This window comes from Hemicordylus capensis, chromosome 2 (genome assembly GCF_027244095.1).
Source record: "Hemicordylus capensis ecotype Gifberg chromosome 2, rHemCap1.1.pri, whole genome shotgun sequence".
NCBI lineage: Eukaryota > Metazoa > Chordata > Lepidosauria > Squamata > Cordylidae > Hemicordylus > Hemicordylus capensis.
In genome coordinates this window covers 35,382,594-35,454,682 of record NC_069658.1, presented here as the reverse complement: position 1 = coordinate 35,454,682, position 72,089 = coordinate 35,382,594, and the positions used below count along the sequence as shown (strand labels likewise).

Here is a 72,089-nt window from a genome sequence, read left to right as displayed (position 1 = left end):
TCTGGATGTCAGCCAGTGACTTGAGTATACTGCTTCATAACTGTAACATTTAAATGTACAGTATGTCTGTGTACACACACACACACACACACACACACACACACACACACACACACACACACGGTTTATGTAGGGTACTTGTGTTGAAAGATTGCAGGAGCAGGAGTACACTTGTTAAAATAGTTTGAGAACTCTGGTGTAATATAAGGAACTAAAATGAGCGAGTCTTCATTTTGCAGCCTTATGTATATTTACTTGGTAGTAAGTGCCATTGAACTCAGTGGGATTTGCTTTTGGGAAAACACACTGTAAAGCTATGCACATGACCGTCAGGTGGACAGCTGGGTATGGTGAACTTACTTCCCCCAGACAATCCTCCCTTGCTGGTGGGATGTGCAGATCATGCTCCCACATAATCCGTGCTGTTCGTAGCAGTGCGGATATCTGGAGGCTGGGAAAATGCATCCTAGCCTCCGGATAAGTGCTGGACTGCCCTAGCCTGGATTAGGCTGCTCGTGTGAATAGCCTTAGTATCAGGCTCGGGATACATGGCCTCAATCCGACAGAGCTGAGTACGCTTAGCTCAGCTGAAAAGGTATCAATGAACTGTGCAAAATAGCTTGTCCTGGATACTGATTATACATATATGCAACAAATGCTCGTTACGAACAATACAGGCTTCTATCTAACAACGCTGAAGTTAAAAAAGGAATAAATTGGAGACAGGAATGGTTACAGGAGGCAACTTTAGCAGCATCAGTTTAAAAGACATAAATAAATGAAGGAAAAAATCTACTCAGTGGTTTATGTCTTATGGCTTATATTGCAGCAAACATGAATCTGGGTTTTGTAAAATAACCCCACAGGGCAATATATGGCCCTTTCGTTGCATGCAACCTCTAACAGTCAAACTAAAAACAATGTGGTTATCGTTTATGTGTCTGTCCATATATATTGGTGTAGTAAAAGTATCATGCTGGAGTGGATCACTGAACCCCTCTCCCACAATCCTTACCTCCCAGCACTCAGTTATTCCCTGGACCTTTTTTGCTTTCACAGCTCTGAAATGAGCCATGAAAGGAGAAAAAAGCCCAGAGCAATAGAGTGAAGAGAGGCTAGGCACAGGAGAGAAGGAACATTCATCACCCTTCTCCCTAGAACTCCTTTAGCTACTTAAGTAAGACTCCCATATATCCCAATGTTATGTGACTAGATTAGATGCACAAAAAGACACACCTGTCTAACCTGGCCCTAAAATGCTTTTGAGCAATCTGAGAGTCCTAGCTTGCCTAGAAGATGACCTGATTCACACAAACATCCAGTCTAGGTTTAATGTAGGTTACTGACATTAGTGTGATTGTGCAAACCCATGCCAAGGTGGTTTTTGGCCTGAGATGAATCGAAGGTTCCCATCTTGGTTTGTGTCCACAATCATGCTAATGTTGGTAATCCACATTAAATCCAGATTTGAATGATTGTGTGAACCAGGCCAAAAAGTTTCTAACCTTTATGGCCACAGAAATAATTTTGGTGCACAGCCCAACTGGAGTCAAATAATTCTCATGTATTTCAATGGGAAATTTAAGTTCATGCTTAAATGCCATTAAAATAAATAGTGCTTAAAAGTACTTATGTTTGCAGTCTAAGATGTAGTTTTAAAACATTTGGTAACAACATTTACTGTAACTGAAGGAAAAATATGCCCTTAATTTGTTTTCCTACTTTTTAAATTCTTTTTGTAAGTAAAGAAAATCTACCATTTTACCATGGTAGATTTTCATACTTGCAGGTCGTAATTCCCAAGTTGTATGCTTCAAAAAATACATCAACTGGATAACAAAAGGGCAAAATAATAATCAGTCCAAAGTCCCCAGCCACAGGAGAGACTGCCCATTTTGTGTCTAAACAGCTTTCATTGGAGATGGATAATTAGCATGCCTCTGGTGTGATCTAGTCATCCGGTCATTATAATGCAGCACAATTCTTAAAGAAGTGGCCTGTTGCATCTCTGTACGAGTCACTGCCTTAAGACTGATAATCAATTAATTCTCTCCAGTTGAAATCAATGAGACAAGCCTTGTTCAGGCCTGAGGTCGTGAGCTAGGGATGTGCATGGAACCGGTTCGGAGGCCCTTTATGGGCCTCTGAACCAGTTCAAAAGACTGGCAGTTTGGCTGGTTTGAAGGTGGGGGGATAACTTTAAGGACTGGGGAGGGTGCTCTTACCCGCCCCCCCTGCCATGTTCCCTCTGCTGGTGCTGTTCTCAAAAATGGTCCCACAAGGGTGACAGCGTACCTTCTTGCCGCCCTGGTACGTTGCGGACCAGAAGTGGCCGGAAGAGGTCTCTGTGCATGCACACATCACGATGTGCACGTGAGCGAGTGTGGCATGCATGCATACGTCACAACATGCGCATGCGCAGCCGCCGCCTCCGGCCACTTCCAGTCTGCCACATAACAGGGTGGCAAGGAGGTATGCTGCCATCCCAGCGGAACCATTTTTGAGAATGCCACCAGTGGGGGAAACATGGTGTCAGGGGTGGGGTGGGTAAGAGCACCCTCCCCAGTCCTTAAAGTTATCCCCCTCACCAGTAGTCGCCGGTTCTGTGTACATCCCTAATGTGAGCATGGTGTCCACAAGAGTGATTCTGTAAGCCCCACCCCTGCACTGATGCACTCTGAAACCCTCCTTTCAGCCTGTACCCAAATAGTACATTTGTCTCTTCAGACAAAGCTTGTCCTATGTAAACAAGGTTTCAGGATGCATCAGCAGGGTTGCAGAGTTCACAGGTGTACTTCCATGGATATGATACCTTGGTACATTTACCATGGTAAGTGAGCACCTGAACAGTGCTTTGAAATACTTCAGAAATGCTTAGTTTGGGCTGGACTTTGCCTTTTGTTATTTGCTAAAGTGCTTAAACTGTATTTGGATGGCCCTCCATCTCAGTCGTCATGTTTGTTATTGGAAATATACCAATGACTCACCCCTCCATCAAGCCAACACTTAGACTGGCTTAAATTTGTATGGCTGAAATGTAAACCTGGAGCTAGTTTTATAATGAAAAGGCCAACAGAGTCAACATTATAGAGGTGCAAAAATCTCTCTATATGAATTGTTTGAAAGCAAGTAAGATTTTATGCTTCTCTGGGAAATTCTGAGTTGAATAATGGTTCACATGGTTTGGCGGGCATGATGAGAGAGTATATTTAAATACTGCTGTGAATATTTAACTCTTTTGTTGTTGTTTGCCAAATATTCATGACTAAGATGGGTCCTTGACTGTGCATGTAATGAACTAATTGATATCATAAAATTATACCATTATTGCTCAATAAAACAAATTTTTAAAATGCTTCGATGCTCTGATTACTCTACAGACATAACATTTAAGGGAATATATAGATCATACTTTCCTAGCTTACAGTTTGTTTCTACATTCTGATCTCTGCATAGGCAGCCCATATATATTTGATGTCGTGTAGTAATTAGAATCTGCAAGCAAACTGTAACCTCATCTGATGGCGTCCGGTCTTGGGAGCAACTTCTCTGTAGTCGCTCTTGGGCTGTGGAATGCACTCCCTATAGATATTTGAGGCTTAATGTCATTTCTAGCCTTTAAAAGACCTCTAAAATCACATTATTATTTTTTTAAAAAGTCTGGCTTTTAGTGACTCTTAAATGGTTTTAAACTGCTTTTAATTCTAAATGGTTTTAAATGACATATTTATCTTTTTATTATTTTATTCATGTGAACCACCTAGAGCCTCTGGGTTAGATGGTATAGAAATTTAATAAATAACACAATAAAACCAACAAAAGTGTATTCTGTATCTTAGTCTGGAAGGTGTTATTTCACTCAGACTTTAAATAACACTTAAGATTAGCACAACTACCTCAGTATATGATGACACAGTTCACTAGAGGTGTGCATGGAACCGCCACATTGCGGTCTGGCACTGGGGTGGGGGGTCGCTTTAAGAGCGGCGGGAGGGTTTACTTACTCCTCCCACCGCTTTCCCGATCTGGCGCCGTAATTAGTAGTGTAATTGGGGTGGCAGGATACCTCCCTGCCGCCCCTTCCCCCTGCGGCTCGCTCGGCAAAACTCCCAGTAATGCTTTGCGCATGCACGTCGTGTGCGCGCTTCACGTCACTGACATGCGCGCGCGCAAAGCATTACTGGGAGCTTTGCCAAGCAAGCCGCAGGGGGAAGGGGCGGCAGGGAGGTATCCTGCCGTCCCAATTACACTACTAATTACGGCGCCAGATCGGGAAAGCGGCGGGAGGGGTAAGTAAACCCTCCCGCCGCTCTTAAAGCGACCCCCACCCCCAATTTGGACCACCAAGGTCCGGGCCGGTCCGGACCCATCCCTACTTGAGTTCACTGCCTGAGATGGTCTGCCATAGGGTGCAGTGGGTGCACTGGTTTGAGATTTTGCCATGGGGCCTGTAAACACTCAATTGTCATTATAGTTTGCAACAACGAACACAACTAACTGGTACATCCAGCCCAAACCTGCCCACTTGTATTTACAGTAGCATTTTCAGATTGCAGATAGACAGCTTTCCCAGCTCTGCTTTCTGATGGGCGCTTTCCAGATTACTCTCTGTTCAGCAGTAAAATGCTTCAGCTTTGCAGGATTGTTTTGAAAATGTCAATAGCTTGCACAACCTCCTATAACTGGAAAATACAGCGATTTATTTGCGACACACATGAAACATTGTAGGACTAAAATGGATGGATAACGTCTGAAAGAAGGCATCGGAAATGTGAACGGCACCTTGCTGACAGTGTGAGGGTGTAATCTTGAAAGCACTATAAAAAAGGGATTGAACCTGGGATCTTCTACATGCAGGGATGTGCACAAAATGGATTTTGCATTTTGCTTCAAGCTCAAAAGAAAACGCAGAAGGATGAAACATTCACTGAGACAGCAGCCAACCTGGTTGTTTCAACAGAACAAAACTTGAAATGTTGCAAGTGTTTTGGACATAGGGAACAATGAGGAAACTCAAAACACCCCAGTATGCTCCATGGGTAGGTAGCTCCTAGGGACACCAAAGTGGGTTAGGTGGTAGGACATGATCGTTGCTACCTACCACTCAACCCACAAAAGAAATGGGCAAGCAAGTGATTTTAAACAAGGCATTTTGTTTTGAGCTTGAGACACTCGAAACAGCCCATTTAAAAAAAATATATATATAAATAAATAAAAATAAAAACTAAAGTTTAGAAAAAAATTTTTTAGTCAAAATGTTTTCCACATCCCAACCCTCTAGCACTAAGCTATGACTCATGATGTACACCTAGAAAAGCAATCCTTTCACTGTAGGTCCCCACATGTATTAGGGGTCCCACTTTGTTATTTACAAAGTGAGCATATGAAGCTGCCCTATACCATATTTATCTGAATCCAAGTCTAGATTTTTTCCAAATTCTTTGATGTTAGAAATAGGGTGTGTGTGTGTGTGTGTGTGTGTGTGTGTGTGTGTGTGTGTGTGTGATCATCTTAAGCTCAAGAGTCCTTGTTTCTTTCATGTAAATACAGTAAATGCTGTTGTTTAACCTCTATTTTTAAGGAGATCATCTTAAATTCACAGCCATCTTCTATTTGGGTAAATATGGTACTGAACCAAGCCATTGGCCCAGCTAGCTCAGCACTGTCTACACTGACTCACAGCAGCCCTCCAGGATTTCAGACAGTGGTATTTCCCAACCCTAGCTGAAGATGCCAGGGATTTAGCCTGGGACTTTCTGCATGCAAAGCATATATTGTGCTACTGAGCTATGGCTCCTTCTCTGTAATTACGAGTCATTGATAGATCTGTCATCAATGAAGTTATTTAATCTCTTTCCAAAGCCAATTAAGCTAAATGAGGGGCTAGTCCTGGTTTCTGCTGGGTGGTGGGGCTGAATAAAGGAACATAGGAAGCTGCCGTATACTGAGTCAGACCATTGGTCTATCTAGCTCAGTATTGTCTTCACAGACTGGCAGCAGCTTCTCCAAGGATGCAGGCAGGAATCTCTCTCAGCCCTATCTTGAAGAAGCCAGAGAGGGAACCTGAAGCCTTCTGCTCCTCCCAGAGCAGCTCCATACCCTGAGGGGAATATCTTACAGTGTTCACATGTGGTCTCCCATTCAAATGCAACAAGGGCAGACCCTGCTTAGCTATGGGGACAAGCCATGCTTGCTACCACAAGACCAGCTCTCCTCTTTCTAAGGAATTCTACCATTCTAAGGAATGGTATAGAAGAGTGGTCCCAATTACTATGGGGTTGGGAGGGAATGGATGCTATGAGTACAACTTTGGGACCTTGGGTAGGCATGTGGTCTAGTATATGATCTGTCATTGACACTCTGCCACTTCTCCAATCAAGGTTTCCAATAAAAAGCATAGGGACCTACTTGGAGAGGGCAGAGAAGGCTCACAGGTAAACAAGAAAGCTGAGTAAGAATACCCGAGGCCTAGGGAGAGACTTGTACACATCTTTGCCCCACCACCATCTTTGCCCCTGCCTCTTGTATCTGCTACCAGGAGCAATAAGAGATATCAGCAGCAACCTAGTGAAGAAGTCCCACCCATGAGGACTGGGTGATTTGACAGCCATCTTCTGGTCTGGTTTATTTCCTACAAGACCTACAGTGGTCCAGAGATTCAGCAATGCAGTGGCTAGTCAAACATCTGAGAACAGGAAAGAGACATATATGCATCTTTGGCCCCCTCCAGTCCCACTTGCATCTCAACCAAGCTAAAAGAAGCCATTACTGGCAGCTTGTGGGAGGAAATCCCACTGTGAGAGATCCAAATTAATTGTTTTTCGGTGTATCTTATTATAAGACCTGATTCACACACTTGTTCAAATTTAGGGTTAATGTGGGTTACCAACATTAGCATAATGGGCTCAACCCATGCCAACGAAGTTTTTGAACCAAGATCAATCTGAAATTCCCACCTTGATGTGGGTTTGCACAATCATGCTGTTGGTTGTGTGAACCAGGTCTATATTGTGAACTGCTAGAACAATAAAATATTACAGAATTTTATTCCCAGTGTGCTGAACTCAAGACATGGGACACTGATTGCCTGAGTTTTACATGTTTGGGTTTAGACTCTTACTGAATATAATGAGTTCCAAGGATCTTTTCATTCTTCATAACCCAATCCTGTGAAAAGTTCACATGCATAATGCATTAATGGAGGAAATAAACCTGACCATCATTCTTCATAACTGGATGCATCATATATTTTCAACTAATAAAGGAAAATACTTCAAGATCTATTTTTCTTTATGAGTCATGCAAATATAGGACACATGAGGGATAATCCAATATGCACTTAAGCCAATGGAAATATCCCCCACTGATTTTCACTCCTTTGACCATTACAAATTTGAATCTTCCAGAAACTCTGCTGAAAATCATAACAAGAAAAATCAGCACGCTGAAAGTCAAGTTTCCATTTGTTTCACTTCTTTTCTTAGTGCCAGCTCTTTCATTAACTTGTGCAGTGTGATTGCCACTTCCACATGATTATGCCCTATTATGCCAGTGATGACTGAAATAGAGACACAGTGTGGGTTGGGTGTTGAGGTTGTTGTTTCTGACACCTGTGCTGTGGACCCACAGGGAAATGTGGCATTTGCACCATTTGCTTGCCCTATGTGGTTCACCATTGGATCATGGGATGCGAGCATACAGGAGTGGGAAGCTCACTTACAGATCATGTAAGAATCAGTCCTCAGATAGCAAAGTTGACTAATGTCCAGTTCTCTGAAAGCTTCTGCTTCCAAATAAGTGCGTAGAATTGGATGAAATGATTTATGTGCCAGTGGAACATCATAAAAATATATGACCCATTTCAAACTGGCTTTCGGGCGGGCTATGGGGTGGAGACTGCCTTGGCCGGCCTGATGTATGATCTCCAATTGCAATTGACAGAGGAAGTGTGACTCTGTTGGTCCTATTGCATCTCTCAGCGGCTTTCGATACTTTCGACTATAGTATCTTTCTGGAGCGTCTGAGAGAGTTAGGGGTGGAAGGCATTGTCTTACAGTGGTTCCGTTCCTACCTCTCAAACAGATTCCAGACGGTGTCAATTGGAGACTGTTGCTCTTCAAAATTTGAGCTTATGTGTGGAATCCCTCAGGGCTCTATATTGTCTCCGATGTTGTTTAATATCTATATGAAACTGCTGTACAATATCTATACGAAACTTTACGAATATCTATACGAATATCTATACAAAACTTTAATATCTATACGAAATCATCAGGAGATTTGGTGCAGGGTGTTACCAGTATGCTGATGACACCCAGATCTACTTCTCCATGTCAACTTCTTCAGGAGCTGGCATATCCTCTCTAAATGCCTGCCTGGAAGCAGTAATGGGCTGGATGAGGGAGAATAAACTGAAGCTGAATCCAGATAAGACGGAGGTACTTATTGTGCGGGGTCAGAACTCTAGAGATGATTTTGATCTGCCTGTTATAGATGGGGTCACACTTCCCCAAAAGGAACAGGTTCGCAGTCTGGGAGTACTTCTGGATTCACACCTCTCCCTGGTTTCTCAGGTTGAGGCCATGGCCAGGGGTGCTTTCTATCAGCTCCGTATGATATGCCAGCTGCGCCCGTTTCTCGAGATCAACGACCTCAAAACAGTGGTACATCTGTTGGTAACCTCCAGACTTGACTTTTGTAATGCACTCTACGTGAGGCTGCCTTTGTATGTAGTCCGGAAACTTCAGTTGGTTTAGAATGCTGCAGCCAGGTTGGTCACTGGGTCATCTAGGAGAGACCATGTTACTCCTTTACTGATGGAGTTACACTGGCTGCCAATAGGTTTCCAAACACAATACAAAGTGCTAGTTATAACTTACAAAGTCCTAAATGGCTTAGGCCCTGGGTATTCGAGAGCATCTTCTTCATTACAAGCCCCACCACCCATTAAGGTCATCTGAGGAGGTCCGTCTCCAGTTACTGCCAACCCGTTTGGTGGCTACACAGAGACGGGCCTTCTCAGTCGCTGCCCCGAGATTGTGGAATGCGCTCCCTGCTGAGATACGATCCTCCCTATGTCTGGCAATTTTCAAAAAACACCTGAAAACCCAACTTTTTGCCCAAGCTTTCTCAGCTCCTAATATCTTTGGGTTTTAATTTCTGGTTTATTTTTAAATTGTTAAATTGTTTTTAAGTTTTTGTATATGTTTTTAACTGGTTTTATGTTATTGTAAACCGCCCAGAGACAAAAGTTTGGGGCGGTGTACAAATTTGATAAATAAAATAAATAAAATAATAAAATAAATAAAACTCAGCAACCAGGTCGGTCAGCTCAATTAGGGACTCCACTGGGCAACTGGGTGAGCAATACACCAGCAGAAGTCCCAGTCTATCCCTGGTCCCTAGACTTAGGTACACACATTCAATAGAGGCCAAATCCCTGACAGGGATCCTGGTAAGGAAGATTGTATTCTTATAGACCAAAGCCACCTCACCTCCCTGCCTACATCCTCTCACCTGCTCCACCATGGAGTAACCCTTTGGGAGAAGCTGGGTCCAAAGCGTACCACTAGCCTCTCCTGACCAGGTCTCCATAATACATACCAAGTCAGCTCCTTCATCCATAATCAAGTCATGGACTACCTCAGATTTATTTTGAACCGGCCTGGCATTACAGAGTAATAAGGTGAGGTTCTCTGGGTGGTTGGCATTGTTCTTTGAGGTCAAAGAGGTGGTAGGCCTGCTGGAAGGGGCCACAGCAATTAAATTTCTGAATTCCCTCCCCCTTTAACAGCTTGCTGGCCTACTAATGCCATATCTCCGCCGATTCTCTACCACCGCTGGTATAGCTGCCCAAGAGTTGTCCCTTACCTCCCCATCTCTGTTCAGCCAAAGACACATATCCCACAATCAATAATAAGTTATAACTAACACAGTGCCACACACACACACTCCGTCATCACAAACAGTTCGACCCCTGGCCCAGACTGATGCACCCCTTATCACTGGCTAGGCTACGCCATTTTTCGCCCCTCTCCAGTTTGTTGCTGTTTTCCATCCCTCCCTCCGCTCCAATCTCCTCTCCAGCCACGCCATCCTGGTTAAATAACCGCCCTGTAGTAGGCAGCGATGGCACACGACCCCTGTGACACGCGATGCCACCAACAGCCAAGCAACACGACGACCGTCCGCGTCCTCGAGAGTCTGTCGACGCTGACCCGTCTGACACTGTCCGACTCTGTCTGGCACGCTACTGCTGCTGTGCTGAGCTGCTGAGCCAAGCAAAAGCGAGCGAGAGCGCCGCCGCCGCCAACCGTCCAAATGGCAGAAACTTGCACGCGGGCCGTGGCACGGCAGCACGCACAAAAGAGGGGGCCTCTGTGGGTGTCCAAATTCGACCGGCACAGCTGAGCTGAGCAGCACACGTGCGAGGGGGGGGGGAGTCTGGGGCGGAGCTGGAAACTTAAAAGGCCGAAGCTGTGGGCCGGGGAAACGGAAGAGGAGGAGGCTGGAGGAAGAAATGTGTGTGCAGTGTTGCACGTGGCAGGCGGTGGCCGGAGGGGGAGGAGGGGCCAGGGGTCAAGGGGAGGCCGGAAGGGGAGGAGGGGGCTGGAGGAGGAAGTGTGTGATGAATGATGCCATGATGCCATGATGTGATGACGTCAGACAGGGGGACGACGCACACGCATGTGTTAAAAAAAACTGTTGGCATTTTTGGCTTATTTGGCTTTTACGTGGCTGGTGAAAAAAAGCCAGAAATAAGCCAGATAGCCAAACCATTTTTATTCTGCGAAGCGACTTTGAAAAAAGCCAGTTTGGCTTTTAAAAAGCCAATCTGATCAGGCCTAACTAAGTACTAGGCCTGATAAAGTGACTACTTCCTCCCAGCAGTCCAAGACAATAGGTTGGCCCCAGCTCTAAGTCCCACCCCCAAAGGCTGCCACCAAAGGCCGGCCCCCTATGGTGCCCCATATCAATATCCCAAAGAATGTTGTGGGGAAAACTGTTTTGGGAAAGGGTAGTCTGGAGCTGAGAGGTGGCAGAGATTGCTTCAGCCTCACCCTCCCTGCTGCCTCAACGAGTTACACACACACACACACACACACACACACACACACACACACACACAGCAAACTCTGACAGAAGCCCTATTTATCTTTCCCCAATATTTTTTAAAAAATCAAGCTATTAAAAACTCCAGAATTGCTTTCCATAGTCACCTGAAGATAGATGCAGGAGATTCCAGACCAACGCTACACACATTCCTGAATGAGCATTTCCCAGGGTTTTTTAAATCTTGTGGCACATGTAATCTCACCCAAAATTGCAGACCATTGTCCCCTGTATTGCACTCTGACCTCCACGGAGGAAGGGAAGTATTAAAATATAATTTTTTAAAAAAACTATTATAAGTGCACTGAAGTTATAGCCTACAAAATTGTAGCTCAGCCTGAAGAAATAACATTCATGAAGACAAGCGTAAATTAACTCACAAGTGATCGCTGTCATCGGAGGATCAGCATGAACAGCACTTTTACAGAGTGCTGAAGAAGAGACATTTACCCATTCCTTGTCAGGTGCCAAAGCATATATTTTGAATGAAAATACAGTTATTAACACCTGCACAGAACATCAGTATCTCTTTAAATGCTCTGTTTTGGTCACCACAATGTTTTGAAAGTATTTCCTGACACCTGGGAATTTGGTAAATATTTCCTGTTTTTATTGTGTCTGCAGAAAACAGGAATTTTCCAAGTTATAGCTGGTTCCTTGACAGACTCCTAGACGACCTGTAGCTAGGTATTTATCACTATGTTTTGTTGGTTTACCACTGAATGTCAAAATTAAACCATCTGATTTGAGGATCTTCAGGATTTATTGCAGCAAAATGGTAACTGAATAAAACAATTGTGCTAATACAGTTTTGCTATGATTAAAAAAAAAAAACCAACTAAAGAAGTTATGTGAACATTCAAATATATATTTTAATGCACAATTATGTCTCTGAATTCTTTAATTGCATACAAAACACACACATCATTTACAGTGAATAAACACATATAGGCTAGATAGCTGGTCACTGCTGTGATGGCATGACCTTCTCATTTTTCTGCATCCCTTTCTCTTCCCCACCAAGAAGCTACAGCACTAAGGTTCTGCCCCATCTGTCTTTGCTCTTTATGTACATTCATACCCCGTGCATACCCATTTCTTTATACTCCACCCCGTTCATCCACAGTCCACTCATACACATAGATCAGGGCTGCTCACTTAGATTCAGCCCTCTTGCAGATGTTGGCCTACAATTCCCATAATCCTTGGCTATTGGCCACTGTGACTGGGGATTACAGGAGCTGTATTTCCAAAGCAGCTGGGGAGTGGGGCAAAGTTGAGCAGGCCTGACTTAGATTGTGAGCCCTTTGAGGACAGGGAGCCATCTTATTTATGTATTATTTATTTTTTGAGAACCACTTTGAGAACTTTGGTTGAAGAACTAAGGTTGTTTTTAGATGTGATATTATTTGCAAGTTGATTCATAGTTTTAATTGTTTTGTTTTGTTTTGTTAATGTTGTTGGGGCCAAATCACAGTTTTAATGTTCTTGTTGGGGCCAAATGACATATTACATTAGAAATCTATGACTGGAGTGCTCCATATAATTTGTGTCTTCAAAATTAGCCACATGAAAGGAAGAGAGGATATGAACTGGAGCCATGATGTGGTAGGGAGGGGCTTTCTGCCCCATTGCAAGGGAACCAGCTTTCTCCCACCAGAATTATTTATTGCCACGGAGGGATTTAAAAGTTTAAAAAATTGCATTGGGAGCTCCAAACATGAAGCTCCTCTGAAACATGCTATTTGGCCCATTGGAAGTCATATAAAGGCAAGGTATAAATTTCTTAAATGAACACCACCACATTGGACCTATGGTAACCTGTAGTGTTTAAGAATGTTCATTTCACTGGCAATCACCACTAATAGCATAAGATCATCAGGAAAATAAATTTTGATTTCTTTTTCTATTTTCAAAATGATGTAATTCTTGAAATGTTCTGTACTCTTCAAGCTAATAGGAAATGCACTTTCAAACAAATGGCCTGCAGGGGACAAATGGACTGAAACCAATATCAAAGCATTCCATTTCCTCATATCCCCTCATATGAGAAAGGTCTATTTTTGAAGGAGGGGGGAACACTAAACAAAACTGGAAAGCTATTGAAATCCAAAAACAATATTAGCATGTTCCTGAAGACTGAAATACAATGGAAAAGGAGAATGCAAAAGGGCCTTAGCAGCTGTGTCACATTTTCCTCCTGGTTATTTTTAGTTTTCTGTTCCTGATTTTTATTTTGAATTTCACTTGGCTTCTTATGCTGCTTCCTCTACCTTCTTTATAGTTCTTCCTTATAGAATGCATTTCAAACATATTTTCTTTCTCTCCTCCAAAGGAAACCCAAGCACCAGTTGCCAGTTTAGGAATACATGTTTGTCTTGGCAAAGATATAATTCTTGGTCAATTTCATTTAGGAATTGTTTATACTTTTAACTTTCTAATAGTCATGGCTTCATAGCCATACGGTGGTCAGACTATTCAGGCTTGACATTCTGCATAGTTAGGATATTTTTTTAATTGAAAACCCAGCATAATTTGGAGTTCTATTCCAGAATCAGGAAAAAGTTAGGCTTTTCCAAAGCCAATGGTTTGGTTTTTTCAAATTATTCACAAATTATTCAAATTATTCACAAATTATTCAAATTATTCACAAATTATTCAAATTATTCACATATTTCCCCCCAAAATTATTCACAAATTTACAGCCAGGAGAGATTTCCAACCTATATTAACACTCCTCCTCTCTCTCCCTCTGTTTAGGTCACTGGTGCATAGTACGGTCATTCACACAACCTAAGCTTTGGGGCTGGGGAGAGCAGGGGGGAAGGCAGGTGTTGCAAAGAAATTACTTATCCTCAATATGTAATCTTACACTACTGCAGCATAAGAGAAACTTGACTATTCATGGTTCTTTGTTAAAAGACCTCCTTTAATCTTTCCCACATATCTCTTGCTGTATTTTTATCTTCTATATGATAAATTTACTGATCACTTACAGTCAGAGAGATGTGTCTCATGTCTTGCTTGTTTGCAGAATGCCATTCTCGCTGTTCCTCTTCATTATCTGTTGGTCTTTGTTCCTACAGAACATAAGATAGTCCAAGTGTATTCAGCAACATCTTCACTCTGAAGGACCATCTTCTGTAGTTTCATTGAACAGTGGGATGCCTCCCCCACAGATGCAAAAGTAGTCATCTTGTCTAGCTTCCTTGCCACTCTTCGTTATCTCACAACTTGTTGCTTCCCAACTGGGCCCATAACCCAATGTTGCAGAGTAATCACTCATAGCTGAGTAAGAAGCTGAAGAAGCAGCAGCTGAAGACGCTGAAGTAATTTCTGAACTGAACTCGTGGCTGAACGAGTTTAGTTCAACTTTAACTGAGAAACGAGAGTTTTATATTTATTACTAAGTAAACATAGGCTAAGAAAACAATAAACAGACAGTCTCTTATGCAGAGAGAGGGGGAACCTCTCAGTTTGAATTCAAGGCAACAAGGAGCAGTCAAACAAGCCGTGACTCCACCCCCAAGCCAGTACATAGAGACATTCACATAGAGAAGCTTGCACCATACAAAGGACTGAGACAGTGTCTATGGCAAAATCCCAATATTAGGATCAATCCTTACTTCCCCCCAGATGATCCTCTTCCTCTTCTTGGCAGTGCTGCTCATGCATCCATACAAGCGGCGCTGCTGGGAGAAGTGTGGAGATCCAGAGGCCAGGGAAACACAGCCTGGCCCCCAGAAATCCCTCAATGCACCACACAAGGAGCACACACAGTGCATTGGGGGATTTCTGCACAAGCCAGGCATCTGGCTCTGGGGCTTCTTGGGCTACCTGCAGCCCCAGTAGACACGCAGCTGGGTACTGAAGTAGTGGGCCTGTTACCTCAGCAATCCACCCCAGGGAGGGACCTTGGACTACCCAATCCCAGCACTACACACAAGCATCCCTCCCTGGGTCGGGCTGTGCAAGCCTGGGTAGGGTTGCTCGTGTGAACAGCCTCACTATGTTTACCACACAGACTGCCTGCTGAAATCAATGGGCATGTCTCAAGATAGCCATGTAATACAAAGTATCTCCAAAATGTGCTCTAAGTAAAGGCTACTCCCTGCTCCCAATTTATTTATTATGATTTAACATTTCTATGCCATGCTTTCTTCAATGTGATTAGGGCAAGATATACACGGCACCCCATTTTACCCTCCAACACAACCCTGCAATATGCGTTGCTTCATGACTATACAGGATTTGAACCCAGTTCACAGCACTCCTATTCAGGCATGCTATTCACCACATTAACTGCCACGACATTTGGCTTGTCTTCTCTTGCCCCACTTCAGGACTGTCAGTCAACAAGGAAAAAACAACCACCCGGTTGTGTTTTTGTTTTGCTCTGGGGCAGAGGATCTAGCAAGGTTGGAGAGGCTGTAGGACAAGAACTGGAATGGGGCCCCTGCCTGCCCCACACCTTCTTCCCACTGCTGCCACATGTCTTTTTTGCAGACTATAAGAACTGAAAGGACATGGTGAAAAAGAAAATAATCTTGGCATGACCTTTCTCTCACTCCTATCAGAGGCGCTCTTACCCCTGGACTTCTGGGCCAAAGTCCAGGGTCTCTACACTCCCTGGGAACCTCCAAATCCTCTTTAGTCTGTCCCTGGTGGTGTGTTTGCTATGCTGTGCTGCAGGCCTACATCGCCCCGGGTGGCTGAGAGTGACCTCTGGGATTGGAATATGTTAAATTGCATGTTGAAATGATTCTGCTAATGCATATTGGCATAAATATACCTGTTTTATATTCTTACATTCATGTGAATTCAGTTGCTGTTTGTACCTTCAGGAACCCGTGTGTTAAACATACTGCATGTGTCATAGTGTGTGTGTGTGTGTGTGTGCGTGTGCGTGCGTGCGTGCGTGTAGGTGTGTGTGTGTGTGTAGGGGGAAGATGCTTAACTTGCCAGTAGTGGGGGGGGCCTTCCAAAAGTCTTTAGGTCCAGGCTCCAAAATTACCTAGGTACACCTCTGACTCCTATGCAAATAATATCACACACTCCCCACATGCATGCGCGTGCGCACACACACACACACTATGTGTGCACATTGCACTGGCTCAGATTTTTTGACATATGTATGTACTACCTCGTATATTCATACAGCATCAAAAGTGAAGAGCAAAGAGTGAGCTTTCATGCACCTGGTGGATCCCCCCCCTTCAGGGGCCCAGGAACATCCCCCCCTCATTCTATTATAGCTACACCCCTGCTTTGCAGAGCAACTGACTGACAAGCAAGAGGGCAAGGCCACTTTTGACAAAAGGAAATGAATAGAAATACCCTTCCAACATTTCACAGAGGAAAATAGGGATACATTAATATCAAGGATTACTGCCCAGTCCCCCCTCTGTATTTACATATTGCTGAAGACTGGTGCCTACCTTCTATATGCTGTGCACTGCATTACATTTTAGTGTTGTGAATCCATTGATATGCAGGTGCACTAGAGACATGATACGTCCACTTATCCACCCATTTGGAAATTTAATTTACTACTACTACGGATATATATATACCGCTCTTCAACCAAAGTTCTCAAAGTGGTTTACTGTACATAGAAAAATAAAGTAATACATAAATAATACAACCCCCTCTCCTCAAAGGGCTCACAATTTAAAAAAAGAAATATAAGGCAGATACCAGCAACAGCCACTGGAGGGATGCTGTGCTGGCACTGGATAGGGCCAGTGTCTCTTTGTTCCATTAGCAGGGGTAATTTAGAGAGACTCTGGGGAGGGAGCTGAATCCAGAAGAATGACAACTCTAGCAACTCCTGTGAAAGTATTTGAATAAGGCATCCTCAAGAAGCAGAAACAGTGATTCATCAGGAACAGATTCTGGAAAATAGCAATAGCACTTACATTTATATACCGCTCTATAGCTGGAAGCTCTCTAAGCGGTTTACAATGATTTAGCATATTGCCCCCCAACATTCTGGGTACTCATTTTACCGACCTCGGAAGGATGGAAGGCTGAGTCAACCTTGAGCCCCTGGTCAGGATCGAACTTGCAACCTTCTGGTTACAGGGCGGCAGTTTTACCACTGCGCCACCAGGGGCTCCGTTGGGACTGTTGGAGTCTATGTAGTCATGATACCTGTCTCTATGGCTGAGTTCAGGGAGGTCACATTTAAATGCTGGTTACCAACATTGGCATGATTATGGGAACTAGTGCACTCTCTCTCGCTCCCTCTTTCTTATACACACACTACATATGAGACTTTAGAGCATCACTGTTAAAAATGGGGTATATTTGTATGCAATAGACACCTGTTGCAACAAGCTTGAAATCCCTGAATTAAATCAACACTCAGATTCTGATACTGCCCAGCCAGCACTGGGTGCTTTAAGAGATGCCTGCATTTATGAATTATAAAATGATCTTTCCACTATTATTCAGCCATAGCCGAACACAGTCATGGATGTGAACCCCTCAAGAATCCTCTCGTTTGTCAGTAATTCCTGAGGAAAATATCCTCTGTGAATTTGTCTAAGCCAGAGATTCTCAAGCTTGGTCCCCCAGATGTTGTTGGAATACATCTCCCATCATTTCCAGCCACAAGGATAATCAGTCATGGTAGTTGGGGATGATGGAAGTTGTAGTTCAACATCTGGGAACCCAAGTTGGTCTAACCCTTTTTGGAATCCTATTACACTACTTTTTGATTGATTAAGTGCCGTCAAGTCGGTGTCGACTCTTAGCGACCACATAGATAGATTCTCTCCAGAATGAACTGTCTTCAACTTGGCCTTTAAGGTCTCTCAGTGGTGCATTCATTGCTGTCGTAATCAAGTCCATCCACCTTGCTGCTGGCAGTCCTCTTCTTCTCTTTCCTTCAACTTTCCCCAGCATTATAGACTTCTCAAGAGAGCTGGGTCTTCGCATAATGTCTCTGAAGTATGATAGTTTGTGCCTGGTCATTTGTGCCTCGAATGAAAATTCTGGATTGATTTGTTCTATGATCCATTTGTTTGTTTTCCTGGCTGTCCATGGTATCCTCAAAAGTCTTCTCCAGCACCAAAGTTCAAGAGCATCAATGCTTTGTCTGTCTTGCTTCTTCAAAGTCCAGCTTTCGCATCCAGAGAGTGTCACGGGGAAAACCATTGTCCAAACAATTCTAATCTTTGTAGGTGTAGACATGTCACGGCATCTAAATATCCTTTCCAAGGCCTTCATTGCAACCCTACCAAGTGCTAGTCTGCGGCGTATTTCTTGACTGCTGGATACACTACTTTACTTTCTGAAAATCTCAATACTACAGATTAATTATGCATTGAGGCACTTCACACGATTGCTGTGAAGCACCTCAATGAGGTCTGCAGGGAGAGAGGGCTTAGCCCGCTGATGATCGGCGGTAGATGATTGGTGGGAGAACAGGTTTAGCTTGCAGATGATCGACAGCAGAACCCGGATCGGCCTGCCACACAACTGCTGGCTCCATCACGGAGCCCGGGGGGGCTGTGGGGATCAGGGGCCACATGGCTCCTGGAAATCCCAGGATGCCCCACACAAGCATGCAGGGCATTCTGGAGAGACCCCCGAGCCTGGGAGGCTGCTTGAAGCCTCCCGGCCAGGGGTCAACTTGTGTGTCACCATGTGCTGTGGTGACACACAAGCAACAAAATGAGGTTAATGGAGCGCTCGCGCCGTTAACCTCATTTGTGAGGGTCTTTTAGTTGATCAACTTTCTGTTGATCATGGGAATAGCCTCATTGTATAACAAGCACACCCCTTACTAGTTTAACTAGTATTTGGATTATATATAGTGTGGTGATTCAGATAAACTGCCTCCACCCATGCAATCAAGGGGCGCACTGGGAATACGTTAGGCTGGATGTCCATGCAAGGCATCAGGATGAGTGCTTGACACTTCTCCCTTTTAATTGCATGGACCAAAAAAGTCTCATCTGAACTGGGCCAAATAAATGTATAATTATTTTTCCCCCTATATATTAAAAATGTGTTTGTTTGTTTAACACATTTCTATACCACCCAAAACTAGTGTCTGGGCGGTTTACAATAAAAACAGTATAAATTAAAACAGAATTAAAACATCCAAACTTTAAAATAACTTACAATTTAACCTGTTAAAACTGTTAAACAATCAAAAATTGTAAATCAAATTAAAAGTCTAGGTGAACCAATGTGTCTTAACTGCCTTTTAAAAAGTTGTCACAGATGGGGAGGCTCTTATTTCCACAGGGAGCGCATTCCAAAGCCTCAGGGCAGAAACAGAGAAGGCCCGCCCCTCAGTTGCCACCAGATGAGCCAGCGGCAAGTTCAGACAAACCTATCCGGATGATCTCAAAGGGCGGTGGGGTTCATGGAGAAGAAGACCCAGGGCCTAAGCCATTTAGGGCTTTATAGATTATAAGCAGCGCCTTGTATTTTGTTCGGAAACTTATCAGCAGTCAGTGTAGCTCTTTCAACACAGGAGTAACATCGTCTCTCTGAGATGACCCAGAGACCAACCTGGCTGCTGCATTCTGTACCAACTGCAGTTTCCAGAGACCAACCTGGCTGCTGCATTCTGTACCAACTGCAGTTTCCAAACCACATACAAAGGCAGCCCCACACAGAGCGCATTGCAGTAGTCAAGTCTGGAGGTACCACTTTTCTGAGGTAGTCTAGTTCAATAAATGCATGCAGCTGGCGTATCAGCTGAAGCTTATAGAAAGTATATGCATTTAACAATAATAAAAACAACAGACACATCAAAACCATTGAAGAACAAACCAAGGCAAATTATACCCATTATAACATTTTTTACATTTCTTATATTATGTACACAGCACTTCTCAATCATATAGGATGATGAACCCAAGTTTTGCATGACAATGTATGATGTTTTAACAGTGCTAAGCTGGGTGAAGTCTATTCTATGGGGGGGGGGGTGTATGTAAGTGTGCTGTCCTCAGGAAAGGCACATTTTATCCACAACTGATGTAAACAATGTGACCTTCAAATAGAATGGAGCCTAAGGTCCTATGAATAGCCTCCCTAGTGGGGAAGAGGACAGATGCTATGCTAGTTAGACATGCAAATGGTGATCTGAAGCTGGAAGCTTGATAAAAGATTTTGCAGCCACTGAGTGTTTGGAGAAAATCAGTTCACTAATAGAATCTTCTGCATGTCAATATAAACCTTTAAGAACATGGCAAGTGAGCAAGTAAAAATTCACTTACTGGATCTGAAGAACTGGTCTGGGTCTGGTGTTGGTGTATGATAGCTGCAGAGTCTCCTACCGAAACCTCCCACCTTTCTGCCATGAAGTTTGAACTTTAGATAGACTTAGGCAGGCCTCAGCCCTCCATTCCCCCATGCAAACTTCAGGGACAGTGATTCAGGGTCAGTGATTTTGGCCCACTTTGTGATTGTGAGGCTGTTATGAAGATTTCTGAGGAAATCCTTGCCATAAACTAAGCAAAGGATGCCTAGGGTTGTCAGGTCCAGTTGGTGAAAAAAGTTGATATGCATCACCAAAATTGGGGAGGAGGGTGATTTTCACCACAAAAGGTATGCATAAATATGCTTAAAAACTGCATATTTTTATTGGCATTATATATGCATATTTTGATAACAAGTGGATCATTTGAGAATAAATACAGCTCACCACTGTGAAGCTGATGACCAGGTGAACTGTATGTCTGCTAGTTCTGCTGTCTAGGTGCAGAGTCCTCAAGGACCGTTTCTGAACTATAAATTCATCTCCTGGTTAGGTTTACCACACCCAGAGTCCTCTGTCTTCCTCCCCACAGGTCACGCAGCCTGCTCTCCTCAGCCAGGACAGCACCTCATGACTCAAGGCAGGGCAGCCAGCTAGCTAATGAGCCAGCCTCTTTGTATGCATGGTGGTCTCCCACCCGCTTGTTCTCCACAATGACAGACATTTTTATATGGCTTTTCAATAGAAGGTTTCACAGTGGTTTTCATAGAGAAATAAATAATAAGGTCCTTGTCCCCAAAGAGCTCACAATCTAAAAGAGAAACACAAGGTAACACCAGCATCTGCCACTGAAGGAATGTTGTGCTGGGGTTGGATAGGGCCAGCTGCTCTCCTCCATAAAAAGGTGCCTTTTTACTCAGTTAACAGGGGGAGCTGCTCATTGAGTAAAGTGAGTTAGCTAACTGCTAACTTCTCACTGCCACTGCCACTGCCACCACCACATGAATGAAGCAAGCTGCACTTACTAGGCCCACCTATCGGTGCTCCTGCATCACATGGCTCTTCAACCTGCCACTGAAGCAGAACCTCCCCTCTGGCTTCCCCACTGGATGGATGGTCAGTAGGATGCCAGCAGAGGAAGGAGACAGAGGAAGAGAAGCTGCTCATGAGAGCAAAGTGTTCTGAGCGAACAAAATGTTCCAACTGCTTCCCAGAACTTCGGATACCACAACACATGCAAAAAAAAAAAAAAAAAAAAGGCGGGTTGGGGAGGAAGCTGTTTGGTCTTCAAAATAGTCTCTATTCCTCCTAATGCAAAAAAGGGCATTTGGTCCCCCAAATAGTCAAATGTCCTCTACATAAGGCCCTAGTTGGCAACCCTAAGGATGTCACTATAGCAACTCTACACCACAACACCTAGCGGTGCATCACAAAGTTTGCAAAATCTCAGTGGGAACTCCAAGATTGCAGAATGAGGGTTATCACTTCATAAAATGCAATTTGGGGTGTTTTTGTTGTTGTTGTTGTTGACTGAATTCAGTGTCTCCAGGCACATCTCAAATGAATTCAAACCGAACCACTAAAATCTGTGCAGACCCCTAGTCCCTGTCCACCCCAGCACAATATCCTCCAGTAGTTGTTGCCGGTATCGACCTTATGTTTCTTTTTAGATTGTGAGCCCTTTGGGGACAGCGAACCATTTTATTTCTTTTCCTTTGTAAGCCACTCTGAGAACTTTAAAAAATTGAAAAGCAATGTACAAATACTCCTATGGCACGTAAATATTTATATGCCACTTTTCAACAAAACTTCTCAAAGCGGGTTACAGAGAAAATAAAGAATACGAATATGATGAATATTTATATACTGCTTTTGAACAAAAGTTCCCAAAGGTTTACATCAATATAAATAAATAAATAAATAAATAAATAAATAAATAAATAAATAAATAAAATGTCTCCCTGTCCCCAAAGAGCTCACAATCTTAAAAAAGAAATGTAAGATAGACACCAGCAACAGCCACTGGAGGGATGCTGTGCTGGGATTGGATAGGGCCAGTTACTCTCCCCCTGCCAGATAAAGAGAATCACCATGTTAAAAAGGTGCCTCTTTGCCCAGTTAGCAGGGCCAATCGCCGGCAGGGAGGGCTGGCAGCAGTGTTCCCTCTAAGATGTGCACATGTGTGCGTCCTCCCAGGTTTTAAAATGACCTCTCGATTAATTTTAGATCCCTCTCAGGTTGAATCAGGAAGGCCCCACTCTGAATGCATGTGCGCGCACACTGCCTTGATACTGCCGCCCAGAACAAAACTCACACTGCACACAGATGAAAAAAATTAGAGGGAACACTGGCAGGCATGGAGGAAGGTCCTGCCGGCCTCCCTGCACACGATCTCCCTCCCCATTTCACTCCACCACTCACCATGGCACATGAGCAGCGCCATGGCAAATGACAGAGCAAGGAGCTGGAGGTGGAAATCCTACGGCATCCCTCAGTGCACCACGCCAGGAGCACGGTACATTGAAGGATCCTCCCTCAGCCTGATGCTCTTGCTGCCCGGTTCAGTGTGTGCCCGGGCTATGTGCAGCCCAAGCATACACATGACACCGGTGCCGGGGTTAAGAGTATGCTTGTGCCATTAACCCTGGCTAAAGGCCGGGGTACTGAGTAGGGTTAGGCAAGGCAAGCAGCCTTACACAGGGTGGGCTGTCCTAGTATGGGTTAGGCTGCTCGCGAGAATAGCCTCTATGTGTTTTATAATGTGTATTTTAGCCTTTAGTTTGGGAAAACTGGAAGCATTTAGTCCATAAGCCAGGCCCACCCATTTTGCCTATCAATACCATCTCGGGGGATGAACCCTCATAATGATCTTTGGCAATGTCTGCCCTCCCTATAGATGGAAAATAGGTGATAGCATTGTTGCACTTACAGCTTTCTGTGTGTTATCACTCCTTTTTATATCCACTCCCAAATGTTTAGGGGGAAATTGCAGTCATTTTTGCACAGAGCAAAGGATTAGGGTAACAACGAACAAATTGCCATTCTCTCTCCATTAAGTAATCTTTCAAGTCCATTCCTATTAATTTCCATTTCCATTCCTCTGACAACATCAATACAATTTTATAATAGTTTTTTTTGTTTTTTTAAACTTTTAAAGGTTTTTAGAACACCATTGCACATTTGGCCTCTGCAGGCCTGATGGTCAGGACAATAAAAGCACAATAACTCACTGAAAGCTGAAAGTATTGCAGAACTATCCATCTCCAGGGGTTTAGACCTTGTCAAAAATCACAATGAGCATTTGTCCCCGTATGGTACTAACCACCCTAGCTGGCTCATTTACTAATGATCATGGTGTCTCCCCTGCCAGGTAAGTAATTTACTAATTATCCCACCAAGTTTTCAGCTTTTAAAAGGCCATGAAAATTCTACACAAATCTATTTGCAAGTGCTATAGATTTTCCCCAAAAAGGCTCTTTAGCCAAGGTTTGTAATCACAACCTTGCTCTGAGATACTCCCAATGCCTTCAGTAGAACTACTATAAGCTATGAACACTGTGAGCTAAATAATAATATATTTTAAAAACAACAACAACAAACTTGCTGATTTATTTTTAAACCTTGACCTCACACTGTTTGGAATCCAGTGTCCAGAATTAAAACTATTTTGTTAAACACCCAACTATGGTCTCCATTACAGTGATTAATGGAATGTGCTGGTTTATTTTTCCCTTGAGAATCTGAAAGGCTAAAAAAAAGATCACATCTAAACAAAAGTATATCAATAACAGGAAGCTGTTGGTGAGAAATACCCCGATCTTCCTGTAAATTCACGTCACCACACTCCTCAGGGACAAAGGTGCATGAACAGCACGGTAAATAATTATGATTTAATATGGGCCTTGCAGTGCTGTTTACCACAAAACAACAAAAAGAATTGTTTCTCAAGATGCAAAAAAAGCAAATAATAGAAACCCATATCAATCTAATCAGGAAGCGGTGATGTTATGTCTGGGTCAACTGCTGAAAACAGAGTGCAACCTATCAGCGTGTCCACTAGACAGGTATATGCATCCAAACAGAGAGATCAATAGTAGCGATTCAGTTCTGAACGTTAAGATGAAGGAGAGTCGCAAAATTGTCATTTAAAAACAAAAGAGGTAGGTTGCACAGATATTGCACTCCAGACAAACACAAATGTGTTCGCCAATATGTTTCCGGTTGAAATACAAAGTACTGGTTATTACCTATAAAACCCTTAATGGCTTGGGTCCAGGCTATCTGAGAGAGCGCCTCTTATGTCATAATCTCTGCTGCCTGCTACGATCTTCTGGAAAGGTCCAGTTATGGTTGCCACTGGCTTGTTTGGTGGCGACCCGGGACTGGGCTTTTTCTGTGGCTGCCCCAGGGCTTTGGAATAAGCTTCCTGCTGAAGTAAGAGCATCTCCTTCTCTGTTTGTTTTCAGGAAGAACCTCAAGACCTTCCTGTTCTCTCAGGCTTTGAATTAGAATTGTAATAATTTCAACAATTAAAAAAAAACTGTTTTAATAATTTTATTCTATTATTATTGTCATGTATTTTAATTTGTGACTTTTAAATATTTAAATTTTGTTTACTGCCTAGAGCTATACATATCAGGCAGTATAAAAATATGATAAATAAATAAATAAATATGAATAAATAAATGGTACACAGTTAGATTGAAGTATTACTCCATTGGCCACCATATGTTCCGCATTTGTTACACACGTTTTTCAATTACCTTTTTGTATGTAAACCACTTTGAGAACTGTTTTTGTTGAGAAGCCACATAAACTCTGGCAAAAGAAATGCACAATAAGGCAATAAGGGATACAAAAAGAGAGTTTGTGGCGTATATAGCTAGAAGTGTCAAAAATTTCTTTAAATATATCAGAAGCAGAAAACCTGCCAGGAAGGTGGTTGGACCCCTCAGATGATGAGGATGTGAAAGGGATTATTAAGGAGGATAAGGAGATTGCAGTGAAGCTGAATGAGTTCTTTGCATCTGTCTTCATGGCAGAGGATACTGACTACATACCCGCTCCAGAACTGAGCTTCTCAGGCTTGGAGGCTGAAGAACTGGGCCAATTTGAAGTGATAAGAGAGGATGTTCTAAACTGTCTGGAAAAACTAAAAATTAATAAATTGCCAGGGCCAGATGGCATCCACCCAAGAGTTCTGAAGGAACTCAAATATGGAATTGCTGATCTAGCAAAAATATGTAATTTGTCCCTACAGTCAGTCAAAAATATGTAATTTGTCCCTACCAGTGGACTGGAAAGTAGCTAACGTAACTCCAGTTTTCAAAAGGGGAACCAGGGGGGATCTGGGAAATTACAGGCTGGTTAGCTTAACTTCTGTGTAAGGTAATTTGGTGGAAAGCATACTTAAGGGCAAAACTGTTAAACGTCTAGAAGAACAGGCCTTACTGAAGGAGAACCAGCATGGCTTCTGCAGCAAGAGCACCTGGCTGAGGGAAGATCCTTCAATGCACTGTGCTTTTGGCACAGTGCATTGAGGGATGCTAGAGGACTTCATCCTCCAACTTCCTGCTTTGCTGCTCACCGTGGCACCAGTTGTGTTTGGGGTGAGCTCAGCAACAGAGCCAAGAGACCAAAATGGCTCATATGTGGGGAGGCAGCAGACTGCTTCCTTGCCAGCCCTCCGACCCCACTAATTTGATTGTGTGTACGACCTTAGTATTATTTTATTCCTGCTGTGATGTGTGAATAAAAAGATGGAATATTGTTCACTTTTGGCCTTTTTGATATTACACAAAAACATGTCCATAAACAAAGTTTGGTTGTCAGTAATTTCTGTCCATAAAAACATTTTCAAAGGTAGGCAACCCTGGACAGCTAACTTGTCCCATTGATTTCAATGGTGCTTAGTCATGTCTAACTAGTCTAAATGTTGCCCAATGTAATTTATTTTGTATTTTATTCATGAATGTCCCCGTTTCTTCAACAGTAGGTGTGGAACCTCCTTTTTTAATTTAATAATTACACATTTTCAGGCATTATGCTGTGTAATTTTGTAAGCCCAATTACCAAAAAAGAAAAAAAAGGCATTTAAAAAAATCTGTTGAGTCTTACATCATCACTTTATCCAGCTTCTCTCCCAAAATATTTTGTAGATAATCAGGCAAGCAGTTATATAAAGGTCACTGAGAACAATGCAGTCTTTGTAAAGAAGTCTGGGAAAAAAATAACCGTGCAGAAAATAATTCCTGCCTGGCCTGTCCGATTTTAAAGCTAAGTAGGTTCAGGTCAGGTCAGTATTTGGATGGGAGGGTCTTATTTTCAGGTATTGCGAAAAATAGTCCAGAACACTGTTCCCTCTAACAGGGATTCCCAGTTGTTATTGACTGCAACTCCCAGAATCCCCAGCTGCAATGGCTTTTCCTTGGGGATTATGGGAGTTGTAGTCAACATCTGGGAATCACTTTTAGAAGGACCACTGGCCTTTAAGTAAGTTTTTTCCAGATTTATTACTCAAGCAATGTCAACAAGCTTTGAAGAATCCCAAGGATATACATGTTCACGAAAGAAGTTTTCAATGATGATTTAAGGCATTTTATAGCTTCCTTTGATAATACAGTTCTGCAAAGGAACCTATACAATTACCCTTAAAAAATTATTGAGCATCCCTTGCATTGTTCACATGTTGTGCTTTTCCTAAATTATGCATTCAGCATTGAATATGAATACAGGGATTTGCTATAGCAATTGAAGAACTCAGAGGAAAGATCTTTGTTTCCTGTCAGGGTCAACAGTATGGACTAAAAGGTTCATTAATATAACCTAAGTAGAGAAGGCATTCTCTTATGTCCATCAACACGCCGAAGAAGCTTATTGTTAGGGTTGATTTGTATAGTTATTTATAGTTAGACTTCTATACCGTCTTTCATAAACTTATCTCAAGGTGTTTCACAAGATTAAAATACAACAGAAAAACTCATAATTTCATATTAAAACAACCAAATAATGCCATGCAAATAATAAAATACAGGGGCAGAGCAGTAAAAAAATGGAGAAACCAGCACACCCCAAGAAGCAAAGGCCCGGGGAAAAAAAGCAAGGTCTTTTTTAAAAAAGGCAGTTTTTAAAGGCAGTTTTAAAAGGTTTTTAAAGGCAGCGAGGATGCAGACAGGCATGAGAGCATTCTGAAGCCTTGAGGCAATTCCAAAGCCAAGAAGACCCTGTCCTCTGTGCATTGCAATCTCTCAACATTGGCAAATGGAGGAGAGCCCCCACTGATGACTTTGTGAGATGGACAGAACCATTTCAGTTGGTCTCAAATGGCAGGCAGGATTGCCGGAATCCACAATTGTCAACTGAATCTGCTACGCAAATTTTCATCCCAGAGTAATTTTTTAAATCTTTGTGATCTTTTTATTTGATTCTATTAATTTCATTTCTATCCTGCCCATCCAAAAATGGCTCAGGGCAGTTCACAATAAAAATTAAGTCAATGTATGCATGATTATGTTAGATTATGCAGTGTAGTAAACTACTGATTACATGATGCACTTCGACTGTTATTAAGATATACATATGCTGAGGCATCCATGGAGAGCTGGTTTCAGGTTTCAAGCCCACCTGGGCAAATTGCCCTCCATGAGCCCTCTCCTGCTTAAGAGGACCCGGAGAGATTTGCTCCATTACTACTACACAAAGGTTATGGGAACAATAGTTGTCTCAGGGATCAGCAGTGCACTCACCTGAAGGCCCTGGGACCTCAACAGTTGCCCAATAATGCTGAACCCTGTTGCCAGTTCTGCATCAATGGATTAAAGCAGGGGTTCCCAACAGGGGGTACTAATACCCCTTTGGGTACTTGGAGGGCTCCTAGGGCCCTCCTGCCTCCGCAAGGTGCAACTGCATGATTTGTTCCCCACCTGAGAGTCACCAGCTTGAAGTTGAAGCCAAGTCAACTTGTCCCACGATTTTCATTGTGGTGCAGCAGAGAAATGCTTGACTAACAAGCAGAAGGTTGCTGGTTTGAAACCCTGCTGATATTATATTGGGCAGTAGTGATATAGGAAGATTCTGAAAGGCATCATCTCATACTGCACGGGAGGAGGCAATGGTAAACCCCTCCTGTATTCTACCAAAGACAACCACAGGGCTCTGTGGGTGCCAGGAGTATAAATCAACTTGATGGCACACTTTACCTTCACACTTAGCCTAGATGTAAACCAGTGACTGGCATAGCCTGTCTCATAACTGTAACATTTAAATTTGTGTGTGTGACACACACACACTCACAGTCTCTATGAGGTACCTGATCTGAAGGTTTGCGGCAGAAAGGTTTGCAGCAGACACTTATTTAAAAAAAGGTTGGGAACTCCTGAATTAAAGCAAGGATTAGTGGGCCCAGGCGCAGAGCATCTGTGCCTCTAGTTGGGCTCAGCAGTCCTGCCTCCCATGCTGGCATGCCTGGCTTTCCAGCTGGCTGACTGGCTGGCCAGGCTAGGCTGGCCCACTGTTGCTTCCTCCATGTGGCTGGGCCAGGGCCCACCGCCGCCATCTCACCCTGGTGGGTAGGCCATGGCCATGGCATCCCACCATTGCCTCCCGCCTCCTCCTCCCAGCTGGCAGGGCTTCGCCCACCATCTGCCCACCTCTTCCAGCCAGCGGGGCTTTACCCACCAGCCCTCCGCCTCCTGGCCGCTCTCTCCCTCCTCTTCAATGCTGGAACTCTTGTGCACTCTAGAGCATCTGCACACTAGTACTTGGTTGCTCCCCTCACCCCCTGCCACAGCCCCCCTCACCTCAGAAATCTCTGCACCCTCACCTGAGCTGCACTCCTCCTCCATCCCATTGCTTCCATCCCCCTCACCCCTCTGGGTTGTGGCTGCCACCTATTGGCCAAGCTGCAACCCGAGAGACCTCCCCACCCTCACCCAAGCCCCACTCCTGCTCCTTCCCACAGGAGGAGCAGCAGTGGTTGACCGGGCCGTTCCTTGCTGCTGCCACCCACCATGGCTGCTCGTTCCCCTTAGGCCACTGACAGGCCTGGGCCTGTCCCTTGCCTGCCTGCCTCCCTCCCTCTGACAATGGCCTCGGTAGCCACAAACAGCAGCAGTGGTTGACTGAGCCCTTCCTTGCTGCCACTGCTGCGATGGCCGCTCATTCCCCTCAGGCTGCTGACATACAGTGAGGGAAATAAGTATTTGATCCCCTGCTGATTTTGTCCGTTTGCTCTCTGACACAGAAATGACCAGGCTATAATTGGGATGGTAGGTTTATTGTAGCTGTGAGAGACAGAATAACAACAAACAAACCCTCAAAAGCCCAGTGCCCAAAAGTCAGTGATGGATTTGCATTGTAGTGAGGGAAATAAGTATTCGATCCCCTATCAACCAGCAAGATTTCAGGCTCCCAGATGTCTTTTCACTATATGCAGGTAACGAGCTGAGATGAGGAACACCCTCTGTAAGGGAGTGCTCCAAATCCCAGCTTGTTACAGTACCTGTATAAAAGACACCTGTCCATAGAAGCAAGCAATCACTCAGCTTCCAAACTCACCACCATGCCCAAGACCAAAGAGCTGTCGAAGGATGTCAGGGACAAGGTTGTAGACCTGCACAAGGCTGGACTGGGCTACAAGACTATCGCCAAGCAGCTTGGTGAGAAGGTGACTACAGTTGGCACGATAACTCGCAAATGGAAGAAACACAAAATAACTGTCAATCTCCCTCGGTCTGGGGCTCCATGCAAGATCTCACCTCGTGGAGTTGCAATGATCATGAGAACGGTGACAAAGCAGCCCAGAACTACACGGGGGGAACTTGTCAATGATCTCAGGGCAGCTGGAACCATAGTCACCAAGAAAACAATTGGTAACACACTACGCCGTGAAGGACTGAAATCTTGCAGTGCCCACAAGGTCCCCCTGCTCAAGGCAGCACATGTATAGGCCCGTCTGCAGTTTGCCAATGCACATCTGAATGATCCAGAGGAGAACTGGGCAAAAGTGTTGTGGTCAGATGAGACCAAAATTGAGCTCTTTGGCATCAACTCAACTCTCCGTGTGTGGAGGAGGAGGAATGCTGCCTATGAGCCCAAGAACACCATCCCCACCGTCAAACATGGAGGTGGACACATTATGCTTTGGGGGTGTTTTTCTGCTAAGGGGACAGGACACCTTCACCACATCGAAGGGACGATGGACGGGACCATGTACCGTCAGATCTTGGGTGAGCACCTCCTTCCCTCAGCCAGGGCATTGAGAATGGGTCGTGGATGGGTATTCCAGCATGACAATGACCCAAAACACAGCCAAGGCAACAAAGGAGTGGTTCAAGAAGAAGCACATGAAGGTCCTAGAGTGGCCCAGCCAGTCTCCAGACCTTAATCCCATAGAAAATCTGTGGAGGGAGCTGAAGGTTCAGGTTGCCAAACATCAGCCTCAAAACCTTTCTGACTTGGAGAGGATCTACAAAGAGGAGTGGGACAACATCCCACCTGGGTTGTGTGCAAACCTGGTGGCCAACTACAAGAAACGTCTGACCTCTGTGATTGCCAACAAGGGTTTTGCCACCAAGTACTAAGAAATCTTTTGTGAAGGGATTGAATACTTATTTCCCTCACTACAATGCAAATCCATCGCTGACTTTTGGGCACTGGGCTTTTGAGGGTTTGTTTGTTGTTATTCTGTCTCTCACAGCTACAATAAACCTACCATTCCAATTATAGCCTGGTCATTTCTGTGTCAGAGGGCAAACGGACAAAATCAGCAGGGGATCAAATACTTATTTCCCACACTGTAACATCTTCCGACCAGTAACAGTTGCATTCCAACTGACCGTAACCACCACAGGCTCCTCCTCCTTATCTGTATATGGGATCCCCACTGCCCAATCAGCGGCATGTGGCTTGTTGTGGCTTGAAGCGGTGCTTCAGCGGTGGCGTGGCTTGCCACATCACCACGCATCTCCCTGGTCCGTCTACAGAAATTAATAATATAGATTCTCAAACTTGGTTCCCCACAAGTTGTTTATCAGACTACAAAGGGCACTGTGACTGGGTATTGTGGGAGTTTTAGTCCAATAACATCTGGGGACTCAAGTCTGAAAACCCTTGGATTACAGCAAATAACTGGTTATATGGAAAGCATGTCAGTACAAACAAAACAGGCTCAAATATGAACGGCTTAGATTTTCAAGAAATCATCTGCTCAGGGTCAGAAAAGGCTGAGACGTGGAAAATTCCTCCTACAAGTTTCACACAGTCCTACATCCAATTCTCATTAGCATCACACTCAGTGCTAATTAAAAATTTGCTTACTGAGGCCATTTTATCTTCACAGTTAGGCATCTGTGCATTTGTGAAGCGAAACAAAGTAATATATCAAAGATAACTTAATAAAATCATTGAGACAGTCAGATTCACATGATTTATTTCCCAAGGGCCAACATTTGTTTTCATGAGCAATTTTCTACAAATGCAATTGATGGAACAGAAATGCCTATTATAATGAAATAAAGGCTAAGTACCTGCCATAATCAAATCAAAGCCATTTAAACTAGGTTCCGGAAACAGCAGCTATTAGCTTTGGTATTTTCCCCTTGAAACTAATGTGAATCAAAAATACAGTTTACACTTCAAGAGCAAGAGCAAGCAGAGTAAGAAGCAGCTGCTGGCTTTCCCAAACTGGTGTTTCTATATGACTGTGGAAGAAATATCTCATCAGAGAATGTCTATTTGTCATGCTATACATTTAAAACCATAAAACTATCTCACAGCAAAAGAGGAGGCTTCTCGAAAGTACTGATCTGAAAAGATGTGTGGCGTGTTCCAAGAACAGTGAATGAGATTCAGACTAAATTACTCCTGAGTAGCCCTACTGAAGTTAAGTAGTCCTTCCTTCATTTATTTATTTATTTATTTATTTATTTATATCTTCCAGCACACTGCTGCTCAGGGCGGCTTACAATAAGAGCACAAAACCATGACATCCATGATAAAAGAATAAAAGAGCATAAAAGACCAAAGTTCAAAACCCAATTCAGCCAAGAAACTCACTGGGTGACCCTGAGCCAGTCACTTAACACTCAGCCTAACCTACCTCAAGGGTTTGTTGTAAGGCAAAACGACAATGTACACTGCTCTGGGCTGCTTGGAGGAAGAGCAGGATATAAATGCAAAAACAAAAGACAATATCCTAAAACACAATAAAAGGTAGAACAGATATTATAAGGCAAGTAGAACAGCGGCCAGAATAAAAACCAGATGACAAACACAGCTAGAGATTTGCATGGAACCGGGCGGGGTAAGTTTGAAGGCAGGCGGTGGGTTGGACTTTAAGGGCAGGGGAGGGTGCACTTACCCCTCCCACCACTTTCCCCCCGCCGGTGCTCCGTTATCAAAGGCTCCTTTGGGGTGGCATCATACCTTCCTGCCACCCTGTCCCCTCTTTGCCCAGAAGTACCAGGAAGTGCCTGGCACGTGTGCACATGCACAATGATATATTTGTGTGTGTGTGTCTGTGTCTGTGTCTGTGTGTGTGTGCATGTATCTGTGTGCATGGGGTGTATGTGATATTATTTCTTGTTTACACGGCCAGACAGGTGTTATTGACTGGTTTGTTTTATCCAGACATCGAGTCCTTCCCAAGGACCTGGGATGGCTGAATTTTGTTATCAATTTTGTTGCTGTTATTATAGATATCATCGCAGAATATAGGTTGTTCCTAGTAAAGTTGCTTTTTGTAATTGGCTGATGGCGATTTCTGTGGCCCCTATGGTGTTGAGGTGCTCTTCAAGTTGTTTTGGAATTGCACCTAGGTTGCCAGTTACCACTGGGATTATTTTGGTCTTCTTCTGCCACAGCCTTTCAATTTCAATTTGTAGATCTTTGTATTTGGTTATTTTTTCTATTTCTTTTTCTTCTATTCTGCTATCCCTTGGTATTGCTATGTCAATTATTTTGACTTGTTTTTCTTTCTTCTTGACTACAGTTATATCTGGTGTATTGTGTGGCAGATGTTTGTTTGTAGTCGGAAGTCCCATAATATTTTTGCATCTTCATTTTCGACAACTTTTCAATTTTATGGTCCCACCAATTTTTGGCTACAGATAGCTTGTATTTTTTGAGATGTTCCAGTGTGCCATCCGTGCTACCTTGTCATGCCTTTGTTTAAAGACAGTCTGTGCGATCTTTTTACAACAGCTGATTAGGTGGTCCACGGTTTCATCTGCTTCTTTACAAAGGCGGCACCTGCTGTTTGTGGTGGATTTTTTTACTTTTGCTCTTATTGTATTTGTTCTTAGCGCCTGTTCTTGTGCAGCCAGTATTAAACCCTCTGTTTCTTTCTTCAAGTTGCCATTCTTAAGCCATTGCCAGGTCTTGGTGATGTCTGATTTTCCACTTACATTTTGCAAATATTGACCATGCAGTGGCTTATTTTTACATTTTTCTGCTCGGTTCTTGACTTGTTCTTTCTTGTAGGCCTGCTTTGTTTCATTGGTGCTGAATAGTTTCTCGTTATTGACCATTTGAAGTGCATCTTCTTCACTGTCCTTTATATATTCTTCAAGGCCTCTTTTCTCCTCCTCTACTGTTTGATGGACTTGCAGCATTCCTCTTCCACCTGAGCTGCGAGGGAGGTAGAGCCTATCTACATCACTGCGGGGGTGCAGAGCATGATTGATGGTCATGATTTTCCTGGTCTTACGATCTAGCGTCTCTAGTTCTGCCTGGGTCCAGTCTATTATTCCTGCAGTGTATCTGATAACAGGTATAGCCCAGGTGTTTATGGCTTGTATGGTGTTCCCGCCATTGAGTTTGGACTTTAGGATTTTTCTAACTCTCCTGATGTTGTTGTTGTTATTTTACTTTACTTTACTTTACATTTTATATCCCGCTGTTCCTCCAAGGAGCCCAGAGCAGTGTATTACATACTTGTTTCTCCTCACAACAAACCTGTGAAGTAGGTTAGGCTGAGAGAGAAGTGACTGGCCCAGTGTCACCCAGCAAGTCTCATGGCAGAATGGGGATTTGAACTTGCGTCTGCCCGGTCCTAGCCCAGCACTCTAACCACCACACCACGTTTGCATATGTTACCAGTCAAGCTGCTTCAGAGTAGCACAGAAAGCACCCCTCTGTGTTCATGGGGCTGTGGGATCACAATCTCCATTTTGAATATTTCAGTTCATGGGCTTGTGAACTTTTCACCTGCCTGGGTTTAGCTAGACCTTCAGCTGGCTGTTCAGCATGAGTAAAGTGTGGGGGCCACATGCCCCCAGGTCAGAATAACAAAGACTGAAACCCACCGCTCTCTTTCACAAAAGAGAAGGCACTAACTGATGATCAGACTAGGCTGGAAAAGGTGAACCAATTAAAGAAGTAAACCTCCCTTCCACCAGAGATAATAATAAAGCACTTCTTGGGAGTCACACAAGATAAGTGGTGCAATTCCTAATCCTTCTTTGAATTAGCAATTAGCTGGCAAGGATTCAGGGAAATGAGCACATCAAAATTGGAAATGTATAATCTTATAGCCCTGCAAGTGCCCTATTCTTCAGATATGCAATACAACACAGCTCCATTCAACCCAAGTAACACACTTTGCATAACTTCCCCTTACCATTGTTGGACAAGATTCACTCAGCCAGATTACCCTCAAGTAGCAATATGCTCTTTTGTCATTGATGGAATCTGCCACCTTCAGGCTGTGTAGAATGGTTTGGAAACTGCCCCATGGCACATTTTGAGTTATAGGTACCTCTGGCCAAAGCACATGGCCTCAGAGTCTTTTTCCTCCCAGAGTCTTTCAATTTCAGAATCTGCTTGGATTTACAATCCATGGACTCTCAAAGTGAGGGGAAGCTTTTGCTCTTCACCCCCTTTTCCTTCCCCATCTTGCTGCCCTTCCCGCGAGGAAGCCTACAGTTGCAACAAACGAATCACCATACCAAGGATAGGTAAACTAAACTGTTGCCTCTCTGAGAAGCCTACTCACTCCCTTCGCTTTTCCTCCTACTCAAAGTTTTTGCTTTTGAAAATTTCAAAAACAAATTTTCAAACCAGAGATCAAACAACTCATATTTCAAGATCAGAGATGTTTTTGCTCTCTGCAAAGCCCAAAGGCATTGGAAGGAAAACTTTAGGCTTCAGACAGAAGAAAGGGACTGAACTTGAAGACAGTAAGGATGTGGGTGTGATAGTGGCTATTCAGAGGAAGAGAAGAACAAGAGGGAGCTATTGTGCTGAATCTGCATCACCTCTTTGGGATTTGAACTCAATTGCATTCCAAGGTGCTCTGGCAGTTCAGAGGCACTTTAGTCCCAAAGACACTTTAATGTTAAAGGATCTTTTGCTGTGACAGAAAGTTTGGTTTGGTTATTAAGAATTCATAGGATTCGAGAGAGGTGCATTGGCTTCTGCTAGCACCTTTTGCACTGGTTCAGTTTCTGCATGCTTAAGGCAATTTCCTACTGGCACCAAGTACCTGTTTATGGTCCGCATTCATTGCTTTCTTTAGAAAGCCAGAATTTCCAAAGGTGGGGGAGAGGCTGTTTGATAACATCAGATAATGGACTGAGCTATAACCTTTCTCCATTATATGGAAGGGTTTTTTTACTTGCAGGATGATTTTAATATGGAGCATTAAAAATGGCATCCCACCAGATGCAGTCTGAAGTGGTGACATCAACTCTGCTATATCAGGAACCTACCACCTCAATTTCTGCATGGATAAATCAGAACATGGAGGATTCTAGGGGAGAAAGATGAGTCTGATTACAGAGAGAATGAATTATCTGTTTCCTTTCTCCCTCCTCACCATCACTCCATTGAATCTATCACCTGAGGCTTGATCCTGTCGATAGGTCCAGCCAATCCTGCCACAGATGGGGTACAATCACTTTTTTTGAAATTTCATTTTAATGTTAATTTAAGAGGCTTTCAAGATATAGCAGGACAACCATGATCAAATTTGAAACTAAACCAGAACAGAAACCAAAGGATGCTTGTACTTAGTCACCTATTTCTTTATGCTTCATTCTGTATTCGTCATCAAAGCAATTTGGTTTTCCCCCCCACTCGCTTTGAACTACAACCACATAGAAAGCCCGGAAACCAAGTTCTCTGCACTATGCTCTTGGTGTGGCTTTCACATTATGGGACACAAAAAATGGACTCAAAGGCTAACATGAGCAAAATCAAAATAATCTCAGCTGTAACTTAAAGGGAGAATAGCATGTGTAAGCCCATATGGAGGGAATGCTATCTGTCAGAAATGTGTCCTTTTCTACAGGGGCACAATAAGAGCAGGGCTTTCCCTGTGGTGGCCCCAATACTCCAGCACTCCCACAGTTGGTCCCCATTCTGCTCACTTTTTAAAGATTTGTGAAAACTTGGCTCTTTTGCAAAGCTCTTGAGCTAGGGTGAGGCGGTGGCTGAATATTGCTGGGATCTGCCCGCCCACCTTGCCCCCGCCCCAGCTGATGCTGTTATATTCTGTTCTTTGCTTTCATTTTTTATTAATTGATTTTCCCTTTTAAAAAAATATCATAATATTTTGATGATATCATAAAAATCATAAAAAGACACATAGACACATTAGGTTTAATCAGATGTTAGCTTTAAAATAGTTGTATACAATTACAGTGTCTAAAACAGGGCCAGAAGTCTCGCTCTGGCCCTGTCACTCACCCCTGCAGCCCACCACTCACGGATATGGCGGCATTCATCTGAAGAGGTGAACTCCACTTCCATGATGGCAGGCAGTTCAGGATGCTCAGGTGCCTGTGTCTCCTGATCACAGAAATGCCTGCCACCACAGAAGTGGAATCCATCTCTTCAGGAAAATGCTGCTGTATCCATGAGCGGTAAGTTGCAGGGGTGAGTGACAGAGCTGGGGCGGGACTTCTGGTCCCATTTTAGATGCTGTCATTGTGAAGTTATTTTTAAGCAAGTGTCTGAACTGGACTTTTGTGCCTCAATCTGCAGAAAAAGCAACATATTCATTTTTGAAATGAAACAAAATATGGAGTGTGTGCTGCTTAGTGGTCCATGTGGATGGACAACAGCAAGATTGTGGGAGTGGACTAGAAGTCCCTCCGGTAGGCAGAGCTTGAGATAGGGTTCTTGGTCAGAACAACAGAAGCAGGAGCAGCTGCAGAGAAGATTTATTCTGGTGCGTTTCGATAACCGTATTGGTTTCAAGGAATATCATCACTGGACCAGAGATATTTTCTTTTCAAAATCTTAAGAAGACTCTGCTATCTGTTGTCTTTTATGATATTTTGGAAAGCAGATAGTTCGTCCTGGCAGTCCAGTGAAAATATTCTTTGAAAAAGATACAGTTGTCAAAATGCATCAGAATAAATCTTCTGTTATGCAGCTGCTCTTGCTTCTGGTTTTGTGGCCATCTCAGGGGACACTGATCCTCTATATTGTTTTTCTTGGTCAGAAGAACCTCTCCACATTGCCTTGTTCTTCTATATGTTTAACAATTATCTCTTTAATTATATTTTTCAACAATTAATCCAGAAAAAATATTAAGTTAATTGGTCTGCAATTTACTGGGACCCATGGGATCAAATTTTTACATCTATTGGCATTATGTTTTCTAGATTCTGCTTTTTAGCTATTCCTTTAAAAGGCTTTTTGGAGTTTTAGCAACAGCCATGATCAGAACAGAAACTGAGTTAGTAACTTCCTGTTCCTCAATACCAATTTCTTTGGACTTGTCTTGGTATTTCTCATCAAAGCAATTTCATTGCTATACCTTCTTTGAATTACAGCCACGAAGGAAACCTAGAGAACCCAACACTAGGGATGAGCAAATTGATTCAGGTACAAATTGTTTTGTACTCGAATCTAGCTGATTTGGGTGATTTGGAGACAAAACAAATAGGGGCGATTTGTTTGGGGCACAAATCGAATCAAAAAAATCGATTCATGCACATCCCTACCCAACACCTTCCGCTATGTTCTGGATATGGCTGTGATCGCAGCACAGAGCATGGCCAACTAATGTGGTCCTGCTACTGAATCTGTATGAACCAGTATGTGCCAAACCATGTGTGGAAAATGTCATTTTGAAACGGTGTTACTTTGTATAAGTACATACATTTGGAGAGTGTGCTTAGTGGTACATGTGGCTTGAGCAACTGCCAAACTGTGACACAGATACATCTAGTAGCCAGACATTGAAATAGGAACAGGGTTGATGGGCAGATCAGTTAGATATGTTTGAATTGTGTAATGAATGTGCAGATAGGTTTCTCTCTATTGGAGCACGTTGAATCTGCCAAGCGGTTGATTGTGGGTCACCCATAGGCGTAACTATAGGGGGGCAGGGGGGGCACGTGCCCTGGGCGCCATCTTTTCAGGTCACATGGGGGGCGCCGCCATGACCAATTTTTTTTAAAAAAATTTTAATACAAATTTCTCCTGCTCAGTGCAGCAGCGCTGCAGCAGTCAAGGGAGCGCGTCGGCGCCCCCTCCCCCACGAGTGGTCCCTTCCACGCTGCCCGCGCCCCTCCCCCATTGCTTTGCTGGCGGCCAGTCAGTGGCCTGGCTTGGCGGCGGCAGGTGCTGCGGCGGGCACCTTTCATGCTGCTCACTGCGGCTGCCCACCCGCGCCCCTCCCATTGCTTTGTTTGCGGCCAGTCAGTGGCCTGGCTTGGCGGCGGGTTCCTTTCATGCTGCTCACTGCGCTTGCCCTTGGCTGAGGCTCACTCGCTCCGTTGCTCGCTTAGTCTGGAACAGCCAGAAAGAGGCCCTCTAGTGGCTTGCCAGCCAGAGGGTCTCTAGTCAGTGACGCACGCATGCGCGACTCAGCCGGCGTGCCGAGTCGCACTGCGCATGTGTGCGGTGCGTCCATCCTCCTCTGTTTGCCTGCACGTGGTGGCGCGGTCACCATCGTGGAGGTTGCTGGGGCTGGGGCTGGGGTTGCACTGCAGCAGGCGCAGGCAGGACGACGAGGACACACACGGACACCCGCACGGAAGAAAGGATTCGGCGGCGGGCGGGTGGAAGCAGCAGACCAAGTGTCAGGGTGAGAAATTGAATGAGTTGCAAAAACTACAGAAGCCACATGTGGGGGAAAAACATATTAAAGAATCAGGCTTTTATTTAGCTGCCCAACTGTGGTTCTCAGGTGCCTAACAGGTATTAATGTTTGCATTATACGCTCCTCTCTCCGCCCCAAAAGAAAGAAAAACAATCATAAAGATTCTTTGGCACTCAATCTTAAATGCATGCATGTATATGGAACTGAGAGTCAATTCCCACAGCCTGTTGTTGTTTGTGAGGTACAGCAGTGTGAGTTGACTCAAGCAGTGTAACATAGCTGCCTGTGCATTGTTACAAGGTGTTTCAAGAGAGTTTTACCATGAGTTCTGCTTGCTGGCATGCTCATTTTTGCACTGTGAAAGCTTGCCTTGTGATCTCAGTTTACGCTGAAGTGCTCCTATAACAGCTCCATCTCAGAAAAACCTGCAGTGTTAGCTTTAACAAGTGCCTGTGGTATCCTGCTAAAGACACAAAGTTTGGCACGAAAAATGGGGGAGGGGGTTATATGCCAGGACCTTTGGAGATATTCTCTTGCTTGTGAGGAAAAACCAAAGTATAATGTGGTGTGTATCATCAATCATTGCATCATAATTCTGTTGTTCGAGATACAAGCCAACTCCACAGGGTTGTTGCTTGTGAGGAAAAACCTAAGTATAATAGCAATAGCAATAGCAATAGCACTTACATTTATATACCGCTTTATAGCCAGAGCTCTCTAAGTGGTTTACAATGATTTAGCATATTGCTCCCCAACATTCTGGGTACTCATTTTACCGACCTCGGAAGGATGGAAGGCTGAGTCAACCTTGATGTAGTGTGTATCATCATTGCATCATAATTCTGTTGTTTGAGATACAAGCCAACTCCACAGGGTTGTTACTTGTGAGGAAAAACCTAAGTATAATGTGGTGTGTATCATCACTGCATCATAATTCTGTTGTTTGAGATTCAAGCCAACTTCACAGGGTTGTTGTGAGGAAAAAACACATGTGTGTCAGTCAGATGTATGCTGGGGGGGCAGCGGCGGGGGAGGCGCGGTGGGGGGGACACAATTTCAGTGCTTGCCCCGGGCGCCATTTTCCCTAGTTACGCCTCTGGGGTCACCACAGTTACTTCTCATCTTTCCTTTTTGGAAAAGCCAAGTTTTCCATTCAAGAGTACAGCTTGACTTTAATGCACTGCATCCTTCTCTTGTTCTGCTCGTTTACAAGAGCTAGGACCAGCCTTAGGGGTGCGTGATCTGGTGTCTCAAGGCACCTCCCTGAATGGGGCACTCACTGGTGGCTTGGTGGCTTAGTGGTTCACTGTGGGCTGCATGTATTGCCTGCAGTGAGCTAGGGAGGGGAAAAAGAGTTGTCCTTATTACAACTACTATAATATTAATATGCCACTTTTCAAAGCGCTCAAAGCAGTTTACATAGGAAATGAATAATTATTCTCTGTCCCAAAGGGGCTTTCAATCTAAAAAGAAAGATCAAGTAGACAACAGTAACAACCACTGTGCTGGGGTTGGATAGGGACAGTTGTTCTCCCCCTGCTAAATATAAGTACATCCCTCCTGCTAAACATAAGCAAATCACTACTCTAAAAGGTGCCACTTTGCTCAGTTAGCAGGGGTAACCTTGTATTAACCTTTAACCTTTTATTCAAAGTTCTACAGGATGTTTGGTGAGCGGCTGACATACAGAGCGAGGATACACCAGTGCAGTGAGAGAGCAGCCCATCAGAACCTTCCAAATAACTGCACCAGTTCAGTGGGGAAGAGGCAATTTTTACTTCCTCTCCTTCCCCTTTGTGCCACCCACAAATATGTCCCCAAGGTCTGTGCAACCCTCAGGGACATATTTTTTAATTGGCATAGAGGAAGAGGAAGGTATCCAAAATTGCTGCTTCCCCCACTGAACTAGTGTATCCTTGCTCTGTAGGTCAGCCACTAACTCTAGAATGAACTTCCATTTGTCATCATGGGGCACTGCTACAGGCACTCCTCACCATATGCAAATTATTTGCAAGCCAATTTACATAATATGCATATTAGGGTACCTATGGAGGGTGTGCATTCACATATTGGGCAGATTTATCCCAAAGTCCCTGCAAGCTATCGGGGAACATTTCACACACAATTCGGGTTTTTCATTACGCGTTAGTGTAGTCTGATTTATATCCAGGGTAAAAAAACCCCACTTTTTGCAATGGTTTTTGAGGCAACTTACAACTTGCAGTAAACCCATGGTTAAGCCTGCTGTCTGGGAAAGCTCCTGGTGCCAGACAATTGGAGACAACTTTTCTACTTTGAAGTTTGCTTATAAAAGTAAGGGAGAGAGATACTCAAGGAAATGTGAGTGGAAGGCTCTTGCTTTGAGTCCAACTTGCATTGGATTCAATGTTGCACTGGACTCAAGTTCCAGAGACCAGAACATGAGTCCAACTTGCATTGGACTCATGTTCCAGAGAATGTGCAGAGTTCCTTTTGTCCCAAGTGAGGTAAAGTTCTGCTTCAACCATCCTGTATGGCTTAGATTATAAAATCCATCTTTTTCAAAAAGATGCTTCCCAATACTGAAAGCCAAGATGCAGGTGAAATGCTTTTGCATTTTTGAACATTTTATTTTCACTTTAATTGCCTGTAAACTGTTCCTTTAATCTTTGCTTTTACTTTCTTAACACTGAAAGCTAGGGCAAAGATGAAATGTGTTGACCTTTTTGAACATTTTATTTTCATTTTAATTGCCTGTAAACTAATTGCCTGTAAACTGTTCCTTTAATCTTTACTATTAAACTAAATTTTTTACATGTCTTTACTAGAATTCTGGTCTGTGCTGTGTTTAATACTACATTCAGTCTTACCTGTAACCTGTGCCTGCTTTGGTCTTTTTGCTACTGAAAGACTTTGGGATTTGGGGGATTCTCCCCTTCTTGGTTGCAAGGGGAACTCCTGTATTAACACACTGGACCATTCCTTGTGTGCTCTGCGGGTCCAGGCCATGGTTTAAGGTTCCTGACTTACCTGTGAAGCCAGGTGGTGACAGCGAAAAACCCCTTTTTAGGAGGAGCCTGGGGGTCCTGAGGCTGGAAAGCTAAGACCTTGCATGGATGCTCCAGGCATCCTTCATTCACAGGCAGTGGGTTGGCTTTCCCTAGAGGACTCCCCTTTGGGGGGCTCTCCAGGGTCCCAGTTGGTTGTGGGTCCTGAATCAGTCAGGGGATCAGTTGCAGGCCCCAGATGAGGCAGCTGGCTGGGAAACAGCTCTTCCTCAGAGGATCCATACCCTGAGGGCTCAACTTCAGAAGATTTTCTAGAGTTCCATTCAAGCTGGTCTCTTCACTGTCTGCCTTCAGAGGTGCATTCAGAACCACCTTCAGAATGTATTCTGCAACCCAGCGAACACCAGCCCAACCCAAAATGCATCCCGCAACCTGATGAATACACAGTGACAGGGTAAGACAAGAGACAGAGAGGCAGCTGGGGCTGGGCAAGACAAGGGCGAACAAGCCCCCCATGTATGACTATATTCTGATGAGTAGTCTTGATCATAGCACTAAGTGAGACTCCATAGCCTTTCGATATTTTCCCGCCCTGTGCCTTTGTACACATACTGCAAGCAGCAGACTAGCATGACCTTTCCTTGCCACAAGTGTAGGCAGTATGCTGAGACCACCTGCTGAGCACAAATAACACTTTAGGGGTCTCTCTTGCTTTCTCCCACAGTGGGCTGGTTCACACATGTGTGGTCCATCTAGTTTCTCAATTTCTCATAACTTGGTGACTCATCACAGTGGTGCATGTCAAACAGCGGTGAGAACAGCGACTACTTCTTCCTTCTCAATTCTGGGTTGCCTGCATGGCCAGTATCCTTCTGTGGTTCCAACACACACCTCCTTTTGACCAGCAAGAAATCATCATCTATCCCAGAACTTTCCATTGGTCTCAAGAAGAGGCCACGGACCTTTTTCACAGCAGCCTCAAGTATACCAATAATACAGGAAATGTTTCATATATAAACCACCAGACCTCATCAGTAGATCTCATGGGCCAGTCTGGTCAATTGTACGTCAGACGTCTCTGACCCCTAAATGACATGCCTCTCTGTCTACAGAAAGCCCAGAAGCCTGTTTGTGGTGTTGCTTACCTTTCCATTTGAAAGGATGCCCTTAAGAGGAAGGAACCAAAGCCCACTTCCTGTTCATGCTCAGTATATATTAGGTGCCTCATTGTGGGGGAACACAAAGCAACAATGATGGGGCTTTTCTTTCTCTTGTGCTTCTCCAGTGCCATTTTTCTGCTCAGAACTCAGGGAGGTAAGTGCTACATTGAACCATTTCCTCCCCTCCTTCTTAAAGCCTCCCTTCCCGTCTTGCATGTCTGGAATGAGAGAATAAGGGAAGAACTGGTTAGCCAAAGCAACTGATGTACACATTCCTGCAGCCCTTGATGGGAAGTTCTAGGGATGCTGTGCCACTTGGATTCTGGCTTCCTTTGGAGGAGAGAACACTGCAGTCTGATGGTGTCTTTGTCATATTTGGTTTACTTGCAAATGTACATGTTGAGCATTAGAGGGAGTGGAATTAACAGCGCACTCCTACATGCAGCGACTGATTACATCAGATTCCCAGAGAGGAAACCCTCCTGCACCCTAAAGTGCTTTAGCTGTCTGCTTTCTCTTCCATTCCAGGTTCGGTCTGCCTACTCAGAAGCTGCCTGTCCTTTCCCCAAGCTGCTGCTTTTGCTTCTTCACACACATACAAATGGGGGGGGGGTAGAGAAGAAGGATGAGTGAACTTACACGCTCAGTAGTGTCCCCCTTTTCAGAATACTTCCGAGCCATTCACCCTCCCACTTCAGGATATTCCAGGGCAGGCTGTCAGCCATTTATTAACCTGAAGAAACATTAGCTGGCCTCCTGAGCTATTAGTCAGTGATGTACCTAATAAAAAAGTAGACCGGCTAGCATTCATAACCATCACCCCAAGCTTGCTGTACTCCTTTATTGATTCCTCACATTTGAATCCTGCCCTTCGGCCAAAGCTACAGGCAGCAGACATGGAGTTATCCCATTTGACAGTCAGAAGAACAACCCTGCAAGGTAGGCTCATATTAGAGTTAGTGACCTGCTCAAGGCTGCCCAAAGAGATTCATAGCTGAACAGGGATTTGAATCCACAATACCATGGTGATTCTCATATATATGAACTAGCATGGTATAGAATGCTGGAGCTGGAATGGAGGTGTGTGTGTATATGTTTGTTTTATATATATATATATATTCCCCTCTAATATTTGTAAAGTGAGAGAGATTAGACAAAGGCATAAGCCCGATTCAGACATTATTATGCCGTACGATTATAGATGTCTATATACTCATACACGGGCTTGTGTGAATGACTGTACCTGTGTTGATTTTAAAAGTGAACCTGAATCCCCCAAACCCTTCAAATGCATGGCACAGATAGGAAGTGTACTTCTGTACCTGCGCTCAACATAACATGTGAATGGCTGTACCTGCATACAGATCTATACCTGTATATACTGTACACTCATTGTATGAGTGTTGAACATAATGTGTGAATAGGCTTATAATTACTCTGTGTGGGTAATCTAGTCACTTGACTGGCCTGTTCCAGATAAGGCCAATGGCTTGCACTCTTGCCATGCTTGGTTCTTTTACATATTTAGCTGCTTGCGAGGGGCATAACTACCAGTGTGCGCCTGCATTCTGTAAATGTGAGCCACCCAGCCGCCAGGGGCTGCCTTCCCTGACCCACCATTTATTGCTGCCGCTGCCAACCAAATGCCCCCCACAGTGACACCATTTGCTGATGAGGGTGCTGCTGTCAACTACCTGGACACCTGCCCAAACACCTACCCTCCCTGTCCCCAAAGGGCTTACAGTCTAAAAAAGAAACATAAGATAGACACCAGCAACAGCCACTGAAGGGGTGCTCTGCTGTGGATGGATAGAGCCAATTTCCCTCCCCCCGCTAGATATAACTCAGTAAGCAGGGGACTAGCTAGAAGCACCTAGTCTATCCAGTGCTGAACAATGCCTTTGCTGCTGCCCGCTGGGCTTCTGTAGGCCCTCGGAAATGCCGCCGTCACCAGCTTCTTTTCCTGATAACTGTATATCAAGTTTATTTTATTTTAGCGGTTTTCAGCTGAGCTAAGGTAGCATTCTGTTTCTGGAATATTACTGCTCCACTAACTGGTAGTTGCTGGTAGCGTTAAATTCTCCCATCAGATCGTGTTCTTTTTTCAAATCAGATTTCAGTGGATTGTGGACTGTGTTTTCACAGACATCAGAAGCATTCACTTGCTAAGATTTTACCAGAGGCGTAACTATAGGGGCAGGGGGGGCATGTGCCCCGGGCGCCATCTTTTCTGGTCACGTGGGGGGCGCCGCCATGACCAATTTTTAATTTTTTTTTTAATTTTTTGTTAATACAAATGTTTCCTGCTCAGTGCAGCAGTCAAGGGAGCGCGTCGGTGCCCCGTTCCCCACGAGTGGTCCCTTCCGCGCCGCCTGCGCCCCCCCCCCATTGCTTTGCTGGCGCCTGGCGGCCAGTCAGTGGCCTGGCTTGGCAGTGGCGGCGGGCGCTTGTGAGGAAAAACCGAAGTATAATGTAGTATGTTGGGGGGGCGGGGGGCGCCATTTCAGTGCTTGCCCCGGGCACCGTTTTCCCTAGTTACGCCTCTGGATTTTACTGCTTACAAGTGACACTGCTTTCTACTGCCTATACCATTTTGTGAATATTTGTCTTTTTATTTTTATACATCGCTAGAAGATAACTCCATGGCCTCAGAGGTTTAGAATGTAGTGTGGTGTGGTGTAGAGATGGTCTCAGAGAGACCTAATCTCCATTCAGCCATGAAACACACTGCATGACTCTAGGCCAGTCACTTATCTCTCAGCCTAACCTACCTCACAGGGTTGTTGTGAGGCTAAACATAACCATGTACCCCGTGTCTTTTCCTTATGGGAGGAGAGCTGGTCTTGGGATAACAAGCATGAATTGTCTCCTTTGCAAAGCAGGGTCTGCTCTGGTTTGCATTTGCATGGGAGACTGTGTGTGCAAGCACTGTAAGATATTCTTCTTAGGGGATAGGGCCGCTCTGGGAAGTAGATCTGTGTGCCAGTACTGAGCTAGGTGGACCAACGGTCTGACTCGGTATAAGGCATGTTTCTTTGTTTGCTCTGGAGTCTTTGGAAGAAAAGCAGGATATAAATATAAAAATAAATATATAAAAGAAATGCATATTTACTCAGAAGCAAATCCTTTTGAGTTAAATGGAACTCAAATGTATGTACTCAAATGGAAGTAAAATGTAAGCACGCATGGGATTGCATCCCATGCATGCTTGCCATGCCAGGGTATTGACTGGACATATTTTAGGCCTGGACTCTTTCCTATTTTCTACTATTTCCTATGTTTCTACTATTAATATTAAGAAAAGGTCTTCTTTTTCAAAAAGAAAAAGTTTATATGGAAAACCTTGCCTCAAAAGAATAACTTGCTGTCACAAAAGGCTTGCATCAGAAAAAAATGCATAAGTTTAAACAGATCTTCTTTGAGAATAAACAAGGCTTGAAAAATCCTCTCTTTCTCTCCTAGACTGCAAAAAAGCTTGAAACAATATTTTGGTCCCCAAAGACTAACTCTAGCTTGCAGACAAAATCTTCCTGCATGCTTTCCAGCTTAAACCCTATCACCGGGTCACTATGGATCTGTTAAGTGTGCTTCCATACTTCCTGTGTTGTGACACCACAGTCCCTGCGCTGACAGCAAGGTGCCATTCACATTTCCAGTGCCTCATTTCAGATTTTATCTTTGTGTTATAGTGCTACAACGTTTTGTAAATACGTTGCAGAAAAATAGCTGTATTTTCTCATTGTAGGAGTTTGAGATTCTGCGGGTCGTTTTCAATACGATCCTGACAAGCCGAAACATTTTACCCCATTACAACATGTAATCTAGAAAGTACCCTGGCATCTCAACAAGCATTCTTAAAAAGAAAAAGGACAATTCAAAGCTTTTGTTTCTAGACTCAGAAGAGACTGGCCCCATCTTAAAACACGTGACCAGTCCACTCTGCTTCTTTAAAAGCACCTTTAAACGTCCAGTTTCTCAGCCATCGCTGGGCTGGCTGTCCAACTACCGGGTCAGCTCATGATTAAAGTGGGATACTTTCACTCCATCTGCCCCTCGTAATTCAAAACAATTGGTTCTATTAATTTTATTAAGTCCTTAAAAAGTTGCTTTGAGTGGAGACAAAAATATTGGTTTTGTTATTTGCATTCTTTCTCCTCATTAAGGTCAGACTGGTCTCTTCTTAGTGGCATGTAAGGCCTTGACATGCGTGCAGTTATGCTCAGAGGTTATTCTTTCCCGCTTCCAAGCAGCTCTGGCACAAAAATGGTTCTTCTCATGTCAAACAGGAAGGGCAGATAAGTCCAGAGTTGCATTCATCCACAACGTCATAGAGCTACAATCTTGGGTGCTGTGCATTCACCCTGTTTCCTCTACCAAACAGACTTACAGAGAAATGATCAGGATCTCTGAGATAGTGCACACAAGACCAGCAGAACAGGAAAGATAAACTGTCTATCTCCTTTCCCCAAACTCGGTGCTTTGTACACTATCCCTATCTCTCCCTTCTGTGCCTATCTAATTGCTCTCCCATGCTTTTGGCTGCTCTGTTATCAGTTATGATTGCGTTTGAATTCTGAAATATATTGCGTGCAGAATTGGCCTGTGTTTTGGCCCCAGTTCCCATCCAATTTTTCCAGCCAGCCCACCAAGCAAAGTAGGTGGTTGCCTAGGGAGCCACATCTTTGGGGGGTGCCAGTGTAATTAAAATATTCCTTATCCTGTCAGATTTCAATACTGCTGTAATTCCTGTAATTGCACTCCTGCCATCTGCTGCTTGCAGCTACTACCTCTTGTCACTCCTCCTGCCTGTGCATCCAATTGCCACTCCTGGTTTCTGCCACCTGCAGCGTGGCTGCTGCTTCCTGTTCCTGCCACTTGCTGCTGCTTGTGCATCTTGCTGCTGCTGCTGCTGCCACTCGTGCTACCATGCCTGCCACCCATTAGCAGCTGGGATGGGCGCTGCTGGGGGGGGCAGCGAGATGCACCCTTAAGTGGAACATAATAGGTGATTACCTCCACTACCACCACACTGGAACACTGCTCCAAGCAGCAGCACAACACCCAGCACCTCCTGCAGTGGGGGATCACCTCCACCACTCACCTGGCCTCCATGGAGGCAATCCCCCGATGGTGGCCAGGTGACCGGAAGAGCCGATCCTGCACCACAGGAGGAGCTGGGTGTCATGCTGCTGCTCGGAGCAGCATTCAGGAGCCCCATAAGCCAATGTGGTGTAATGATTAGGATGTTGGATGAGGACTGGGAGGCCCAGGTTGAAGCCCTCATTCAGTCATGAAGCCCTCACTCAGTCAGATCACTAAGTGATCACTCACTATTTCTCAGTCTAGCCTAGAATTTTTGTGAGGATAAAATGGGGGAAAACAAATGCACATGGGGATATACATGGAGATAATGTACATGGAGTCATCTGCTCCTGTGAGGCAGTCCCCCCATGTGACCAACCTTAAGGATGTTATGAGGGGAAAGATGGCTTTTAAAACTTTAGAAGCTTTTAATCCAGTCTAAGCAAGTATGGCTGCTTGATTTCCTGTATTGTTCTGTGTGTCCTTCAGTGATACTGAGGCTGTTCTCATGACCAGCCTAACCCAGACTAGGGCAGCCCAGCATGGGGTAGTCTGGTTGTGTGAAGTGTTGGGATCCTCACAGATCACAGCACTCCCATGCAGCCTGAACCCCTTACTGAACCCGGCTGTTAGCCAAGGTTAAGAGTGTGGGTATTGTGTGTCTCATTGCGCTGCATGCAGCCCGAGGAGACACAGAGTTGGGGGGAATCCCCCAATGCACTGCACATGGTTCATTGTGGGATATGAGGTGGCCTGAAAAATGGGTTCTGGCCACATATCACTCCATGCTCCCACATGGAGCAGTGCTCGTCTAGGTTCACAGGAGGCATGCCAAAGACCTGAGGCTTGGTTGTCTGTGTGAAAGGTGAGTTAAAAGCAACCTTCCTCCTACACTCTCTGCAGCCACTCTAGCAATCATGAGACTTGCCTCAATGTGTCCTACTCTCACCACAGCCAGAAGCATTCCCAGACAGCAAGCTTTCCTGCAGGTTTACTGTGAGGCTTTACCAGGAGTTTGCAGTTGCCCAAAAATCCTATGCAAAAAGTGGATTTTTTAACCCTGGATATAAATTGAGCTACACTAACACTCAGTGAAAAACCTGAATTGTGTGCGAAGTGCTCCCCAATAGCTCTCAGGGACTTCAGAGTAAATTTGGGTGATCTGTGAACACACACCTCCATTCTGGAGGAGTGCGAAGTGCTCCCCAATAGCTCTCAGGGACTTCAGGGTAAATTTGGGTGATCTGTGAACACACACCTCCATTCTGGAGGAGATGCAAACTAAAAGCAGGGTGTGAAAAACTTCCAGAATGAGGTGGTAGAATGGATTGGAGGCTGCTGGTGGGAGATCACATTTATGGATTTAACATTTATTTTTATTTAAGCACTCTGTGTGGCGCTTCATACGATTAGTGTGGAGTGCCTTGAGGTGATTTGCGGGGAGAGCAGGCTTAGCATGACGTCACACGCAAAGGGAGCATGGCCCGGGCTCCAACAAGACTGAACAAGCCCTTGCCAGGGTTTTGGGCTCAAAAGGTTTTAAGGCTGCTGGAATTATTTCTCCTCCTTTTGTGTAAAAGAACCTCTTAATAGCCATTGAAGACCTTGGTGCTGTCTAGAACAACTTATTTTACAAATCATGAATTGCTTTTGGGGATGCTATAAATTTGGGCTAATCTGTTCACTCATTCAGAATGAAAGCAATGCTTTCTTCCTGAACTCTTTTGTGAGGCAGAGAATAGATAGACTGTTTGTGGTGGTGCATCCAAGCTGTGGAATTCCATCGCTACATATGTGTGCCTGATACCATCTTTATGATCCTTCATGTGCAAGTAAAGTCCACCTTTTCTCTTTTGTCTTTATAGCTTTTGGTTTCTGATCCTCTTTTCACTGTCTTCACTATTTTATTATATATCATCTGCTTTTACCAACTGTGATAGTCTGCCACTTCTGTGATTTGTATTTTCTATTCTTTTCATTTTTTGTTTTTATTATTGGTTTAAAATTTTGTGTTATAGGCAGTTGGCGATAAGGCAGGACACACATCTTATCAAGTCAGAAACAGCTGCTTGCTCTCTCCCTGCTGAATATGAGATCCACCACTTTAAAGTTGTGTCTTGTCCTAGTTAGCTAAAGTACTTCATCCAAAACCACAGTTTGCAGGCCAATGATGTTTGCATGTGAACATTCAGCACAACCCTAGCTAGTAACCCCATCCCCAAACCACTGTACAAAAAAATTCACCGCAGTTGTGGAACAAAGCATTGATGTTGACTGGGTGGTGGCCAATATCAGGATAAGGTCAGAAGAGTAATGTGACAAAACCTGTTCCAATTGGAAGAAACCAAAGCCCACTTCCGTTGTATGCTCAATATATAGTCGATCCTTCATTGCGGAGTACTCCAAAGCAACAACCATGGGGCCATTCTTTGCCTTATTCTTCTCCACTGCTGTTTTTCTCCTCAGAATTCAGGGAGGTAAGTGAGACCGTATAACTGGGTGTTGTTGTTGTTGTTGTAAAGACCCTCTCCCCAAACATTTAGGGAGTGGAAAGAGAGGGTAGTGCTCATTTATATGATGAAATTACAGCCCAGCAGAAACAACTGTTGTGTGTTTGCTTTTCATTTGTCACATTGTATTCTGCCATTCTCCACGGAGCTCAGGGTGCTACTTGGGCTTATTCCAATGTGTCTGCCCAACAACCCTTTCAGGTAGGTTACATCAAGAGTTGGTGACTTGCTGAAAGACACCCAATGACTTCTGCTGAACAGAGATGTGAACCCATGTCCCCCACCAGCTCGTGGCTTGTAGCTGGTCCAGTCAGTAAGTTTCCTTCCATGACCATGATAAACAGGGAGTTCTTATTCATTGGCAGATTGTGGGATGGGAGCCGAACATCTTCACCTGAGCTAAGTTAGCATTTAGGCAACTTGTTTGAGGTAAATTTCCCACCTTTCAAATTACAATACTGGATTTCATTGCTGGAAACATGCAACTGTCCCAGCAGGCACTGCTAGCAGTCCAACAACTATGACTGAAATTTAGCATCTGAACTATGATTAAGCAAACATCATGGAGATTCTCTATAGTGCCTCTGATTTCCCTTGTTCAAACCAACCCAACTTCCCTCTTTCCATAACATTTTATACATATTTATCTTTTGAAAAACAAATTTAAAACCAAATTTAAAATTTTTAACGAGCACATGGGGCATCCTGGAGAGACCCCCAAGCCGGGAGACTGCTTGCAGCTTCCTGATTGGGGGTCTACTCATGTGTTACGGTGCACCGCAGCAACACACAAGCAAAAAAAAAAAAAGAGCTTAACAGAGCACTCGCTCCGTCAGCCTCGTCTACGGGGAGGGGTAATTAGGTGGGCTAGCCACCTTGGGAGCACCAGGATTGCCTGTGAGCCCAGTGGTTGCCACGATCGCTCGAAAGTGGGCAAAGCTCCCTTAGCCCGCTTTCCATTCATCGTGAGAATAGCTTCTTTGTTTTTCTCTGAAGGGAGGCTGCGAATTCTGGCTTAACCCGAGTTATGTCTGGGGTAAAAAAAAGTCGAAGGTGCTGATGACTATGCAAAGGAGGTGCTGATGGGTATGCGAATGGTCCATCTAATCCCTCAAATTAAAATGCCCCGAATCTGCTGCGAAGTAGATTCACTCTTCAGATACCCCCTATCTTAGAGTCATGGGTGAAAAACCTCTAGGGAGACTATTCTGGAGCCCTCGTCCTGCCCTTGCCACATTGCTTGTAGTTGCTCCATCCTGCTGGAGCAGAGATCAAAAAAGTAGCTGTTAACCCAAGAAAGGCTAGCTCCAAAGGCTAGACAGTGTTGGAGCCAGTCTCAGACTGGCCAATCCACACCTGAGCTGGCCTCCCCTCTTGCCAAGTAGACGCATTAGGACAGAGACCTTGAACAGCTAAGTGAGCACTCTCCCTCTGGAGATGGAACTCAGCTCTGGCACCATATTACCTCTGCTCCTGGGGGCAACAGAGGTGGTTCTAGGGATAGGACAGGGACCTGCAGGGGGAGGAGCACTAGGTTCCCAGGGCTCCTCCAAGGGGCTCACTAAAGGAGAGGCAACAAACTTTGGCTGATCATGAACAGATCTCAGATGCTTTTATGGGAATTGAGGGTCTCATTTCCCATGAGGTTCCTCCTCCTCCAAGAGGGTCTGCTCTGGATCAGAGTCCATGTGGATCCTGACACCTACAGGGAGTTACCCTTACTTTTCTCTGAGGTTTCTGCTGTTTTCTCCACTACCACCGGGCAAAAGATCTATCTGTCCAGTACCTCCTGGACCATCACATTTAGTGACAGGCTGGCTCTCTGGGGAAAAGGGGGCTTCTTTCCCTTACGGGGTGAGTGGCTACCTCCACTCTCCTCTCCTCCTCTGCCTCCATGTTTGACTGAAAATTTCCAGTCATGCAGGTTCCCCCATAATCCTGCCAAATCTCACAAGAAACCACCACACCCTGGGGTCCCCTCACAAGAAATCACCACACCAGGGTCCCAGGAAATGTTGGAAATACAATTCAGTGCATCGACCTTTTGCACCAACAACTATCCTAATGACCACAAGGGGCACTGGAAGTAAGGGTCTCCCTAACTGTTCTACCTGTCTCTACTCTATGGCCCCTGATATTACTCTTCAGGTGTTTCCTGTTGAGCCCCACAACCCTTCCTTTCCTCTTAGAGAGCAGATGGAAACATCTCTCTCCCTCCTTACCTATTCATTATGTAGTTTTTACATTAGCAATAGCAATAGCAATAGCACTTACATTTATATACCGCTCTATAGCCGAAGCTCTCTAAGCGGTTTACAATGATTTAGCATATTGCCCCCAACATTCTGGGTACTCATTTTACCGACCTCAGAAGGATGGAAGGCTGAGTCAACCTTGAGCCCCTGGTCAGGATCGAACTTGTAACCTTCTGGTTACAGGGCGGCAGTTTTACCACTGCGCCACCAGGGGCTCATTAGGTCTTTCCTATCCTAAGTGTACTTCACCAATAAATACTTCATATTTAGATCTACAAGAATCCCCATGTGTCTTCTCTAAATAGCTGCAACAACTAAACTCTACAAACTACTCTGTAACTGGAGTGGGTGCCCATCCTTAGTGCTCTGCTGGTTACTGCTGGGGGTAAAAATTAACAACCCCCAGCAGGAAACAGATGTATTTCCCACTCTAATTGTTGGCTTGATTAGGAAAGACCACTGAAGCAAGCTTACAGCCACAGTAGAGTTGACAGCTTTCTTGAGCTCAGACATTGGGGACAGGGGGCAAAGCGATGGAACTAAGGGGTGATGCTGGCAGATCATGGATGGATCCTGGTGAGATGGGATGGAACCAAGTAATGACTTGTGACGGCACAGACTGGCACTGGGAGGCAGGCAGCACAAAACCTAGCTGTGCCCTGTGTCTCAGATTGGAGAGTGGGATGGAATGAGTGGCAAAAACTCTGGAGCCAAGCAGAAGCTAACCTGCCTCCTTGATTCTGGCTTCTCCTCTTTAGATTTATTTATTTATTTATTCCTGTTTCTAGAGCCCCGAAAGGAGGCTGAAATTTGGAGATCAATATTTGGAGGTCAGATTGACCCTGACACCTGTCAACCCTAATTGTGAGAATTGTCAAACCCTGTTGAGATTGGGGCTGATCTAATAGTGCCCCTTCACCCTCTCTGACCAATCTGTAGGCAGAGAAAATTGCAGTCTTTCGGGCATGTTCTTGGGTGGAGCTGAGTTTTTTTATGGATGGGGTGGAGCTTACCAGCAGTGGCATGGCTCCCCCCCCCCCCCACCCTGTGCTTGTTTTAAAACAGTCTCATGTTGGACATGTGCTGGTGGAGGTGGTGGCAGCCCTGCCAAATTTCAGGGGAAGCAGCCACACCAGAGCCCTTGTGTCCCAGAGAGTGTGGTCCTGGTGGGTATACACACCTGCCATTGGGTGGATTTAAGAGGCAGGACCATTGAACCATTCTTACAGCAACATGCAACTCCAGCCACACTGTTGAAATATTATGAGGTGGCTGCCATGCCCCCCCCCACCCCTGCCGCTAAAGAAACCTTTTTGATTTGGCCTCAGAAACTCAGCTCTTGGTTTGAACTTTTACCATGAATTGATGCCAAGTACTGTGGAAAAATACAGTAACCTGTTTTTCTATGTGCGTATAGGTGTGTGCATACCATTTCTTTGCACCCCCGAGCCAATTATTTTGTTTCCCCCTGTAATTAATGAATTGATGTGCAGCATGATGTATATGATTAACCTGATTAGGATGGCTTATATCCACTTAGGTCAATGTGCTGATATAATTGGAGGAAAAGAATCAGTTCCACACTCAAGACCTTATATGGCTACCATCATCCAAGGAAAATACCTTGTGTGTGATAAGCTGAGCTGTGGGGGGACTCTGATTGACAGGAAATGGGTGTTAACAGCAGCCCATTGCTTTCCGTAAGTTTGGAGGAATATTTCTCTTTTCTGACAACTTCTTCCTAGTATTACTCAACCATTTAGGCATCCCATGAAGCAAGCATCAGTCTGGTAGCATGATATGCCCGAGTAAGAGCTCTGGCTGCTAGGGATGTGCACAAAACCAGCTGGAGTGGTTTGGTTTGAGGCTGAATCAGGCTTGAGCTGTGTGCCCCAGCTCAAATACCAGTTTCCCCATGTCGAACCATGGTTTGGTTTGAGCTTGAACTGCTCTCGAGCCAGTTCTTCCACCCTTATAATGAATCATAGGGATCCATGGCAACCAAAACTTCCCCCATGGGTAGTACCTAGGTACCTCAGAGTGGGTTGGGTGGTAGGGCCCCATGGTTGTCAACCACCACCCAACCCCCAAAGCAATTGGGCACTCCATTGATTTTTAACATTTTTTAATGTATTTAAGGTTACTTGGTGTGCATTGTGTTCTCCTCATAATGAATCCCTATGAAGAACTTATGTGGCATCAAAGAATCCAAAAGGTCATCGAGAACTACCTCTTGCTCCAGTAGGTGCTGGAGCAAGAGAAGGGTGGAGTTCCACTGGTTATCGTCATCCCCACGGATGAGATGGTGAGGGAGATCATGCTTGTGCTGCCACTCATGGAGCATGCTCCTGGGTTTCTCGCTATGATGGAAAATGGTTGCGATCTTGCATGATATTTCCATAAGTGCAGCCATGGCAGCAGCAGAACCTGCTGGCAGGCAGCCCTGTTCTCTTTGAGGCCAATGGCGTCTGACACAATGAGGTGCAGTGTGTGGGCCATACACCTTATATTCACATACTCCATCTCCTCTACAGCCTTGGTAACACTGAAGGCATTGTCCGTGACAATGAACTCCACCTGAGGTTTGGAAACCTGGCTAGTCATTCCTCAGTCTGACGGTCGATGGAGGCTACCACCTCCTCCTTGGTGTTTGCCACGTCCATTGTCTTCACAGGCAGAATGACCCACTGGTGCTGCAATGCATGGGACGGGCTGGACGTGGAGGCAGCATCACTAGAGGTCCCCTCTCTCTTCAGCACCCACCAGTGAGCAGTGAGGGACAGGAAAGCAGTATAATATGCGTTCCATTGACACTGTTTCAAAGATCCATCGTGAAATGCGTGCTAGTGCCGGGACATGCTGAACACAGCATACCCAACACGAGCCCCTGCATTTCCTATACAGGGAGGGGACCACTGGCCAACTGAAGGTGGTCCTTGAGAGGATTTGGTAGTCGTGAGCAAGTGCCTGGAGATCCCGGCAAAAGCCAGCGATCTCAACCACATTAAAAGGCATCACCATCATCTTGCCTATGAGCCAGGTGACGAGATGTGGGTCTGCTTGGCCTGAATGCTTCTTGCTGCCCAACGGCTTGGCTCACTGCTTGACAGGGAGCGTCCCCTGCTTCAGGGAAGCTGGTGCATGCCCATGACCAGCGCTAGTTGAGGGCAGGAAGGCCTTATTTAAATCTATGGGGTGGAAAGAGTGAAGAAAATCTCTCTAGTTACCCTCCCTGCTTTGTCCAGGGGCAGGAGCAGGAGTAGGTGAGGCAGGCCAGCCAGGGAGCTGCAGTAGCAGGACCAAGCAAAATCCAAATAACCAATCCAAAAAACAAATAAAATAAAATTTGGATAAGAGAGATAAATCTCTCTCTCTCTCTCAGTATGGTGTGGTGTGTGGCTGGGCAGCAGCTTTAAAGCCAGGAGGCAGACAAGAGCACACAGCCTTCAGTTAAAGTGTGAAAATTCCCTGGTAGGGAAGAAAAAAGCTCACCGGGAAAAACAAAAGAATAATTCCAGGAAAAATTATAGCGCAGAAATAAAAGTAGACCCAGGAGAAAATAGGGTAGCAGGGCAGCCGGCAAAAAAGTAAAACTTTTTCCACTAGAAAAGTTGGAAACCTTCTGCAAAGAGCAAAGAGAGAGACTCCAGCACAGCAACAGCCCTCAGGTAACAGCCAGAGGTTAGGTGAGGAGGTCAGGTCTGGTCAGCAGAGCTCAGCAAGGAAGGTGCAGGAGCAGCAGCAGCCAGCTCTCTCTCTAGAAGCTCAAGAAAGCGTGGCTTTGCAAGGCCTCAGGGTGGCCCTTAAATACAAGTTTGAATCCCCTACTTTTGCTCCCCCCCCCGCCTGCAGGGGCGGAGCTAAAAGAACCCGGGCCGCCGCCACCCCTCAGGGGCGGCACCTCGTGGCCCTGACACACACACCCCGTGTCTGACATCAGACACGGGGGCGTGGGGTTTACCTCCTGAACAGGGCTGCACGGCCCCGTGTGGGAGTTAAACGGCCAGCGCTGGGTTTGCAGTACAGCCGGAGAGAGTCTCCCTGCCTTTAAGGCAGGGAGAACCACTCTTGGTCATGCCCTGATCTAGATCCCAAATGGGGCCATGTGGCCCTGATCAGGAGTTAGATGGCCATCGCTGCATTCACAGAGCGGCCAGAAGCACTTCTCCCTGCCTTGAAGGCAAGAGTCTCCAGCCATACTGCAAATACAGCGCTAGGCGACTTAACTCCTGAACAGGGCCGTGCAGCCCCATTTGTGAGCTAAACCACACACCCCAGCATCTGGTGTCGGATGCAGGGGGCGGAGTGAGGGGGGCTGCAGCGGTGGCTGAACACGGGCTGAACACTGGCCTCCCTCCGCCAGTGTCTGAAAGTGAGACATAGTGTGACCAAATAGCCACCACAATTCTCCCTGCACGAAATGGTGGCTCAAGCCTTCGAGCCACCTTCATGCCTGCTCAGGTCACATTCAGACCTGCTTCATTTTCTAGGGGGCTAGTTAGGTTCGAGTTCAAGCCTTCAAGCCGAGCCAGCTCACGCATCCCTACTGGCAGCTGCTTCCCATCGAATCTCAGAAGGTTGAGAGGTTAAAGGAATCCAGTACAACTTGGACTGGTGACCAAGTGGACTTAGAAATCTTACTATGGCCCGTGACATGGAGGATGGGGCAGCATCACAGCCTGGTTGACACAGAGGACAGGGTGGGTCTAACAAGGTGGGGATGCCAACTCCACTCCCTGAACCACTCCTGAAGACTTGCCAACCTCTGGAATAGACTAATCACAATCCAATCGGCATCACTCCATCTCCACTGTCAAAAGAGCTATTTTTACCTTCTGTGAGGTATGCCAGGATCTGGAGCTCAAAAGTGGAGCTCTGTCACGCTTCATTGTGCAATACCCTTTGGCTTCTCAATCTTCCAGAAGAAGAATGTACTACTATATTATATTCTGTCCTTCACTGTTTTGTGATGCTTCATCATGTTTGTTTTCTTTTATTCTTTTACCATTCTGTTTAGATAGATAGATAGATAGATAGATAGATAGATAGATAGATAGATAGATAGATAGCATTCATTCAGAATGTATGACAGAAATTTGTCTTTACACAACATTTCCATCCTATATTTCCATAAAAAAATTTAGTATAGTGCAGAGCACATGACAGTGTGGTGAATTTATTAGTGTTGGTTATATTTTTCAGGAGTGAAGACTTGCAAATTGTTCTTGGAGCTCATTCACTATGTAGACGAGAGAGGGGGAAACGGATCCATGGCATTACTCAAGTGTTTGCTTACCCAGGCTATAATGCAAAGACAGTCGAAAATGACATTATGCTTTTGAAGGTATATGTTTAAAGTGATTCGTTCATTCATTCATTTGTTTGTTTGTCTTGCTTTTCCTGAGGAGCCAGAATGGTAGATAAACAAATCTCCCCTCTAAGTTCTCTAACAACAACCTTGTAAAGTAGGTTAGGCTGAGAGATAAGTGACTGGCCCAGAGACATTCAGTGAGTTTCATAGCTGAACAGGGATTTGAACTCAGGCTTCCCCAGTCTAGTCCAACACTCTAACCACTGCACCACACTGATGACTGTCATCAGGCTGAACTATAATTTTGCATTATTATATATGAACATCCCTCTCATCAAATGTGCAGCACACTTCAAAGGTTCTCTGAGAACTAGTCGTTCAAATGGGAATCCCAGGACAGGATTGCAGATATAACTGATACTGTCTGCAGAATCAGTTATATGTCAAGCTGGTCTTGTGCAACTCAGTTTCCCCCTGAACTCACTGAAGCCTGAACGAAAGAAGCATCTAGTTCCAAGTTCCCTCCCTGGCTTCTCCAAGACAGGGATGGGAGAGATTCCTGCCTGGAACCTTGGAGAAGCTGCTGCCAGTCTGTGTAGACAATACTGAGCGAGAAGGACCAATGGTCTGACTCAGTATATGGCAGTTTCCTGTGTTCGTATGTTCCTATGTTCCTAAAGACAGAGGAATGAGACTTTGTGATGTGCCAGGCTGGCAGTTTTGAGAGCAGTTCTGTTAGCTGGAAAGATTACAGCCTGAAGCTTGACACATCTAGACTACTTGTAAGTGCTGCAATCCCCTGTTTCAACTGGTGGGCTTTCAGGGACACTGTTCCTGGCCATGTCCATCTAGCTGTGGCAGCCCAAGACCTCGGCATCAAATGCTGCCCCTCCTGCTCACACAGGCACAGCACACCCACTTCAGTCACCTCCTCCTCCTTCTTCCGAGCAGCAACTGACTTGGCACAGGCTCCCAGAGCTCATTCTCACGCCACTGGACTGGTTATGAAAAGAGGACATGTGGGGTGGGGGCAGTAAAGAACTGGAGACTCTATAGAGCATTTCCAGTATTCAGTGGCTCATGTACTGAGCAAAGTTCTATGCACGTTGTAACACTACTTGCAGACAGTCACCTACGCAAGTGTGTTCTTGCGCAAATACAAAAAATGCACTAACACTGTTGTGTGATACATGGCCATTGGAAATAATAGCTGTACTATCGCACAACTCAGTTTGCACCATTTTTGTGTTTCTGCAAGAGCACACTTGTGCAACTGCGTGAACATTATGTTACAACATACATGGCGCTTTGCAAAGTATGTGCAAAGGATGTGCAACATACATGGTGCTGTGTTTGCAGCATGGCCGATATCACCTTTCCCTGCTTGGAAAGGCAGAGAGAGATGTTCCCGGCCAGGCTGGAAACCCGGTGCTGTTTGAAGCTTCCCAAAAATGGAGTTGGCGTCAGATGCAGGGGGCATGGCGGGGGCACTAGGGGAGGCAACAAGGGTGTGGCGGTCTGGGTTCTTTGAACCCGTTGGTACAATGGTGGCTGTGCTGTGAGGTTAGTCAGCAGCTTCTTCTCTTTTACCAGTTTGTTTATTCTACTATCTTCTGTGCTCTGCTCTACTGTGGCCGTTCTTAACTCTGTATCTAAGCAAATCCTATGTATTTACCAATGCAGCCTCCTCCATTGAAAATATAGCACCTATATGAAGGCATAGTATAAAATTCAAGAAGCTTGTTAAAAGCACAAAGTCACAAAACATTTACAGTGGGACCATACCGAGCAGGCTCTTAATGTCGCCTTACTCAGGCATTATGCTGTATGTGCATTCCGATGTCTGTACACATGTACATGTTTTTGTCTGAATGACTGTATGAGCATTCATGCTCAAAATGGACCAGGGTGCAGATCAACTTAAACTCAGCATACAGATAGGCAGTTGAATAGCTGTGCATGTGAAGAGATCTGTAGGTGAATTCCACATGCTCAGCACCACTCTCTTGCCTCAGAGGTCTTTGGCTGGAACCCCTTGACAGCAAGGAAAAACTTGTCTCTACCTTGGCTCAGTGAACTCCACCTGCTTGGCCCCTTTCCTTTGCCTCAGAGGTCTTTAGGGCCTATTGAAGTTCCTCACAAATTTTTCTAATATCGTTTTATTAAAAATCAATTCAAGACAGTGGACATCTCCACATCTTGTGGTTCCAAAAGTCAACTATGCACTGCACGAAGGCTTCCTTTTCTCAGTCCTGAACTTTACATAGGAACGTAGGAAACTGCCATATACTGAGTCAGACCATTGGTCTATCTAGCTCAGTATTGTCTTCACAGACTGGCAGCAGCTTCTCCAAGGTTGCAGGCAGGAATCTCTCTCAGCCCTATCTTGGAGAAGCCAGGGAGGGAACTTGAAACCTGCTGCTCTTCCCAGAGCGGCTTCATCCCCTGAGGGGAATATCTTGCAGTGCTCACACATCAAGTCTCCCATTCACATGCAACCAGGGCAGACCCTGCTTAGCTATGGGGACAAGTCATGCTTGCTACCACAAGACCAGCTCTCCTCTCCTTCTACCAGTCAGTTCCATGAGGTGATCTTTGAGCTCTAGTTATGGTATGTGAAAGAGTCCATGTACTCTTTATTCACTTCTCTTTAAAGCTCAAAATTGCTATGTGCCATTTTCAAGATGACTGGAAACCAATCACCAGTAATATTTCTCATTTGCAAACGAAACAAAAATCATGTGGGATCATTTTAATGAAAGGCGGTATATGAATCTAACAATAAATATACTAAATCAGAGTTTTTATTGTAATTATAGAGGCGTGAATCACAATAAGTGGCTGCCCATTTGTAAATAAGAGCTAACTGTTCTGCTTTATTATTCCTTCAGCTTGACAAAGCTGCCAAGGTGGGGAAAACTGTTCAGTTCATTAGGCTTCCCAGCATGTTTGAAGATGTCAAGGCAGGAACCCAGTGCCTAGTTGCTGGATGGGGAACTACAGACAATGGAGAGCTATCTGAAACCCTGCGTGAAGTTAATGTCACTGTTGTGGCCAGAACTGCCTGCAATGATCTTTATCAAGAGGAGATAACTGAAAACATGCTATGTGCGGGAGAGATGAATGGAAGCAAGGATTCTGATCAGGTAAGAGTGTTTGTTTATATATTCTGCTCCCCTGCAGAGACAAAGTTGGAAGGAGCTGCCAAACAATTAAAAGAATTCTCAGTTGATTAATCATCTTCCTTTTCAAAAGTTGGTTACTGAATTAGTTAAATTTAACTATGTGCATTTGATCAAAATCTCAATATATGTGTCATCTTGAGACACTGAAGAAAGTGTAAGATAACTCAACAAGCAAGAACCTCTATTAGTTAATAGTCCTGTCTCATGTCCTGTTATGGTAACCAAGTTAAGTAGCCTCGATGAATAAAAAAGAACCATTGGCTTGTGGCACAATCAAGCAAAGTTTGCTCTGACTGTTCATAATTGAGCCCTGACTGATTAATCAACAAAAACTTTGGTTTAGTAGTCTATTCATTAAAATGACTGTGGCATATAAACCTACTGAAAATGTGAAATAATAGTCTTCCCCACCCTCTGGGCACTCTGGTTGGCCGCCTGAGGAATCAATCAGTACGATGCCTTCCAATTGGTTTTCAGTGCATTTTAAGCTCTGACCACCTTCTGAAAATAAAGGCAAGCCTTGTAATTGGCTCTGGCCTCTTTAAAATTCAGATCTGACAATTTTGTGTGTTCCTATTGGTATTTACAAAATTCTGGTATAGTTGCCCATCAAAGGCGTAACGATAGGGGGGGCAGGGGGGGCACGTGCCCCCGGCGCCATCTTTGCTGGTCACGTGGAGGGCACTGCCATGACCCCTGCCGATCCCAAATTAAAAAAAAAATTTTTTTTTAATAAAAAAAATGCGCCGCGGCACCCAGGCAACCCTCACTTCCGGCTTCCATGCGACTTCCCCCTGCATACAGAGTGGCAGAATGCAGCCACTCTGTATGTGGGGGGGAAAGTCGCATGGAAGCCGGAAGTGAGGGTTGTATCACTTCCGGCTTCCATGCGACTTTCCCCCCTGCATATAGAGTGGCAGAATGCAGCCACGCTGTATGTGGGGGGAAGTCGCATGGAAGCCGGAAGTGAGGGTTGCCTGGGCGCGTCGGGAGACAAGACAAGGCGGCGGGAACACTGAGAGCCCTCCAGCTGTGGCGTTCCCCACCAGTCCCCCGTCCTCTCGCGGCGCGGGCCCCTCCTCAGCCGCGCTCTGCTCCTCGTTTGCTCTCTCCAAACTTTACTGGCTTGCATGTTCTAGAACTTAAATGCTTGGAAAGCATTAAAAAAATAACACTTGTCTTGCTTTCTGTGGGCAGAAGATAGAAGTTTATTCCACCGGCTTAGCTGAGTGTGGTAAGACTGTGGAGTAAGGGGGGCGGGCGGCAATGTTTATGAGGGCTTCAGTTCATAGCCCACCATTAACTATAGTTAATAAGAGCGAAATATATCATTTTACTATAAGGCTTCATATTATTTTACTATATCAGTGTCCTTGTCATTGATATATTCAAGCAACTACATATGGAAACAAAGTGGTATGTGACCTGTATTAACAAATGTCTCTTTGTGGTTTAGTTATTGTGGGGCTTTAAGATTGTTCTTTAGCCATAACTGGCACAAGTTAATGCGCATACAAACCTGCAATCTATCCACTATAACCCAAAATGTGTCACTAAAAATTATGAAGGTGCTGCTCAGTATATCTTGGTTTTAATATGATGTGTACTGATTGCTGCTAGATGCATTTTAGCAACAGTGGCTTCTGATTGTTGCTCTAACAGATTAACAAGCATAACTTTCAGATAAATTAATATTTGAATTTATGATGTACCTTCAAAATTGCATGGCCTCCTGAATACAGATATTTTGTAATAGCCCTAATCACAGGGGTGTGGCTTGAGGCCAGATAGCTGAGTTTGTGATTATAGAGGATCACTTTCTGTACCAGGCAGAATGTGAGCATAGGCAGGCACTGGTGGAAGAGTATTATTATTATTTATTATTATTATTTACATTTATATCCCGCTTTTCCTCCAAAGAGCCCAGAGCGGTGTACTACATACTTAGGTTTCTCCTCACAACAACCCTGTGAAGTAGGTTGGGCTGAGAGAGACGTGACTGGCCCAGAGTCACCTAGCTAGTATCATGGCTGAATGGGGATTTGAACTTGGGTCGCCCCGGTCCTAGTCCAGCACTCTAACCACTACACCACGTTGGCTCACAGAGTAGATTACGTGTCAGTCAGATGTATGTTGGGGGGCGCGTGGCGGGGGGGGGCGCAATTTCAGTGCTTGCCCTGGGCGCCGTTTTCCCTAGTTACGCCTCTGTGGCCCATTCCACGTACACCCAGGGGCCAGACTGCAGACAGGGAAAGGGCACAGACAGGGAAGCAGAGAGACAGATAGACAGAGAAATGGCTACAAAAGACAGACAGAGGAGGTAAAATGGCTGACAAATATTTCCAGGTGGGCATTGCCATTCTGCCCACCACTGGTGCAAGCATTACATTTTTCAAAATTTTTAATTTTGTGTTGCCTTATAGCATCACAAAAAGGCCTTATAGCCTTTCACACAAGCATCTAGGCACAGACTGGGGAGGTAAAGTGCTCCTACCATGTTTCCCAATGATGAGCAGAATAGGGAAGTGCACAAACTGGTCCGGGGATTGAAAAGAAAAAGAAAGGAAGGGGATTGAAAAGAAAAATGCTACTACTATAATGCCCTTTTGCAAAACTATGGTGTGGCCACTCTTGGAGTATTGCTTACAGTTCTGGTCACCATATCTTAAGGATATTGTCGAACTGGAAAAAGTGCAGAAGAGGGCAACCTAGATGACCAGGGGCCTGGAGCAGCTTCCTTATGAGGCAAGGCTCCAGCATCTGGGGCTCTTTACTCCTACCATGTTTCCCAATGATGAGCAGAATAGGGAAGTGCACAAACTGGTCCGCAGGCCATGTTGTAGGCCTGCGAACCAGTTTGCTTGTCCGGCAGTTCGTCAACAATGGCGTGTGTGCGGCTTTAAGGGTGGGGGGTTTGTACTTACCCCTCCCGCCGCTTTTCCCTCTCCAGTGCCCCATTTTTAAGCAAAATCTTCGGGGCAGCAGTGTTCCTCTTTGCTGCCCCTGCCCCCTTGTTGGTGCATAAATACGGAAGTAACGCGGAGGCATGCGCCCGCCGCTGCACGCATCACGCACATCACTGTGATGTGTGTGGTGCACGCATACATGTTGGCGATGGGTGCATGGGCCCATGTTACTTCCATATTTATGCACCAACAAGGGGGCAGGGGCGGCAGGGAGGAACGCTGCAGCCCCAAAGATTTCGCTTTAAAAAGGGGCGCCGGAGGGGGGAAAGCAGCGCGAGGGGTAAGTACAACCCCCCGGCCCTTAAAGCAGCAGCACCCACCCACCCCCCAGCATCTAACCGCGCCTCTGCGGTCCTCGCACACCACTAGAACAGAACCTCCATTGGGGTATGCAAAGTTTGCACCCAGAAGCTGCAGGCAGCCAGGCTCTCCATGTTTGAAATCAGGAACTGGGTCTTTCTAGAATCCAAAAAGCTATCCCAGCATGCATTGCACTACAAGTATTATAGACTGGGAATCCTCATTACAACTTCAGCTGTTCTCTGACTGGCCACAAAGGGGCAGGAGGCATGACCAGTCCTCCTGCATGTATAGGAATCACAGTCAATGGTGGGGCCACGAGCAGGACTTGAGATGATAAGTGAAGGGCCCTGGCAGGTTCATATGGTTGGATGTGGTCTGACAGATACCCCAGTCCCAAGCCATAGTGCTCTATTACAAAGATGGCTGCTTGCTGCCAGAAACCACTAGAAACAGCGAATACACCCAGACTATCAACATTTTGTGATGGCACAACTCCTCTGTTCATGCCATCTCAGTAAAGACCAAGGTAGAAAAGTTGGTCTCCTCACATCTGAGCAAGCTGTGTTGGAAGGATTGCTGTGGGTCCACATGAACATAAATAACTGGGTTTACTGTCTTCTGCCCTCTTATTGATGGTCGTGTGAAAATGGCTTATGACTAGATCCACATGAAATAGTAATATCGTCTCTTCCCCCCAACCCGATTCTTCCCCCAGGGTGACTCTGGTGGTCCTTTGATATGTGATGGGGAACAAAGAGGTATCGTCTCCTTTGGTATAAAAGGATACCCTGGGGTCTATACTCGTCTTACCAAAGACTACATTGCATGGATAAAGAAAACCATGGAAGACAACGCATAGATGTCATTTCTTGATCTTAGTATAACTTTTTTTGCTTGTTTGTGCAAAATGCTTACCTCATTCATCTCTGTAACTGTGCTAGTCTATGATTTCCACTTCCACAGATGGGCAAGAGAGGGAGAATATCATATCCAAGGCCAGCTGTAGGACTAAAAGACTGAGTTTGACCATTCCTGTTTTAACATTCTGTCAATTAGCTCTATAATAACTGGTTGCCTCTACGACCGTGCAGGGTTGGACATGGCCCAATATGGGCCAGATTGGAGGGTGTCAGGGATACATCGATCGCAACCTAGAGAAATCTAGTTCAGGTTGGAGTTCTCTGATGCCATTTGGGGAACTTTAGAGCACTTCGGAGTCTACATTTTCTCTCTCCCAATTTCTCTCTCCCTGCAACTGGTATGGAAGTTCCTAGATTCTTCTTCTCACCCAGTTGCAGGAGCCTCCAGCTGCCACTGGTGACAAGGTGCCTAGTTGCTGGCAACTCAAGACTGTACTGATGAGAAAACGGAAAGGTTCTTCTTGTCCCCTATTTTATAGTGATACAAAAAGGGAGACCGCTTTCCCACTCTTCCAGCGATTGACAGCTCTGGCATCCAAGGGAGGCCAATCCGCGGTTGAGGTTTTCCCTCCAAACTGGAGGTTCCTCCTCCTCAATGGGGCTGAACTAGCATGCCTAAGCTGAATCCGTTTTGAAATTGTTACTTGTTGTGAGAAGGGGTTTAGGCCTGGAGCTTGCTGGCCCTGCTCCCTCCATGATCCCCACCGCACATTAAGGTCATCTGAGGAGGTCCGTCTCCAGTTGCCACCAGTTCGTCTGGTGGTGGCTCAGAGGTGGGCCTCCTCTGTAGCTGCTCCTGGGCTGTGGAATGCACTCCTGGCAGAAATGTGTAATTTGAGATCGTTACTGTCCTTCAGGAGAGCCCTTAAAACCTAGCTGTTTGGTCTGGCCTTCCAGGGTTTTTTAATGATTGGCAAACTGTTTTAAATTGTTGCTGTGATTTTCCAGATAACTACTCTGAGTCATGTGGCAGCAAGAATCCCACTTGCAGATCTAGGGCTTGCTCTGAAATCAATCACACACCTCTCTGACAAATGGGCTCCCTTAATCATCGCTTAATACCCATGTCTGGCTCTAGCTGAGTGGCACTGGCCGTACATCTTGCCTGGGAGAGATAAGTATATATATTTTATATACTGCAATTAATTATACACATCATAGGAACAAAGAATCTGAAAGCGTTACGTGGTCATCCTAGACCAAGGCTGCAGAAATTTGGCCCTTCAGCAATTGTTGGACTACAATTCCCATCACCCCAATTGGCCACTGAGGATGATGGGAGTTGTGGTCCAACAACCACTGGAAGGCCAAAGTTGTGCAGCCCTGTTCTGGATGAACCTGAAACCTTAAATCAATGTAACCTCTGATGTAAGGTTTCGGGTTACATATGAACATGGGAAGCTGTCTTGTACTGAGTCAGATTATTGGTGCCACTAGATCAGTAGTCTGCAAAAAAACCCCACAACCCAATTTCACATATACACCGATGGGATTTGAGCTGTCAGTGACTGACCAGGAGAGGGATCTTGGGGTCATAGTGGACAGCTTTTTGAAAATGTCGACTCAATGTGCGGCAGCAGTGAGAAAGGCCAATTCGATGCTAGGGATCATTAGGAAGGGGATTGAAAAGAAAAATGCTACTACTATAATGCCCTTTTGCAAAACTATGGTGTGGCCACTCTTGGAGTATTGCTTACAGTTCTGGTCACCATATCTTAAGGACATTGTCGAACTGGAAAAAGTGCAGAAGAGGGCAACCTAGATGACCAGGGGCCTGGAGCAGCTTCCTTATGAGGCAAGGCTCCAGCATCTGAGGCTCTTTACTTTGGAAAAGGAGGGACTACGGGGAGACATAATTGAGGTGTCTACAATGCATGGAGTAGAGAGGATGGACAGAGAGAAATTCTTCTCCCTCTCTCTCAACACTAGAACCAGGGGTCATCCCATGAAACCGAAGGTCAGGAAATTTAAGACTGACAAAAGGAAGTACTTTTCCAAACGGCACATAATCTATGGAATTCTCTGCCATGGGATTTGGTGATGGCCTCAGAAGCTTAGACGAATTCATGGAGAACAGGTCTATCAATGGCTACTAATCTGGATGGCTATAGGCCACCTCCCTCTCAATACCAGTTACAAGGGAGCAACAGCAGGAGAGGGCATGCCCTCCCCTCTTGCCTGTGGGCTCCCCAGAGGCATCTGGTGGGCCACTGAGGAAACAGGATGCTGGACTAGATGGGCCAAGTTGTGCCTGATCCAGCAGGGCTGTTCTGATGGACCCTGATTGGCAGCAACTCTCCAGGGTTCCAGGCAGGGGTCTTTCCCAGCTCTACCTGAAGATGCTGCCAGGGAGTGAACCTGGTTCTCGCACTGGGGTACCTGGATGCTGATGGATTACAACTCTTACCTTCCCAAAAACATCTGGGGACCCCCATCTGAGAAGCCCCATAGCATGGTCAGCAAAAGAATAGCACAAGGGGGGAATAGGGTTTCCAGCACAGAGGTTATTCCTGGACACACACACTCACACACCCATTATTTAGCACAAACCATGAAATCCTCAAGGATTGCTTTCAAGAGTTGCCTGGAGATTCCAGGCCAGGTCTGGAAGGTGGCAACCCATGACAAATATTTTACTTGTGGGGATACAGAGCAATCAGAGACGGGTATAACTAGACCTTGGACCTCAAAGCATGGCAGAGTATGCCTTGAAGAAGGACCAGTTACTGCATCTATGAGAAGCACCTTGTGCAGCTGGGAGGTCAGTCACCTTTCAAACTTTGGAAAGAAGGCCCTGCAGACATTCCAAGAAAAGGGCCCGTCATTCTGCTTGGCATGTTACTCTTTCATAATTCCACCCAGTGGCACTCTGACCCTGGCCTTCGAGGCCAGATGCCAGGGCCTCCACCCACCCTGGGGCCCTCAAATCCTCTTCAGTCTGTCCTGGGTGGAGTGGTTGCCACTGGCCCATAATACGAGTGCGATTGTGACCTGTGGCGGGTGCTTTAGAGACAGAAGAGGGAGTGGAGAAAGCAATCTGTGGGATGGGAATACGTTAAGTTGTGTGCTGGAATATTTCTGCTCATGCCTATTTGCATAATATCCGTTTTATACTCTTTTGAGTTCAGTTGCTGTTTTCCCCCTTAAAACCACAGGGCTCTGTGGGCACCAGGAATTGAAATTGACTCGACGGCATACTTTACCTTTATATAGCACTCTGTGTGGTTGTGTATTATACATAATTGAGTTAGTCATGGCTGATATTGCACAAACTCTGTGTTCTTTCAAGGGACAGACTGCCCTGCCATGCTACAAATATGCTAGTATGATGCACCCTACCTTACCATTTCCACCATTGTCTTTAAAAGTATAGTGCTATAATTCTTTTTCTTCAACCCAATAGCTCCCTCTCGTGGCCATAGCAGCCTATTAGCACTAGAATGCGGTTTTAACTTTTGACCAATGTAAATTAACCAATAAACTTCTCTTAGATCATGGTGCTTGTGCAGACCTTAGCCATTGCCAGTGCTGCAAGCGACCACCCCCACCCCCTTAAAACTGGTTCAGATGCCGGCAGAATGAACCAGTTTTGCGCTCCAGAAAAGGAACACTGAACTGGTTCCGTGAACATCCCTACTGCGTTAAGCTGCTTATGAGAACAGATTTCTTGTCTACTGTGGGTCTAAGCCAAGCCTGCACAAGATACGGCCCGCGGGCCGGATGGGGCCCACCATGCCTTTTTCCTGACCCGCCACTCCTGAGCATACCACAGAGTATGTTCTCCCCGCACCCGCCTGCCTTTCCGGCAGCTACGGCTCCCTTTCCTTCACTAGCCGTTCTACCTTTCTCTTCAACAGACAAGCCCTCCATGGGGCTCGCTTCCCCCGCTCGCTCTCCTCTCTGGCAGCCGTAGCAGCCTTTATTGCCGCTCTCCTCTCATCTCACCGGCCGAGCCCTCCATGGGGCTCGCTTCCCCCCTCCCCCACCCGCCTGCATTTGTTGCTGCTGGGCAGGAGCGTCCTTTTCCAATCCTGGTAAGGGGGCACACGTGCTCTGAGACGAGAACGAGGGCGCATGCCTGCTCTGAATGCGCCCTCATTGCTGGGAAACTCCTGCACGGGAAGCAGCAAAGGGAGGCGGGTGGGGAGAAGCAAACACCTTGGAGGGCTTGGCCGGTGAGGAGCGGGTGGGGGAAGCAGCGGTGAAGGCAGCCGTAGCTGCCGCATACACAAGCGGGTGGGCGGAAGCGAGCCCCAAGGAGGGCTGGCTGGTGAAGGCAGCCGAAGCTGCTGAAAATGCAGGCAGGGGAAAGGGCTTGGGAGGCTTAACTACTGCAATGCGCCCTACAGATGTACAAATTCACTGTCAATGCTGTATTGTTACGTATCTTGTTAATAAAAATGATTTGTGAACTGAAAGGCTGCAAGCATTCAGGCGATTTATTTTCATGAATGGGGGAGGACATGCACCACTTTGGAGTTGCTTCTTATCCCTCTCTTCTTTCCCCTTCACATCCATCTCTCCTGCTTCTTTTTTCCTCCACCTGTTCCGAGACCCTCCCACAGTCAAGTCAGCCAGAGCCAGTCACCAATCAAGCAATCCCTTCCCCCTCCCCTACCTTTTCTTGCATTCCGCCCCCCCCCCTCTGCCTCACATCAACTGTTGGCAAAGCTCAGGTGACTCGAAAGCACGTGTGAGAATCCTTTGTGATCTGAAATTTACAGTGACTCGTTTGGCCTCCCTGGACAATGGACCTGTTTTCTGCTGCTGCTCTCAGGCAAGATAATGGGGTGGGGGTCCCCCAATGGATGCATGGAAATGGGAAGGCAAAGGTACTGGAAAAGGGATGGTGGGAGGCAGCCAAAGCAACTTACTGCTGCTCAAAAGAGGCTGGGGTGGTTGTTGTGGGTTGTTGGGGTGGGGGGAGTTGCGGGGGAGGTAGCCAAAGCAACTTAAGTGGACTATTCTGTTTGCTGTTGTTCAAAAGAGGATTTGGGGTGGGGGGGTGTTGTTGTGGGGAGGTGGGACTTCAAGGCTGTGCCCAGCTGCAGAAACAACTATTTCCCACACAAAACTGGAGGATTGTGGCCTAAATCTTTAGGAAATCATATTGTATGAAAAACACAAAAGAACTGTGGTTCCTACACTATCAATTTATTTTATTTATTTTTTATTTTATTTTACATTTATATCCCGCTCTTCCTCCAAGGAGCCCAGAGCAGTGTACTACATACTTGAGTTTCTCTTTCACAACAACCCTGTGAAGTAGGTTAGGCTGAGAGAGAAGTGACTGGCCCAGAGTCACCCAGCTAGTTTCATGGCTGAATGGGGATTTGAACTCAGGTCTTCCTGGTCCTAGTCCAGCACTCTAACCACTACACCACGCTGGTTCCTTTATAAAGCATAACGAAGATAGACATCTCCACAGGCCAAGTGCTCTCTCTCTTTTATACGCCCCACCCCTGCCTGAACCCCTCCTCAAAAAACAACACAAGAAAAGAGGTCACCTCCTTAAAAATGTTTAATCCTGATGTGGCAAAAAATTATTTATTTATTTATCAAATTTGTTAACCGCCCCAAACTTTCATCTCTGGGAGGTTGACCTCGGCCCCCAGATACCAGGTCATGGGTGTTTCTGGCCCACTGAGCTATTTGAGTTGAGCAGGCCTGGTCTAAGCCAAGGATGCTCAACTTAAATGACTTTGCTGTTGTCTTTATGGTATTGTGTGTTGGTATTGATGTTTCCTCTATTTTTAATTGGATTTCTTTGTGTATTGCTGTACAGGTCCTTTGTGGGCAGCAAAACAACTTATACATTCCAATATAAACAAATATATAAATTTATATAGATATATAGATGTGGGCCCTTTTGGGACAGGGAACCATTTTAACAGGGAACCTCCTAACTGAGCAAAGAGGCACCTTTTTAAAAGTGGTGATTGTCTTTATTTAGCAGAGGGAGAGCAAATAGCCTTATCCATACTAGGGATGTGCACGAACTGGTTCGGAGGCCATGTTGGA

The 72,089-nt window shown here is 45.1% G+C and overlaps 1 protein-coding gene across 1 annotated transcript; it reads left to right on the top strand.

Annotated features, from left to right (window-relative positions):
- Positions 1 to 51,002: 51,002 nt before the first annotated feature.
- LOC128346842 (granzyme A-like) lies at positions 51,003 to 66,371 on the top strand. The gene is made up of 5 exons (XM_053300569.1): positions 51,003 to 51,095; positions 54,924 to 55,083; positions 58,586 to 58,727; positions 61,586 to 61,840; positions 65,864 to 66,371. Exons 1-5 carry the CDS (start codon positions 51,035 to 51,037, stop codon positions 66,005 to 66,007), a joined length of 762 nt encoding a protein of 253 aa, XP_053156544.1. The 5' UTR covers positions 51,003 to 51,034; the 3' UTR covers positions 66,008 to 66,371.
- The last annotated feature ends 5,718 nt before the right edge of the window (positions 66,372 to 72,089 follow it).

Excerpts from the sequence above, each read along its gene's own strand:
- LOC128346842 (XM_053300569.1), top strand. The coding sequence starts at position 51,035 with ATGGGGCCATTCTTTGCCTTATTCTTCTCCACTGCTGTTTTTCTCCTC. Across the intron at positions 58,728-61,585 it reads ATGACATTATGCTTTTGAAG|CTTGACAAAGCTGCCAAGGT; the intron begins GTATATGTTTAA and ends TTATTCCTTCAG. Across the intron at positions 61,841-65,863 it reads GAAGCAAGGATTCTGATCAG|GGTGACTCTGGTGGTCCTTT; the intron begins GTAAGAGTGTTT and ends TTCTTCCCCCAG.